We start from the raw sequence: 72,089 nt of genomic DNA, 5'->3' as shown, positions 1-72,089 counted from the left end.
ATTGCTAGGTAGGACAAATTTTATGACGTGCCTTACTACCTAACAACATGTAATATATGCAATTCGTATTCTGACTATTGAAATACAATTATTCGTAACAGGTGAATGATATCATTCGTATCGAGCCAATTAAAGTGATAGTTAGGTTTTGTCGCAGAGGGGGTACACACAATAACGTTTTTTAGTGAGATAATGGAAAACTGAGTGTCAAATTTGAAAGAAAATACAATTTAAATGACAAAATCATCTTTGTTTGATCAAAATTGGTTCAGAGACGGCTGAAATATCCATAAATATAACGATTTGCAATATTTGTGGTGCCCCATATATATTCGATAATTTGAACCAGCCGTTGAAAGAACGAGCGCCTTTTACGTTTTATTCCAGCCACTGCCGATGTTGGCTTTTTTTTGGCTTTTTGTTAGCTTTTTATATTTCATTAATTTCATTCATTTTCATATTTCTCATGTTATATATACATTTTAATATAAAGTACAATTTTTGTGTGTGTGATAAAATAACAATCAATAATACAAAGTAAATAACATAAAGATAAGTGGTCAACATAGAATACTGATTTAACTATAAATAAATAAATATGGAAATACAGTGGACGTTAACGCCGCTCTCGTCCACTCAATCTAAAAGTCCCTAATATCCGGAGTCAACTATTCCGTAATGTATGTAGTCTGTTGAGAACCAATCATATACTTTAACACAGAGTTATTAGACTCTTCCGACTCTAAACATAAACCAGAAACAACCATGGTAAGTCAATGGTCGAAGCAAGAGAATTGTCATTTATATTGGAAGAAATAAGTGGATAAATTTTTTAATATATCGTCCGGGACATATTGGACGAAATATTGCACGGAGTCCACCCTGATATTAAGTTGTTTTAATAGAAGCAGAAAATTAGAGAAACAGTTCATTGAAGGTTTGAGCAAATTCAAATAGAAAATAGGAGAGCTTTGAATCTTTGGAGTTGCGATCAATCAAACACAATTGGCAACTCTGTGACGTATTTTGCGAAGGCCCCTCCAGTTTGCTCTGTACATAAAATTTCATAAAGTTTCATTTTCTTCGTTATTGATGACGGATTACATTTTTCCGTAAATAGGTTGTATAAACACGTAATTGCAATAAATATATTTAGGATGCATGTATAATTGAAAGTTGTCTTGAGGGAAAATACAAATTTCTATAACAAAATATAGTACAAAGCAAATGGTAGGGAGACTCGCAGTATTCGTCACAGAATGCCCTTCATTGATCGCAACAATATCAATTAAATTAATTGCGAATCTAATGAAGAAAAAAAAATTAAAAATAATAAAATAATTTGATGATTACCAGGATTCGCCACGAATAGAGCACCAGTTCCTGAAATATCTAGATCTTTTACAACTTTTCTTTTGTGATCTGCAGGGTTGTTTGTTGCGCTGAGTCAAGAACATATATACCAAGTGTCTCGAAAGCCTCTGTCGTTGGCAGTACAAAGGCATTGACGAAAACATTCATGCAAGGAGATGATTCATCGATAAATTCGTGCTTCTCGTAAGCGATGCAAGCTTCAACACATCCTAAGTTAATACCAATGGAAATAAAAAGATGAAACCATTTACATGTTTAAGAAGTGAAATTGCCTCATTTTTTATCCACTGGCCTCCGGACTGATTTTCATTTGCCCGAATATAAACCATTCAGCTCCTGAATTGGTACACTCTTTTAGTAGCAAAAATTATAGGAATGACATATTCGGGCACCTCCTGCCTGATGGGCATTGGCACGTCACCTACTTTCCTTTCGTTCTCCCAGCCACGAAAAACGTATTTAGGACACGAGAGATTTATTTCTTATCACTATTATTTTAACGCACACTTTACGACCCTCTTGCAATATTTTCGAAGAAATTGTATTATATTAGATATGGAAATCTAAACAAACACCGTATTCGTGATTTAGGTTCTACTTCGTGATAAGAATATTGACAACTAAAGTGTGTTTGTCTTTTTAAGCATTCTCTTCAGAAAAATAGCCGAATCGGCTTCAAATCGTCTAAAGTCGCTTCATCATCCAAGGAAGCCTGAAATCAATAGAAAGTTTAATTTATTAATCATATGACTATTAAAATCATCGATCAATAGGATTTTAGAAGTTTGAATGTTCATACCAAATTCTATTCCAAATTCTTCATTTTGAAAAGATAATTTGATCTATCAATCAATTTTATGAAAAGATGCCGGGAAAATTTCTTCCAACTGAATGGGAAACTGTGTATTGTGACAGGCCATTTCAGGAATGTATGTGTAACGAATGACAGTAAATTAAGGCTACATACAAACGTTTCGTGTCAAAAATCATTCGAACTTCTTACAATCACATGGAATCATATGACAAGCTTACCACCAAAAGAAAACAGAGATTGTCTTTGCAGTTTGCAGGGACAAGCCCATGTCTGACAGTCGTAATGCATAACAGACTCCAGGGGCGTACGCAGGATTTTTTCAAGGGGGGGGGGGGTTTAAAATATTTTGCTCCGAAAATTTGAAAATCGCGCCATCCGAAAAGTCCTCAGTGGGGGGGGGGGGGGGGGGGGGGGGGGGGGGGGGGGTGAGCGGACACTTTTTTGTTTTTTTTGTCTCGAAATTTCAAAATTTGACATTTTTCTTCGTTGGGGGGGGGGGGGTAAGGTCACCTTTTTAGGTTAGCCGTGGGTATTTTTTTTTTATTTTTTTTTATTAGATAATTTTCACAAAAAAAAAAAAAAAAAAGGGGGGGGGGAGGGGGTTTTAGGTTTTTTTAGGGGGGTTTACACACATAAAAAAAAAAAAGTTTAAACCCCCCCCCCCCCCCCCCCCCCCCCCCCCCCCCTGCGTACGCCCCTGACAGACTCAGAGGCCCAAATTCACAAAGGAGGTTTGTCGACAAACCTAGGTTTTCGTGCGTCATATGACGCATTTCGACGCGTTTATACAAACCAGGTTTGTAAGAAACGCGTCGGGTTTGTCGAAAAAACCTCCTTTGTGAATTCGGGCCAGAGGGTCTGAGCATGGTCTGAAATAGAAGTTATATTATATAGAACCCGCAGTCAATATGCCCTGTACTCTAGCTCCTTAGCCAGAGACTGACAGAGCCAGGCTCTGCTCAGGGCTTTAGAAAAGCGTAAAGTACCAAATTCGAGTCTGTGCCTGAAGACTTGAGAGTATCAGTGGCCTACCGAGATTGATGTACGATTGGGGTGATATAAAAGTTGTTATTCCTCCTTTAAAACTTACCCACATCTCCCTCGGCTGGTCCTAGACGAAAGTAAACCCGGCCCTGTTGAGGTGTTCCTTCATTTCGTCTGTTCACAACCTGCAGAATATTAACATTGACAATGACAGAGTAAAAGTATTACAGAGAAACGCTGTGGACTAAAACTTTCATGCCACCTGTTTGTGTAGTTCCATATTTCTGTGCACAGTGCATGTGGCCTTTAGGCAATCTGGGCCAATTTTTATCATTTTAATGATTCTGAAACCTAACATTAAACACCCATGCACATCTTCTACATGGTCAACATTTTCCTGTCGCTTTCACAAAGTTTCTTTCAAAATGCAATCGCTTTTAATAGCAGACGTCATCTGTATCGTTCATAAAATAAATTCTATAGCGTTTTACCAATTAACAGTGACCGACTGATGCGCTTGTTAGGTCGATTACACTGACATTTGCATCCTATGCGGTATCAATTTTAACCAGGGTGGAGAAGAGCAGTTTTTATTAAAATAAATGGATAACCATGCAGGTGCCTAAGGCGAAAATTCAATTCTTCCGATAAAAACATGGATATACAAACTACACTATTTTGTGTGGCATAAACATCATGTGTCTTTAAAAAGAATTGTTAATAATATTTGTTGCTTTCTTTTATGATACCATCCTTTCCTCGCTATTTCCGGAAATACACCAAAAGTACTGATCAAAGAGAAAGTCGGCAGTAAGTCTGAGAAATTACACTACATCTTCATAATTATGCACAAATCTATATAGCGCTGCAGAAGACCTGGGCCCCGTTCCTAGAAACCGTCATAAGTCTAACTTCTTGACTATCCCATTGAAACGTGTGTTATAGAATTAACACGCGTTTCAATGGGATAGTCAAGCAGTTAGACTTATGACGGTTTCTAGGAACGGGCCCCAGACGCCTACCTTATTTGTGCTCCAATCTACGACCTTTCTATTACATGTCTAAGTGCAATCATAATTTCTCGGAGGGGTGGGGGGGGGGGGGGTCGGGGTAGAACTTACAAATTGAACTTGAGTGCCAAGATCGTGAAGACTCAGAAGCAATGACTCGTGGCATACGTCAGTCACATCAGCACCATTCAGTTCAATTATTACGTCATCATTCCTACATATAAAGCAATCGTTTGGTTTATAAATGATGGAAAATAGATGGAACAATCTTTTGAACTTTGTAATTTGAACTTTAAACTTTAAACTTTGAAGTTGAGAATTCTGTTGATTAAATTGACCGTAGAGCAGTGCTATATAACTTTAAAGGAACACGATCACAAATGCTTTCGAAAAATCAACAAAAGGCAATGTTAAAAGTATTGTCCCTCATCCTTTGAAATGTGCAAACATTACATTGATGCATTACGTAGTCCGAATATGATATGGGATAAGCAAAACAGGAAATTGAAATTGCTCTTGAGTTGATTTCTTGAAAGTTTTTAAGACCTTGATTAGGGTTCAGATCTTACTTCAGATGGAGTTGTTTGGCCAGTCCTTCTTTTTTGACCTCGACCAATCGATGTTCCCCCTCGGAATTGGTGCTCAGCTTCGCCCCAAAATTAGTGAGTTTATCAGCATCTGCCTCGTCGTACTGCAACATGATGCGGTTCGTTTTCTATCAAGTCAGGAGATGGATAAAGATTTGTGATAATTATTTATATGTATTTATACCTACAGATTTGTGATAATGATTTATATATATTTATTACTACATGTAACTATACATGTATTCCACGTTTTAACCGTAGAAAGCATTGACAGAACGTGAAAAACATGTCGGACCTTGGTCAGAACGTGAGATACGTGAGGGATCCCATCAACACGTAACGGGCCGAGAGGGATCGGGTCAGCAGCGGTAGCACACTCCTCTTCATCTGGCGGCGGTGAACCGGGGGGGGGGGAATCTTCAGACTGCTCTTGCCCCTCTACTGGTGGTGGTGCAGGACTGGGGAGGGGGGAGGGCTTCGTACGTCTTGGCTTCAAAACCAAGTCGTAAACCGCAACACGCCGAGACGCGGCGTGATTGAACGCGACGAAACGGCTACCATACACCCTATCTTGCCGTGAGAACCGTGAGAAAACGCGGCAGAACGTGACAAAACTAAAAAGGACCGTGAGACGCCAGGGAATTCACAGGCTTCCCGTCCCACTACGGACCGCCTCCAAGTTTTGATACGGCCTATTACGTACTGTCACGTTTTGTTGCGTTCACCTCGTTTTACGACCTACTAGATTTATCATTGCACCGGCAATTTTGTTGACAGTTTACAAATCTGGCCCAACATCCACGGCAATCAGGGAAGACAGCCAGTGAAAACGAATTTGTTTGATAAAATTACGGAATTGCAAACATACATTTGTTAGTCCTGGTTCATTTTTTCTTATTTAAGTGTCATATGAAAGGGCAGAAAATGAACTTTTTGGAAATGTGATTTTCTCTTTGAAGTTCAGATACCGTCCGCCAAATCGCTTTTGGTACCCTTTCTTCAAATTGTTTTTAATCACTAATGCATATGAGTTGAAGCAAATGAAAGAAGAGAATCTAACCTTTACAAATACGTGTCATTTATCAATTATAATCGTGATTCAGTTATGATAAAACACCGATAATTCTCGGTTTCGATTCTTCTGGGACGCACTGTATAAATCATGATTAAATAAATGAGGGGTAGGGTTAGGGTTAGTGTAAGATGACATAGTGCATAGCATCATCTACGACACATGAGATGTAGTCTGAAGCATTTATAGCTTATATCGCCGCACTATAAATTCAACTCGTTCTTGCAGATACATCGGTATCGTGCTGGACTGCAGACCAAGCGATCATAAGTTCGCATCCACTTTTTTTTTTAAGTTTCAGGAGAAAAGGAAGGAGAGGAAGAGAGAATGTAGGCTAGATCTACTGAGCTGTAATATTAGTTGGCTGTCACAACAGGAATTATTTCCCTAATCAATTTTCTGTTAAACGGACAGTTTAGTTTTGCTTTCGTTCAAGAGTTTATATTCAGGCACAGGGAACCCCTGGGCCATGACAAATATCCCTCCCCCCCCCCCATGACATTGATTGTGATGCCACCCCTCCCCCATTCTGCCTATTGAAGAGAAGACCAGCGGTCGGGGAGCACAAAATCTCCGTTTTACCTGTTCTGTATTATTGTTTTTTATATTCTGAAAGGTACTATGTCCCATTTGCAGGCCAAAAAAATGAAAAAGTTAAATTCCAACTGCATTTGAAAGATAATACTAATTTAGAACTTCCCTAAAAAAGGTGGGGCTTGAAAATGTCTTCAAGTTGGAAAATAATGACTATTAGCTGTCAAATCGATTTTAGGGCTATAGAGCCCAAAAGTAATAGTCTTGATTTACAGACAATTGTACCGAATGGTCATACGTTTTATGCTGCGCAAATATTCAATCAGTTTAATCTTGGCCATCACAAGAAGTGGGTTATTGATGTAGACAAATGCTCATGTACCCTTTACAACTCTTTTCATGTATGTTATTACCAAAGAAGAAAAAAAGCCAGTCAGTCACTCAAGTGTCTGACAGTGAAGTCTAGCAAGTAAACGGTTTTCCTTGCATAACTTGAATATGAGGACACTCATATTACTCAAATTTCACAGATAGGACATACATGACATATTCATAATTCCTGCAAAGTTCTACAGCATTTGAGGTTGGCTGCAAAAGGGACATAGTACCTTTAATTGAAAGAAATCCCCGGAAAGAATTCCTCCTCACAAAAAGATACTGTAGAAAAATAAATGTTCCATAGAAACAATAAGCTCAAATATGACAGTTTTGAAGAAAAAAAACTTTTACAAAACACGATGAAATATGCCAGCTCGATTATTGTGATGTTTTTGTGGTTTCACTTTGTAGGGATCCGGGTTTGGAAAAGAATAGGAGCATCGATTTCCGCCCTTCATTTCCATTTCTCATTAAGAGAATAATGGTTATTTTGTCCCCAAACTTTGCTATTAAAGTACACTTTGGATATAATGAAAATGAGTAATAGCAATTTCATTGTACAGACAATGACATCTGGCAGAATAACACGCTTTCAGATGAGATATTTTTAGAACGGCCTTGACGCATGAAAAGTTTTTTTCAAAAGGCCGATAACCATTAACATTCCTAATGTGAACTTATCCGACGCATGTTGTAAAATTTGTGGCCTGTTTTGAACAAATAGAGATTAAAAATTTTGCACAGTTTCTGTGATTAGTGATGTAATCAAATTCTATGTACAAATTGCATTAGTCAGAATGCTAATTGCATAAATGACATGTTTTAGGTAGGACAAGCTATAATTTTGTCCTACCTAAATGTACGATAACATAACGAATATGGTCTTTTGAAATACAATTATTCGTAACAACTGAAGGATTATTTTTGCCTATTTTACATTGAACTATTTGCATATATTTTACATGTTGCAGTTTCATTTGTAAATTCAAAATGTGTCAGCTTTTAGTTGTGAATTTAAATCTTTATCACTTAACCTTATCAAGCAATCAATCAATCAATTAAAATCAGTGACCCCCTCTCTATAAGCCACCTGTTTATAGTAGTCATGTATTTTGTCTCCCTTGAGAAAGAAATGTGTGTGTGTTGTAGAACCTGCTTATTGAGGTCATCTGTCTACATTGTTACTGTTTTCCTTGTGTGGTCTTTATAGACAGGTTTGACAGTGATGTGGTGGGTGCACATGGTAAAAATGTGTGTGCGTGCTTGGAGAGGGGGGCGGATTGTAAATGATACAGAAGGTGAAGACTAGTCTTTCGGGAGAACAGAAAGAATCCCAAAAAGTTCAACATCCAGCAACTTTTTACGAATTTCATATTTAAATGTTCTTATCACAGTGTAAATCCAAATTACGTATACAGCTAGCCTAATGCTGAATCAAGATTAGTGGTAATAGTGGTAATAACAAACGAGATAGATTTTTCATTCAATTAACCTTTTCATTAAACCTTTAAGATAATTATTTAAAAAATAATAAAAATTGAAAACTACCCGACGTATTTAATGTTATTTTCTTTGTTGGCACCGTTGGGTGGTAGAGGCCATATTTTTACAAATTCCCCCCCCCCCCCCCCCCAACACAAAAGTAATCTTATCATAGTCCTCAGCTCTCATACAAATGTTCGTCACAGGTTATTACGGAGTCATGCTATAGTAAACTGAAAGTCAACGAGACCGAACTGTTCACAAAAGGTTTCCTACGTCAACAGCACACGAAACAGACAGCCCACTTGACCGGCGGCCTACGATCCCGGGTCGGGAGGGGGGGGGGGGGGGGTACTCACTGTAACTCACATATTAAGACATACGGGGTGTGACGCTCTAATGGGTCACTTTATCACACACAAAATGTTTGCCATAAATTGCGAAAATGTGATTTACTTCGAGAAACATGACCCCAAATGACCCTTAAGATGGGTAAAGGTTTCGAGGCTTCAGTGGCACACCCCCCGTTCAAACGAAATCTGAGTACCCCCCCCCCCCCCCCCAAGCGCGTAGCCAGGATTTCATTTTAGGGGGGGCAGTAGTGAGCACGCGAAGCGTGCGAATCACTTAAAGAGCGCGCGAAGCGCGCTTCCTAGGGGGGTGGGTGCAGGGAGGGGGGAGTTTCCCCCCCTCCCGCGCGAAGCGCGAAAGCTTTGAAAGAAGACGATTCGTTGTACCTTTCTCGACTCATAATCCTTGTCTGAATTCAGTCCCTCCCCTCTCTCGCGCGAAGCTTTGACGTTTCATTAAATTATTAGAGAAAGAAGACGATTCGTTGTACCTCTCTCGACTCTTAATCCTTATCTGTATTCAGTCCCTCCCCTATCTCACGCGAAGCTTTGACGTTTCATTAAATTATTAGAGAAAGAAGACGATTCGTTGTACCTTTCTCGACTCATAATCCTTGTCTGAATTCAGTCCCTCCCCTCTCTCGCGCGAAGCTTTGACGTTTCATTAAATTATTAGAGAAAGAAGACGATTCGTTGTACCTCTCTCGACTCTTAATCCTTATCTGTATTCAGTCCCTCCCCTATCTCACGCGAAGCTTTGACGTTTCATTAAATTATTAGAGAAAGAAGACGATTCGTTGTACCTTTCTCGACTCATAATCCTTGTCTGAATTCAGTCCCTCCCCTCTCTCGCGCGAAGCTTTGACGTTTCATTAAATTATTAGAGAAAGAAGACGATTCGTTGTACCTCTCTCGACTCTTAATCCTTATCTGTATTCAGTCCCTCCCCTATCTCACGCGAAGCTTTGACGTTTCATTAAATTATTAGAGAAAGAAGACGATTCGTTGTACCTTTCTCGACTCTTAATCCTTGTCTGAATTCTGTTCCCCCCCCCCCCCCTCTCGCACGAAGCTTTGACGTTTCATTAAATTATTAGAGAAAGAAGACGATTCGTTGTACCTTTCCCGACTCATATTTCTTAATTTGAACTCAGTTTCCCCCTTCCCGCGCGAAGCGCGGAAGCTTTGACGATTCATTGTACCGTTCTCGACTCCTTTTCCATTTTTCTTCCTACGTCCTCTTTCTTTTTTTTCTTCTCTTTCTCTCTCTTTTTTTTTTTTGGCCGGCGTTTTTTTTTTTTTTTTTTTTTTTGGGGGGGGGGGGGCGACCGCCCCACCGCCCCCCTGGCTACGCGCCTGCCCCCCCCCGGGCCTACGATACTGAAATTTACATGTAGTGAACCAGACTGACAGCTTACAAGGCCGATAGGCCGACGGCAAACTACAGACCCCATATCTGCATAAGGAAATATTTTGTGTAAAGTCAAACTCGTGAGCTGAGCTGTAAGTCTCGAAGGCTATAGCCGGTTTTTACACCTTCATTATTACAGGAATACTCCATGCAATCCCAATATTTCTGAATTATTTAATAAGTGTAGTTTTGTATGCATGTACGTGTACAGTATTTGAAATAGTGAATCTACAACATCAAAACACGACTGACCTCAGGTACCTGTTCCACTTCTTCAACTGGCTCCGCTCCTTTACAGCAGCATATGTTCCCACCCATATTCACTGAATTATATTAATTCACAAACAGGTGGTTAAGCGACTCTTATGTTTTTTTCAAAAACACTTGCGATGCGACGAACATTCAATTTCGAACTGTGCGGAACGCGGACCGAAGTGGAATGAACGTTTGGAGCTGGCACGCCTCGAATATATCCTTGGTAAGCTTTGATGCATTTCGAGCAATTATGGTGAATAAAAGTTTGGAAGGGGGCGCTACTCTAATTATGCTCCAATGGGATGTGCCACTTATCTGTAGGGGTTATTTTCCATGTGCCCCACTTTGAATTCCCTCAAATCACGTACCGGTACAGCCACAGGGTAACCTATAAAGTCTTTGATACAGCTAGCTAGGTACGAACCATCGCTATAGAAAACGGCGTTCTAGATTGAGGTGACTTTCAAAACCGACTCGATTCTAGTAGTGCATATGGTAGAAAACATGGCGCACGCTCAGATTTTCAAAAATGATATCATCAAGTCGCAGTTTACTGCGTCGACATGGCAATCGAAAAGCCCAATATTGACTTGACAAGTCGAAGAACATACACAAAATTCTAAACCGTAAAAACGTCACTCTGAGTTAACTGTCGTGCGGGCGTTTCATCAGGGCCCCGTTGCATAAAACTTACCATTGATGGTAACTACCATGATAAAAGGGCTCAACAGCCAATCGAAATAAAGGTTTCCATGGTAGTTACCACTGATGGCAAATAGTAAGTTTTGTGCAACTGGGCCCTGAAGTAGTTTTAGATGACGATTATTATTTTATCGGGGAAAGGGGTTTGTGAATGGCTCTGGGGGCATCAGGGGGGGGGGGGTTCGGATTCTTGTATTCATGTCTTTTTTGTATAGCTTGAGCTTGAGCTCCACTCACCCTCCCCCCCCCCCCACCTTGGTGTGACATTGACCACTTGCCATTTGCGTTAATGTGATGTTTTGTTGGGTCTGTATAGTCATCCTGGTGTCGGTTTGGTGTTTGCGTGACCGAGGTATTAATAATAATCTGTTGATACCGCACAACTTTATAACACCTTCTTTTTTAAACTACCCTAGTCAAACTTCGAAACTATTCCAACCCGACCGAATATTTCAGAATATCTTGGACGTTTTGGACTATTATGTAGTATGATTTTTTCATTCTATTTCCAGACCGCTGTCTGCCTCATCCTTAATGAATAGAGTGGAAGAGAAGCTGTACAACTATGTTACCATGCCAACAAGTTCCATCCATAAACGTCGCATAGCAATGACTTTGTATGATTGCCATATGAACTTAATGTGAAAAAATAAGACGGGTTGCATTGTCTTCAAATCAGGGACAGTGTTTGTTGTCGGACATCAGTAGTCAATTGCGAAGTTTGACATTAAAGACGTGCTCATTGTTTTCTGCGTGAAATTGTTCTTGAAAGAAGTAGGGCGCCATTTTGTGTAAGAAGCGGGCTTCTTGGAACCAAGTGTTTAAGCGTGTTATCGAGGCTGTTCTGCGGTTAGAAGACATATTTATTTTGTTCATTTACAGTAATTTCATCCGGTGGAACAGCGAGTATAGGATTATTCGATACATTTTCTGGAGTTTATTTAACATCACTAGAAGAGCATCAGCAGAGTTCACTGACGTAAGTATGACCAACAACAAAATTTATCTTGTTCTCACAATTGATTTCATCCATCTGCTTGAATTAAGAGTTTCACATATCAACAAAATATAATTTCATAATTCAATAATCTTTTGGAAAATGCCAATCGTTTTTGTTTTCTTGTATATGTTTCGTCTTTGTCAGGATTTTACCCTCATACATTGAGGAATGTACTATACAGTGCGTATCGAAAAATGTATACCCAGACTTGGTAGCTTATGATTAAAAGTCATAAGTGATGTGACCTTGAAATATATTTCGTGGTAAAGAGCAGCTTGTTTTCTGTCTAATGATACCTAATTTATAATTTGAATGCCATGTACAATGACTGAGTACCGGAGCTTTTAAATAGTGCCATCAAATTCTCCTTGTACCAAGTTTGGCCTGATGCACCGGACTTTAGGTTAGGCCATTATGCATATGTTACTTTGGTCTTAAATTTGTTTAAGAGTTTGTTGTGCTTCATTATGCAGTGAATCATTGTTTTAATTGATCCAATGTATCTATGCTTTGACGGGACCTTTTTTTCAACCCACAAGATAACCGAAAGGTATTTTAAACAACCTACTAAAAACTCTTCTTTCATGATATCTTCGGTCTCTCATTTTCCATGCATAAAGTTCGCAAGGTGCATGCTGTATTTGTCTCAAAAAGCACATGAAAACTCAAATATTTACTAAGCTCGAAGGCTTAATGAAAAAAAAAATTACACGTTGATATGTGAATATCAAAAATCAAATGATATAAAATGATATGTGAACATTAAATCAAATATGAATTATTAATGATAGCAAGGATTCATTCAATAGCTATTCATTTGTACACAATAGTTTTGATTTTATTCTTTAAACTCGAAATCACTTTTTATGTTGAACAATTTCACTTTGTAGAGGTAGATAAATGTAATTAATCCAGATAATGTAATTAGGTCTACTTCCTTAAAACTCTCATTTGTCAAGCTTCACTGGTTCACCTCATATTTTGTTCATCTGTAATATCCCCTATGCCTTGTATCTTATATCCACCTACTCTCCAATCACTTTTACCATTTCATTATTATTACCCCTTGACTCTTAGATTAATTGCATTTTATCATTAATGGCTGTTTTTCTTTGCCAATCAAATATCTAACTTGCCAATTAAGTGCAATGCACCTTTTAACTTTCAATTTAGCTTTTCTATTTTTATTTTTATTTCGATCTATACATCAAAAATATCACTATATGATTACGATATTTTGAGAATTTACTTGAGTACCTAGTGTCGAGCAGTTTACTGATATTCATGTCATTAAAATGCATCCATAAATACATTTGGGGAAACCAGTGAAATACTTAAAATCCCCACGATATGAAATGTCTTTTTTTTTTTGATTTCCTTTAAACAAACATGTATTCTTTACTATCTCCACTATATAGACAATAATACATGTAGATGAACGATTGAATGAACACATAAAAGAACAAATACATAAGTTTAAAATAACTACATTTACAAACTAATGAATAAATGAATACATAGATAAATAATAAATAAAATAACTATAGGTAGTAGAGATTTATGAATTACGATAATTATTTATGCATACGAAACGTTTCAATGCAAGGTGGTCAATAATGTTAAAGATTTAAAATTGGAGTCTGAATGAAATAACTAGATGTTGTAAATAATTAATCAGGATCTATGTCTCTTGTCATTGCTTTAAGAGTCGACTTTAAAGGGATAGTTGAGTTCTTTTTTTAGACCACAAATGCCCTCAAAGTGCTTGGTTATTGCTATTATTCTTTTCTATGACATTTCTAGTGCCCTTTTAGGACATACAATTACTATGAAGGTAATTTTAGACCCCAAAATGTGTGAAATTTAGCCAAAACGATCATACCAAATCAGCTCATCTTTCAAAAAATACGGTGACCGTTAATCAATTGATTAATTAATAATAACAATACATGGGCCGGCTGGTTGTTCGTAATATACCCAACACGGAAAAGCCAACAAAAGAGCCAGCATCGGCATTGGCTGAAATACAATGTAATAGGCGCTATTTCGTTTTTTCAACGGCTGGTTCAAATTATCGAACATTATTTTGTGGTGGTACACAAATATTAGAATGATGTTTGTGGATATTTCAGCCGTCTCTGAACTGATTTTGATCAAACAAAGATGATTTTGTCATTTGAATTGTATGTTCTTTCAAATGTGACGCTCATTTTTTCATTATCTCACCAACAAAAATTGTTTGTGTAGCGCCCTCTGCAACAGAAGTCAACTATCCCTTTAATGAAGATTGATATCGGTACTGATTCTGTCGTACATTATTGAAGTTAAGAATGTAGATGGAATGTAATATATGTCCTTGGATTATGCCTCAGTCACACCGCAAACCATATTCTTTTAACTTGAATTGTGATGTGCATAATTTTAATATTAGAAATGCTCTAAATTACCACCTCCCCAAGATTAGAACGACTTGTATGAAAAATTGACTATTTTTTAAAGGACCATTAATATGGAAAAGTATACCTCAGGAAATTAAAAAATGTAAAACTCTCAATCTTTTAAAAATTAAATATAAACAATTTCTATTAAACAAGTATAATAATCTGTATCAATAGTATGGGCACATTTTTGACATTTTTTGTAATACTCTGATCGTGCATGATAGGAAGTTTTAATATGTTCTTTGTTTTTTGTTCTCTTTTTTGTTCTCTTTTTCCTGTATGTGTGTTTTTAGGGGTAGGCTTTTATATAAGGAACTTCCCCCCCCCCTTTCTGCCTATCCCAAATATTCTTATAAATTGCCATTGTATTTTGTTATCACTTTCTTGTGTTTTTTAAATATTTGTATAACTCCATTCTGTATTTGTATGTTTTAAATGTTTTTATGAAGAGTGTTGAATAAACTTTGAATTGAATTGAAACCCGACACTACACCGATTCTGGCGGTTAATGTGGTAACATTTTCGGTCTGGTGTGGGTATTGTTAGACTGACCAAGGTATTAATAAGAATCTGTTGACACCGCCAAGCTTTGTAACATCTTCCTTTTTTTAGATTAATGAAACCGTTCCAAACCGATCGAATATTCTAGAAATTCTTGGCCGTTTTGGACTACTGAATTTGTTGTCTTCATTCTACTAACGGACCCCTGTCTGCCTTATCCGTGTTGAAATGAGTGGAAGAGAAGCTGTACAACTTCGTTAACATGGCAACAAATTCATCCATAAACGTCGCATCAATGACTTTGTATGATTGCCATATACATTTTATGTAAACAAAACTGAGACGGGTTTCATTGTCTTAAAAGCAGGGACAGTGTTTTTGTCGGACATCATTAGTCAATTGCGACGAGGGACATTAAAGTGGTGCGTATTGGTTTCTGTGTAAAAATGCTCTTGAAAGACGTCGGGCGCCATTTTGTGTAAAAGGTGGGCTCCTTTGAACAAAGTAATTTAGCGTGTTATCGAGGCTGTTGTGAGGTAAGAAGACATATATTTTGTTAATTTACAGTTGGCCTTTTATCAGGTTGTACAGCGAGGAGAATATTTCGATATATTTTCTGGAGTTTATTCTAAATCACTAGAAGAGCATCAGTGAGAGTACACTGACGTAAGTATACACACAAATAAACTACAATTCGAATTGATCTTGTCCCCATAAATGATCTCATGCATCTGCTTGAGTTGAGAGATTCGTAAATTTAAAAAAAATAGTTTCCCAGTCTTGGAAAATGGCAACCGTCTTTTTCATTTTTGTTCTGCTTTCTCATACCTTTACCCTTATACTTTGAGGAATGTACTACAGTACACAGTATGTATCAAAAACAGTATACCCAACCTTGGTAGCTTATGATTAAAAGGTCATGATTGATTTGACCTTGGAACCTATCCCATGATAAAGAGTAACTTGTTATTTGTCTAATGATACCCAATTCATTATTTTAAGACTCGAAGACATATTGATATCGATAGTACACACCCTTAAAAGCATCGTTTAACAATTTTAAATCTGAGATGCACGACTCTACGTGTTATCAGTGTCTGTAATATGGTATAATATTGAAGCCCTAAAAAAAAAGCGCTTCAAAATGATCAAGAAGTGCCTCAAAATAGTAAAAATCTTGAGTGACCGGTTTTACCATACTCGTTTTCCCCCATAGACTGTGGTGTTATGAAAACCGTTTGGCAAACGCAAAATTTGGTTTCGATTTCCAATCATAAATATCTTGATAATCAGACCGGCGATCGGCTTGTAAAATTCATGGGGTTCCTGACTGACCTAAAGGTTTATAATTAACATTGCAGCATGAGCTAAATCCAGGATTTTGTTTCAGAATCTGAGACAAAGTTACCTGATCCCTTTAAGATAAAGGTAGAATCCCAAATAAACTTTGTCCACTTTGAATGACTCGATGATAAGGGTTACGCGAGAAGCCAAGACTATGTCATCATGAAAGAAATAATATCATACATGTTGCTTTTTAATAAGCCTCTACTTGAGTCTGAGCTGTAATGGTCACCGTTTCTATTCAAATGCACTAAATCAACGCGAATTAGTCAGCAGTTGTTTTTGTACAGAAAAACAATGCGTAAGGGCTTTAGACCCACATTCATTCTTTCAGGTCATTACTGAAAGAATGAGTGTAGATGTGCTGAAATATGATATTTAATCCTGCCTATTTATGTTCAATATTCCTCACGAAAATGTACAAGAGATATATATAAACGAAGATATTCTTGGCACAGCCATTATCTTGATAATGTGACGTACCAGGCGAATTTGAAGATGTATAATGCACAAAGCTCTAGTTTGAAAGACTTTTTATTTTCACTGAAAAAACTTTTACTTTTCGATCAAGGAAAATCACAGCTGAGAAGGCAAAATTTATATTGGATGGAAAATATATAAACAGGTGAACAATTATTGTAAGTCATTTTATTAAAAATATTAAAATATAGCAGTTCACAAATCTATTTCATTAATATGCGAGACATTCATCCCAAAAGAGAAACAACTCATTTATGCAATTTGTGTTCTGACAATTATTGTACAAAAATAAAAGCAGGTGAATGAAATACTTCATCACCACACACGTGCGAAAAGAGAATCCATAAATTTGAATACATTACGTTTTCAAGAAAATGGCAATGTCAATGTCGTGCTGCAAACTGTAATTAATACTAAGAAAACCTTGCTTTATACCTTTCTCGTACACTTAAGTGCGACATCTTGTAGATTAATTGGCAAAAATTAAGTAAACCTCACGCAATAACTGTTAATTCTTGGGGTGCGGTTTCTTTCAAGTTCTCATTCATCTTCAATGCCTGTCCGAGGACCAATATCAGCACAGAGTATAGATCGTGGACCGCTCGTCGCACATACCAATGCCGTTCCCATCAGTCGTGATGACGACTTCATCGCCGCAGGTGGGCGCTATACACTTGCCGGGCGTCGCTTCTCCTTCGGCTCTCTTTCGCAGGTTTCCGACACCATTCGGGATTTGCTACTGCATCCGAACGAGATCGCGAAGTGTCGAGAGAACCCTCTGACGCGCCAGGGGAAGCGTATCCAGCTGGCGAAGATGTTGATATTGATATCGATACCGGTCTTTTCGCTCGCGATCCTGGCCGTCATGGATCTTCATGACATAGCACGTGACAACATCGTGAATGTGGAAGTTCGAAACGTCATCAGATTCAGGTAAGTAATGCAGGGCCTAATCGACTTATACTTAAAAGGTCCTTTAAAGTAAAATACCAATTATTGATGATCTCTCTTATGTCTTAGGTATTTGAAACTCTGAAAGTCATGAACTAGACGACTCGGATTTCGCTCTTTTTATTTCCAGTTCAATCAATGGCACTTTTTTTCATTTGATAAATAAAGAAACTAGAAATAGATTGAAATTAAGATCATGTTAGAATTACGTAATACGTCAATATAATATCTAAATGTGATGGATTCTGCTACTGAAGTTGTTTTTTGAAATTCAATGCGATCGTATTAAATTAATTGTTGATGTTTTCAATAAGTTTTAAACAAACTTCAAACACGTATGAATACTACCATTACATTTTAGCAAACATTTTTAACAAGCATTCTATGAAACAAACAACTAAATATTTACATATTAATTAAAGTAGCAAATATCCTACATGAGACAAACTTATTATTTATAATCTTGTTTTCTTCTCTCTTCTCTCTCCTCTCTCTCTCTCTCTCTCTCTTTCCTTCACTCTCTTATCACCAGCCGAGACATCGGATTGCTGCTCAGCTGTCTACAGAGAGAGCGTGACATGAGCGCCCTCTACGTCAGCCAGATTGGTCCAGAGAACAAGGCTTTTCTTTCTGAACCGTACGAAGCAACAGACAGCGCACTGCATGAACTTCAGGACTGGCCAGCAGAGAACTCCATCATCAATGAATTGCCCTTTTTTAGGCAGAAAAGTGACTTTCAGGTATTGACATCATGGAATAACTTACAATTGTAGATCTTCGATTCACAGTGAGTCGCCAGGCACAACTATTGTTTATCACAAAACACCGCCTGAAGTACCCTCCTTGTTCATGTTGAGAAAACGTTCTAATATTTCAATAGCCACTACATTTGGTGATTTCGACATAATGAAGTTCCATCTACGATTCCTTTTTTGTTTTAATGAAGAGCGTTTTTTTCCGTAAGTGCAACAACCACAGTATCAAAACAAAAAAACAATACTATGTTCGTTATGATAGTGATTTCATGTACCCAAACCAATCGAAAACATGAATTTCATTTAGTAATTCTGTAAAGAGATATTGCAAGTTTTAATACAAATCCACAAAAGACGACTTGCGAGGGAAAGAGGGTGCTTCAGACCTTCAGTTATCGGTCAGAGCTTGACAAAAGGCACTTCACCGACTTTAAACATCCCCTCAGACTCATCAGCGTTGTCACGATCGTTAATATCGTCATCGTCATTTTCCCTTTTCTTAGGCCCATTTAGCCAACCATCGTCGTGGTCTTCACCGATCGAACACGACCGCCTACCTTGAGATTCACTTCTACACCGATCCTCTCCGAATCATCATCGACTGGCTCTACGATAGCGTGGGCAACTCCAAGGGGCATGGACTCTGGCGAACGTTGGTGGCGTATCAACTGCTCATCGTAAGCAACGTGGATACCGGAATTGAACGCACGCTGGGTAAGCTTAGGAGAACCCCTTTAAAGGTACTATGTCCCTTTTGCAGCCAACCTCAAATTCTGTAGAACTTTGCAGGAATTATGAATATGTCGTGTATGTCCTATCTGTGAAATTTAAACGTTAGCAGTGTCCTCATATTCAAATTATGCAAGGAAACCCGTTTACTTGCTAGACTTCACTGTCAGACACTATTGAGTGACTGACTGGCCTTTTTTCTTATTTGGTAATAACATACATGAAAAGAGTTGTAAAGGGTACATGAGCATTTGTCTACATCAATAACCCACTTCTTGTGATGGCCAAGATTAAACTGATGGAATCTTTGCGCAGCATAAAACGTATGACCATTCGGTACAATCGTCTGTAAATCAAGACTATTACTTTTGGGCTCTATAGCCCTAAAGTCGATTTGACAACTAATAGTCGTTATTTTCCCACTTGAAGACATTTTCAAGCCCCACCTTTTTTAGGGAAGTTCTAAATTAGTATTATCTTTCAAATGCAGTTGGAATTTAACTTTTTCATTTTTTTGGCCTGCAAATGGGACATAGTACCTTTAAGTTGGGTTTGAAGCAATCGACTTAAAATGCTATGATGCATTTTTGGGACTATGACGTGTATCGAGCTAGGTTCCTGAGAAAAGCAAACGTTCAATTCAAAAAACATTATCTAAAAAAAGTAGGAAACGTAGATTATTTCATGTCGTCTCGCACTTTCCAAGCAAACGTAGAGTGGTAAAAATGTGGCAAAATTCTTGTCTAAGACATACAATTATTATTTCCCTTGGGTTTTTTGTTGTTGCTGTTTACGCTTCAGTCACGTTCAGAAGTAGTTATTCAACGGCTTTTTGCAATTTCCCCTGGAAAATTAGAAAACTATCCTTATACTTATAATGCCATGCCCCTTTTCTAGGGATAATAGTGTGATGCTCGGTTCTGTAGGTATATGCTAGCCATGCAAGAATAGTCCCTAATAGAACGGCGCTAGACTTTTTTTAAATGTAAAATTAACGTTACCATTTATTATTTTAACCTATTTATGGGGCCAGAGGAGGGGGCCCGGGCCCCTGGGCTCCTCCCCGCCCCCCCCCCCCTTGGATCTGCCGCTGGCTACCTAACTGCCACTTAACAAACGCTATTTTCTTGTTTGTTTCAGGTTCATTATTCTTTTCGCAAGGTGGTTACTACCGGCACGAGGATTACGTCTGGTATCTCGAGAAGTACACGGTTGGTACGTGGAATTTCGAGGCAGCCAAGCGTTACTCAACTCTCATTACAAGCCTTTACCATGAACTCATTGGAAACCAGATCAACTTAACCTATGTCGTCGAGGTATGCTAACTTAATCATGATAATAATATTCTGCTTTTATATAGCGCTTTAATAATAAAACGTCTCTAAGCGCTTTACATATATACTGTTACCCCGGTCACTGGATTCAGTGCTTACCCGCACACACTGTGTGCACATTCTCCACTCCCTGGGGAGCATTCCAGCCAGGCGTTACCTGACGCTCAAAAACTTACCTACTACTACTCCTAACGCTACAGCTCCTCTTCCTTCTCCTCCTCTTCTTCCTTCCCCTCTTCCTCCTCCTCCTCCTCCTCCTCCCCATCCTCATCTTCTTCCTCCTTCTCCTCCTAACGTTCCTTATCTTCCTCCTCTTCCTCTTCCTCCTTCTCCCCCTCCTCCTCCTCATCTTCCTCCTCCTCCACCTCATCATCTTCCTCCTCCTCCTTATCTTCCTCCTCCTCCTCTTCCCCTTCCTCCTGCACCTCCTTCTCCTACAACTACTTCTACTGCTACTACTAATATTACTACTACTACTACTACTACTACTACTACTAATACTGATAATAATGGTAGCCAGTGCCATCTATATACAGAGTTTGGCCAACTTGGTTTCACTGGGTCGCAACATGGCGTATATTCTGTTGTTTTGTGCTTGTCCGACAAAGCAGTAGTCGCCATATTGTGTCCAACTCGAACCAGGTTGGCCAAACTCTGTGTAAAGATGGCTCTGATGATAGCAACGTTGGAGCGCCAGGAGCGTCGCCGTGTGACATACATTTGCACTTTACAAGACTGAAGAGGGCTTGACGACTTTTGGTAATACCGTTACTATCATTATAAACTTTTACTTTTACTATCAATAATGATATTACTATTACTTTCAATATTGATATAACTATTTTTGTCATTATTATTATTATCGGTAGTAGTATTGTTGTTGTTATTATTATCATCCTTACTTTTTTTTATCATTTATTCATTCATGAATTCAATCATTCATTCATTCATTCATGCATTCATTCTTTTAAGAATTCATTCATGCATTCATTCTTTTAAGAATTCAATCATTTATGAATTCACCCATTATTTACTCATGTTTTATAAATTTATTCATTTATTTACTCATTTATATTGTTTAGATTATGCGGCAGGAAATACTAGACGGTGAGAGCACGAGTCGAGAACCCAACTTCGAGGACGCTACGCTGTGGTTTGAGAAGATGACTGTCTACATCGATATCCTGGAGAACTTACAGAAGAACATGGCGGATAAGATCCTAGAACGTCTGGGTGCCGACATGGAGAATGATACCAAGGCTATAGCTATCAGTATCTTCCTCGTCATCCTGGTTGTCATCATGTGTCCTCTCATCCTTCGAGCTTTCTGGACACTGACCACTTCGATTCAGGTGAGATATTCTGTCCTTAAAGGGATCCGGTAACTTTGTCTCAGATTCTGGAACAAAACCCTGGATTTAGCTCATGCTACAATGATAATTATAAACCTTTAGGTCAGTCAGGAATCCCATGACTTTTACAAGCCGATCGCCTGTCTGATTATCAAGATATTTCGATTGGAATTCGAAATTTCTTGTAACACTACAGTTTATTGGGTAAAATAAGTATGGTAAAACCGGTCACACATTTTTAAAAACTTTTTTGAGGCACTTTATGATAATTTTGTAGCGCATTTAGGGCTTCAATATTACACCATATCACATACACTGATAATACGTAGGGCCATGCATCTCAACTGGAAACATCGTTAAACAATGCGTTTTTGTCCTCATTCTATTTATCGGCAACGCACTAATCTACATTTGCCACTCTCCCACCACCCAGATGTAGGAAATAGGTAGGCCTACCTGGTAGGAAGTTACCCCTTGGATTCTGTTAGCGTCTTTAGGGAAGCTGGGCTAAAGCCAGGGTATATTACTTTGTAGGTGCCATGAGCATTCTGGGATGAATACATGCTCAAAATATTAATGTAGCCATGATTTTTATTATTATTATTATTACAATTTTCAACAGGATCGCAAAGAGTTGTTGAGAAATCAACTTAAAGAGAAAGTTGAGTTCTGGGAAGAGGTGGAAAATAATTTTTTAGTTTGGAAGAACATCAGATAAAAAATGTTCCCTAAAAAAAGCATGGCTCTTCAAATGCCTTAATATTCTAAATATGGCATGCCACATGTTCATGTAGTCCCATATACATCTTTCTGGGTACAATGCTTTACCTTTACCAAGACTGGGCCAAATTTGTTATTTCGATGATTCCAGGACCTTGCAGTACACACCAATACTTAATTGCTAGATGATCAAACTTTTCTAATCGATTCCACAACGTTTCGTTCACAATGCAATCGCATGACCAGAACTCAACTCAACAAGGGTACTTTCAATATATCATTGTATTGCCATCAGTAATATAATATAAAGTTCACAATTTCAATAGGTGATTGGCATGATGTATACAGCTATTTAATTTCCTCAGGTTGATTTTTAAAATGTTCTAATGGCAATCTTTCTGATCACTATTGTAAACAGAACTGTGCATTGTCCTTGGCAACGCAGACGAAAGCTTTGAACACGGAAAAGAAGAGAGCCAATTGGTTGCTATGTTCTATGTTGCCCGAGACAGTAGCCAATCAGCTGATGCATGGATACAACGTCCAGGCTGAGTGGTACGACAGCGCCACTGTCTTTTTCGCCGACATCTTCGGCTTCAGTCGACTCTGTGCCGAGAGCAGCCCGATGCAGGTATGTATGGGCCTTCTGATGAGGTTTAGATAATAATTATATGGACCGATGCTTTGTGATGCGAAAGATTTTTGGGCGAAATTCATTGGAATCCACTATGTCTTCAAAATCGATTAATCAGTAACAAATTGCCTACATTTATTTTGAAAAATTTGAAAAACAAAATTCGGAAAAGCCTTTGCAGACATTCACATTTCTAGAAGCAAAGAAAGGACTGCATTCGCTATTTACATATAGTTGGATATTGAGTAAAATGTGTCATAGCAGCTTAAAACGAGGGACAGGGTGAGAGAGGGAGAGAGAGAGAGAAAAAAAAACACGGTTCTTAATAAGATTATTTAAACTGTTCAAAGTTACATTAAATGTATTGGTAGCAATTTCCATATTTTTAATGTACATTGAAGATCATAGAAAGTAAAGAATACAAAATTATGACCAGTCCTTACGTTTTTATGTTTTTTGTCAATTCTTCAAATGTAGGAAGGGGAATAAGAATACACAACACCCTAGTTATATTCAAAGTAGGGGAAGTGTTTTAATGTTACAATATTGGTTCATTCACCTCACTCTCAATCCAAGGAATGAGGATTCGAATCTCAACCCGGCACTAAGGTCTATTCGCAAGACATTAATCCTAATTTTGCCACTCTCTACCCAGGTGTAAATGGGTACCTGGTAATTGCTGGGGTAATGATAATTGCAGGGCCCTCACTTAGGAAGTACAGGTAATGCTGCTGGAGCTTCCCTGGGTCAACACAGTTATTATTATTATTTTAAGGAAATCAAAATAACGATTCTGGTAAGATGAAAGTAATGAGGAAACGCGGTTTGTTATTTTCTCTGATCCCTTAGGTGGTTGAAATGCTGAATGGATTGTACTTGGTCTTTGATTCACGGATTGAGCACTACGATGTATATAAGGTCGAGACGATCAACGAGACCTACATGTTAGCTTCCGGTAAGAAAACTAAAGTTCCGAAGCACTAACGTCATATTCGCTCGTCGTCAAGGTTAAAGATAAACTTCAGTAGGCAGTAGATCTACTGGTAAAAAAAAAATTAATTCTCACAGAATCAAACGAAACTTACACTGAATGTTCAAGATTACAAATAAATGACATGTGTCAAACAATTTTGGAAGAAAATGTATACTGGCTGAGTAATGAGCATAGAAAGACAAGGAAATCAAGGTAGTACTAGCCCCGACACCATGTGTGTTGTACCATATATAGCTTTCTATGTGAGTGCTTGTTACTTTACCAAGACTCGGTCAATTTTTTTATGATTTTGATGACTCCAGAACCTTGCAGTGTACACCAATACTTACATGCTACATGATCAACTGTTTCTGATCCTTTCCACACCTTATCTTAAACAATGCAATCGCATTACCAGTACTAAAGTTTATCTTTAATGGTTATAAACAACAGAACCTGCGCATGAGGTTCACCGCGAAATCATTCAAGCAACGTTCTGGAGCAGGGCAAATTCAGTGTTTTTGGAATAATGTGTTCATCACATCATTGTTTACTTTGGCGCAAAATTGTTTGGAACCAGCAACATTGACTTTTTGGCCTGTATGACGTCACACTTCGGTATTCTATAAGATATCCGCGCAAAAAAGAACAACTCTTCGTAAATTTTTTAAATGCTCTTCATCCTTTTGATTAATTGAAAAATTCTATATGTTCAAGTTGAATATACTTTTGATTTCATGTACAAGTGTATAGAATTTTGTTTATTGGTTGTTTTTTTTGCGTGTTTGTTGTTGTTGTTGTGGTTGTTATATTTTTGTACAGTCAAACCTGTCTATAGCGACCACCCAAGGGAAACACAAAAAGTGGCCTTTGTAGACAGGTGGTCATAATTATACAGGTTCCTTTAGTAAATGATTCAATGAGAAAACATTTTCAAGGGAAACAACAAATGTGGCATTTGTAGACAGGTGGCCTTTGTAGACAGGTGGTCACTAAAGCAGGTTTGACTGTATTTGTATTTTTTGTATTTCTTCAGACAATCAGGAAAAACAAGAGTGTCTCCAGATGGAGCTGCATTTCCAAAAAGATTATTTATTAACGTATACAAATTTAATAAAATTTATGACCATTATGAAATAAAGTTTGGAAACAACGAAATACATTGATAAAATAGTTAAGAAGGTATAATATAAAATATGAATTTAAAATTCAAATTTATTTTTTATATCAGATTAATATATCAAAAATATAAATAAAATTGAATAAACATAAAAATGGTGACAACACAATTATCAAAAATGAATTACTAAAGTCTGTGGTAATACATTGCACGAAGATGTTGCTGTTGTTGTTAAAGTTGTTGTTATTGTTCTATTGCAACTTCAAAAATGTCCACTCTCCAAAATTGTATAAAGTCAATCAGCGCCATGACTTCTTTTCCAGTGTGATATGGGACATCCTCGTGTTATGCATGCAAATATTTGTGTCCTTCTCTCTATAAACCCTTCTCATGCTGAAGAGATATTGTAGAGGTGTTGTGGTCGAGTGGATACGTCGCCGGACTGTCAATCACAAGGTCCGCGGTTCGAGTCCCGCTGCGGCACGTTTGGCAAGACATTGATCGACATTTGCCACACTCCACCCCCAGGTGAAGTAAATGGGTACCTGGTAGGAATTTATTCCTTGAAACGCAGCGCGCGTAACAGCTGCACTGCTAAAGCCAGGGTAATTATGCTGCATTATTGTAGAGCGCTTAGAGACTTCTGATAAAGTAAGTGTTAGGCGCTACACACTAAGAAAAAATGGTGCAACTGTGCACCTTTAGGGGTTCAAACCGATGCAACAATAGCAGCACCTTTAGGGGTTAAATCCTGCACCCTTCAAAAGGGTGCCAGATTGAACCTTTTTGGGGAAATGTTAGTACCCTTTATGGTTCAATCCTGCACCTTTAGGGGTGCAAACCGATGCAACAATAGCAGCACCTTTAGAGGTTAAATCCTGCACCCTTTAGGAGGGTGCCAGAATGCACCTTTTAGGAGACTTGTTAGTTCCCTTAATGGTTCAATCCTGCTCCTTTAGGGGTGCAAACCGATGCAATAGCAGCACATTAAGGGGTTCAATCATGCACCCTTTAAAAGGTGCAATCCTGCACCCATCATCGAGGAATACTCGTGACATTTGCTCGTACACAAATACATATTAAACATGCATGATGTTTCTTGGTTACTGTAATCATATAATCAATATATATATTGCTAAAACGTGAATGTAATTGTAACATGATCAGACAAATTAATCTATTGGTTAATGATTGCCGAAGGAAAATACAAATCACAAATTTGATGTGCATTGTCATAATTTGCTTAACAAATCATATGATAAATGTATTTTTATGTGAACACGTGGAAAGTAATCATGAATATGCATGCAATATGCAAACTTTTATTTTGCACCTTTTTGGGTCGTTAGGGTTCATTTTTGTGGGAAGGGTGCAAAATCTTATATTGCACCCTTTTTTGAACCCCTTTTCCTTCAATAGGGTTTATTTTTATGTAAAGGGTGCAAACTCTTATTTTGCACCCTTTTTTGCACCCTTTTTTCTTAGAGTGTATATAAGCAAATATAATTATTATCATGCTTCTGACCCATTCCCTTCTCTCCTGTACTCCTTCCCCTATCACCCTATGTCTGTTGGTGCTCTCTAATTCAGTGCATCCCTTTAATCTCATTTAGTTAGTAATCATGCTTTGTGTAGTGTTGCTCCACCTTCGTCTGCACGTCTATGGACACTTATCATTTATTTATTTCGATTGTTACTGATCTTGTGGATTATATCATGTATGTGTCTTATTGCTTGTAAAACATTTCATGTATACATTTTTATTAATTTCAATTTGGACGAAGGTCTACCGGTAAGGAAAGGGGACCAGCACGCCGGAGAAGTAGCAACTATCGCCTTGGACCTTCAGTATCATGTTAGTTTTCTGGAGGTTCCCCACAAGAGAAACGAGAAGCTGACTATCCGAGTTGGTATCCACTCAGGTGAGTTAAAATCGTAAAATAATGCTACTGTTGTTATCACTGGCGTATTCAAAGCCATTGTATTAAATGACATAACTACCACTGCTTTAATGTTTTTTCAATTGCGCCATTTTTCGTTGAAGGCGTACATAGAGCGATTGGTCTACTTAACGGTAGGTCTAATAAACGGTCCCTTAAAATGACCGATTGCAGTGCCTTCATTTGTTTGCCTCTACAATTATTCCTTACCAAAATATTGTGAAATTTACATCGGTAGTTAAAGGCTAGGAGATAGTTGTTCGGATAGCATCCTTGCTGACATTTTTATTATACAAACACATAAATCACGTGTAAGCATTATCTTTGTCAATTATGTTCCCTTTTAGGCCCAGTAGTAGCAGCAGTCGTTGGATTGAAGATGCCACGCTACTGTCTCTTTGGGGATACAGTTAATATTGCCTCTAGGATGCAGACCACTGGTGTCCGTGAGTAGTATTCTTTCTTTCTTCTGTTTTGTTTCATAATTTCTTCTTCATCTTCATCTGCCTCATTCGTAGTTTTTTGCATCTTCTCATTCATCAACTGCTTTTTTTAATTTTCTATTCCTGTTTATCTTCTTCCTCTTCTTCTTCTTTTCCTCCTCCTTCTTTTTCTTCTTCTTTTTCGCCTCCTTCTTCTTCTTTTTCTTCTTTTTGTCGGCTTCCTTTACTCTCAAGTATTTTTTTATTCTACGGTGGTACTAGATGGGAAAATAACCAAAACAAAACCCGACAAGAATGCCGCAATTATGAATTTCCTTCGCCAACCTATTTCTCTCTGTTTAATTTCCCTTTTCTTTCTACCCGTTGTATTTCCCCTGTCTTGTTATCTGTTTATGTTTAACTCTTGATTTCCTCACAGCTGGGCGTGTACAGATCAGCTATGAGACATTTGCCGCCCTCAACGATCTGGGAGGGTACAAGGTTGTCAAGCGTGGAGAAATTGAGATCAAGGTAATTAAAAAATTAAAAAATGCAAACCCAAAATTCAGTTGAAGGGTGAGTTTGAAAAGTGTTGCGGTTCGAGTCTCAGACCGAGAATCAACTTACAGGAAGAGGAATTCAAAAGACAATTCTCCTATCTAATCGGCCAACTGAATGAAAAACAATAATTCGTCACCCACAATTAATACAGCTCTAAACAGCATATATTTTCAAAATGAACATAATTTTGTTCATTATTTGGTTTAAAAAAATGTGATGTAATATTTACAATCAGCGAAGAAGAGTTGGAAGCTTTTTCTTCTCCAGCCTGAGAATTAAATTTGATCGAAAGGCCTCTGCAGTCCCAAATAATGTGTTTTATATGACTCCGCAACAGACAAGCCCTAAAGCTACGGTCACAAATCAGAGCAGCGACCGACCGATCAGAAGCCTGCTCGGTCGCTGCTGGAATTTAGGCATCGCCCAGCGATTAGGTCGGTGCCCGGGCGGCGACCGCCCAGGCACCGAGCGTATTTTGGGCGGCGAGTGAAAAGTGAGCAGGCGCCGCCCAAATTTTAACTCCGCGCTAAAACTTCAGCGGCGACCGAGCGATGCCCTAAAAACGAGCAATGCCTGGGCGGCCGCCGGGCAGAATTGGTTAAAAACTCGCCACCCGGCCGCCGAGCAGGCTACTTTTAGGTAATGTGACCATTGCATTAGGTTAAATTATGTATCCACAATTAGCAGTGATTATTGACGAATTTGGTTTATCAATTTTGCTTTCGCCAACGCCCGAATTAGCCTATATAATTTTCGGAAACTGATATATTGAGACCTATGGTTCATGTAAAAGTATTAATTTACAAAACGTATGCATTCAGTTTATAAGAAGATAATATTTGTCTCATACTTATTGATTTTTCCACGTTTTACAGGGTAAAGGACTGTTGACAACTTACTGGTTGAACGGCAAGGATAACTTCGAACATTCTATGGTGTCACTTATCGAGCCCTCGAGCCAGCTTGGGGACATGTCTCTTCATGAGCACAAATACGAGCACATGTACCAGCAGAAATATACCGGTCGAATCCAGATCAGACGGGCTGATCAGTCCGAAAACCTGAACGCTGGCTCGGTCTAAATGGCCAAATCCGGTTTGGTCCGCTTTTGTTGTGAAACATTCAGTGCATAAGGTCACCAGCGGATTTTTCTGTATGGAAAGTCCAATGTCTTATCGATATCACATGTCATAGTGCGCATGACAAGTTCTTTCACTTACGCCATTACATTCAGGTATATTCGTAAAGGCATAATCTCTAGCCACATATGCGATCCTTTAAAGCAGCTAGGTTGCGACCGGCGGTTGCGACGACCCAGCGCACGGTTTTTCCGAAAATCGACCGTCGACAGAAACCTGTCGCCACCTTATATTTTTTTTAAACAACTGAATAAAAGTCCAAACAGAACATTTTAAGCGATGACTGCGGGCGCAGCGGTCATCGGTCAGGGCCTATTCTTCACTGCTTACTGAGGCATGAATTATATGAATTTAACAATAAATTGGCGTCATTTGCGCCTCGTGTGCATCAGGCTATGGATAAACTGGCAGCTTGACATCATTGTGGTAATATGCGAATGGTAAGAATGCGAATGTTATGAATTGAATATGAATACACACTTGTAATTCACAGTCATGAAGTTTGGATGCATTTTGTTCTTGTTTTGTTTGCGTACATATAATATCAACCAAGTAAGTCAAGAGGGCTGTGTAAAACTTTGTTACGAACTCTATTTATAAATGTAACTTTGATAATAGGGACTTTTAGATTTACACGACGACAACGTGGACTGCTACGTGTGCCGTCATTTAACTCATAGCCTACCATGAGGGTGCATGCACACTATCTTTATAGTGCTTTGTACATGCGAGCAAGCTATTGTTACGCTGCCATGTGCGTGCTTGCACACTTTCGTAGTAGCAGTTATTGTTCATGCTCAATGGACTGTGCTTTGTGTTTTGCACTCGCTATTCATAGAACCCTCGCGTTAATCAGATTATCTCAATATAAACTTGGCACTCCGTGATTTGGGGCTTGGCACAATGGGGATTAGCATTGTGGAATGTTAAGAGTTAAAGGCTCGTCACACGTAGCAGTCCACGCAAATCTAAAAGTCCCTAATAGCACTTCTCCTGTCACAAGCTCTCGTTCAATTGTCACGAATATTTAATATGTAATATTTGATAGGCCTATATCTGTATCAGGACAAGGCTTATCTTACATGTTAATCGCTGTGACACTGTTGTGGAAATTCTATTCTTGAAATTATTTTCTTTAATAAGTAATATTGTAAACTTAGGTATTATTTTTGTACAATATATATCGTCTTCTGTATAAACAGGGCCTCATCTTATAAAGAGTTACGCGATTGATCCCAATCAATCGTAAGTCCTCCACTTAATCGCAAGTTTGCAGTCTCCTATCTCTCATGTACATAATTGCGATTGATATCTATCGCAAAAAGGTTCAATTGATATCAACTCTTTATAAGACGGGGCCCAGGGACGCATGTATTGCAAACAAACCTAATTACACTTTTTTATGCTTAAATATGACTTTGTTGCACGATGCTGTTAGAAAGTGACAAATGTCAAATGTTGATATCGTATGTATTTCTTTGTTGGCACAGTGCAATCGTGAACCCATTGGACTAGAATGCCTAGAATAGAACCAAATGTATATTTTGGGAAGTATTTCGTCCGGTATTTGTTTTTATCATTCACCTCTAATTACCTTGATTTTCACAATTTTTTTGTGGTAAATGTGTACAGCATCGGTTTATTGTTATTCTGGTTAATAAGACAAAATATTCCTTCCCGATATTGTAATTTCAAGTAGGTGTTATGTTATGACTTATCACAACTCTTTTCATTCATTTCAAACATAAAGTAAAAGCTTGTGTTGATGATAACCAATTGATGGTTCATTTTACTTGACTACTAAGAAAACACGTGTATGCGTGTAAGTAAGCAAAAGTGGGACCCGCGGCGGCTGTAAGTCCACTCCGAGGAACTTGGTAATGATTAATGCCTTACCAAAGGGCACTAGTAAGTCCACTTGGTTTTGAACCCGGGTCCTCCCAGTTACGAGACCACTGCTCTATCACTGAGCCATCTCTTGCCATTACATTTTATGATGAAAGGCATTGTCGATGAGATATCCATAATTGTTCGTTACAAAGGAGTATGATTTATTGTGCATTAATGTTTTTGGAATATTTAAATAAGTTTTGCTGAAAGCCACAAAAGCTGGAAAATATCGAAACCAGATACGAGTATATATTTTGTTACCACTGTTGAAACAGGCTTCTTCTGGCATTTACCGGTTGAGCACAATTAGCCTAGTAGGTACATCGGTGATAAATTTGATTTGCATTGTGTCTCGGATACCCTTTACATTTTATAGTATTAAATTGTGCATCAGTATGGACATTAACGTACATTTTGAATATAAACAAAAACGTATCTTTATTATGTTTTTCTTTATTCACCTTAACAGTCGGATGAAACTTCATTAACCGAAAACATTTAAATACGCCGAAAACTGCGTAAAACGCACGATGAATATAGAACCCTCATCGTTCAACGCGAGGCAGTGTTTAAACAATTCAAGGGGAAATCTTGCAAAGTCAACCGGTCCTTGATATATTTTTGATGGCACAAACAATGCCAACGGTCATCTATGTTCAAAGCTCTTAAAGAGTCGTCATATAATATAACTTGCAAATGACACAAAATTGAAAAAAACATATCCATAGTATTATTTCAAATGAATATACATCAATAACAGGTTGAAAATGCGAGATTATCCACCATGTCTGTTGTGCACACTGCCTTGCATTGAACGATGAGGGCTCCATATTCAATCGTGCGTTATTCGCCGTTCTCCGTGTATTTACCTGTGCTCGGTTTTCCGAAGTTTAGTCAGACTGGTTGATATGAACTTGCATATGTGTTGTTGCGACTATATTTGATTACATAATAGGATCGATACTTTCTGAATCGGTGGTAAGGTATTGAATTACGAAAGTAAAATCCCAAAGGTAATTTCATCTTGAAAAGAGTTCTCAAAATAAAGTTGAGTTCTGGTCATGCGATTGTATTGTGAAAGAAACGGTGTGGAATCGATAAGAAAAAATAAATCATTTAGCAATTAAGTATTACTGTGTGCTGCAAGGTTCTGGAATCATCCAAAATAATGATAAGAAATTTGGCCTAGTCGTGGTAAAGTAATAACCACTGTACACAGAAAGATGTATATGGGACTACACAAACATGTGGCATACAAACGTGGGCCTCATTTTTAAGCTGTTACCTGTCATATTTAGAATATGAAGGCATTTGAAGAGCCATGCTTTTCAGGGAACATTTTTTAACTGGTGTTCTTCCACACATGCATAATAACAATGATATTGCTGACACATCATTTTTCACATCTCCCAAGCGGAACTCAACCTTCTCTTTAACTCCGATGATATTTGTTCAAATCACAGTATATAATGAAATCAACTGTACACAAAGTTCCAACTCATATCATTCCATCACTCCATTCAATGACACAAAATTAGTTCTTCTGCTTGAAGAACAAAATTATCGACAAGACTGTGAAAGACAAAGTTCATGATCATTAATGCTATCTTTATTTTGGTAATAAAAAGAACAAGACAATTTGACAAAGACAATGAGTGATGAAATATTTTATGGGATAAAACTATCTGGTTTAAAAAGGTCAAGTAAAACCATCTATTATATGTATATAAATGGGAAGGCTGAATAAATGATGTCCATTGATAAACAGAACGAGTTACTTTAAATGAGATGTTTTTGTTAATGAATGGATAAGTTACGATTACGAAAATATTTTGTATCAAAAATAGAAATAAAAGGTGACGAATATCATCAAATGCATTTCTTAAAAAGAAACACACGTTTCGATCTCAATTAAAAGAATTGATCTATAAATATTTTATTTCCATACTTCCTGTGCATGTAGTCATTGAGAAATTAATGTGTTTATGTAATAACGTTAAAATATTCTTTAAATATCCATTTACCCTGTTTAATGTAGACGATTCAAAACATTAAATTATTTCTTAGCCTCGACTGCTTATATTCATAAAAATGCCCCAAAATCTAACAATAAAAAAAACAACAAAATATTCCCCAAGCATGAAACAATAATTTTCGATATCATGAGACTTGGTAGGAAATATTTTGGAGAATTGGGGTAAGGTTTAGATTGGGGTTGAAGTGTTACAAAAACATGTTTTCTTATCCCTGTTAAGCCCTGTCACATTTGTACCATAAACATATTTTAAAGACATTTTTAAAAAACTTCATAAATACACTCATTGTGCGCATTAAAAATAAAATATTGCTGTAGTGTAGACAATGCTATGAGAACATATAAACCTTTGGCGTTTTGATGATAACATTTTTAAAACATCAGGTAGACCAGCTACATAAAATATAAAAACAGTTTCCAATTACATCATAATGCTTAGCATCCGTGCTATCATGACCAAAAATACTATGTAGAATAAAATGTAAAAAAGTTAAATACAACCATAAATTCACATCGTTATATGCGTATATATCTTACATGTATCTTGTGTTCAGTGAAAGCAAATAGTTTTTTGTGCAAAGCAACTACATTGTACATGTATTTCGAGAATTCAAATTAAACTTAGATTATGAGCAGGTGTCAGCTCATAATGATTTCGTCGATCAAATTAATTTTTTTATTTCTAAATCGAAAACTGTTTCAATTTGTTCCGAGGCAACTCTGAACACGAAACTGCATCGCAACTTTTGAAGAGTTCTGAAGTTTACAAACAGGTTCAATGCAGGTATTACGTTTATAACAAGGCAAGGAAGTTTGCCCCATACTACATCAAAGATTTGTGTAAACCTAATGAACTGTGAGGCCTTGGCAACCCAAATATAGACGACATCACACAAAATATGAAGAAATGCATACACAATGTTAATTGATTTCTAACGTACGGAACACAACAGATTAAATACCCTGGACCTACCACACAGAAATGATGTCATTATTGTCTCAAAAAACGGTTGCAAACATCAAACTATCTATGGCAATGTTGTATCGGTACAATTGGTATAGAAACTACACTTGCACGCGTGTATACGTAACAAGTTTCAGTATTAGGCCTATACAAAAAATATATGTTGTATACTTGTATTGCCCTTTGCGACCGACCCAAATATCTTGAAATCTACGGTCGGTTAAAAAAAAATGTATTGAAGCATTTAAAACTGAAAAATATCAGCCCAAAGAGGGAGTAAAAAAAAAATATTTAAACAAAAATTTAAAACAAAAATTCCGACCGACTGACCCATGTTTTGGAACCTGAAGGGCAATACAACATCTTTTTTTAAAGGCCTTATGGCGCTTTGGTACTCTGGATGAACAGCCGTCGTCTATACCAGGCGTGATTTTAATTGCGTTATTACCAACGCCAATCACCAATCGAGGCTATGACAGAAATCAGGCATTACGCCAGGAATTCAACAAAACGTGTAATCTGTTCTGTTTGCAATCATTCTCGGTCCGATATCATTCTCGGCTGGTGCGTCAAAGACGACTAGCGTGAATTGCTGACCGAGTCCTAAGTCATGCAAATGACGCCACGTGTGAAGCGTACTTTAGATGTACTGCGTAATAGCTCTCTCATATCGTAGAGGGCCTGCTCTTCATAAATGTAAATAATCACGTGCGTAAAATAATAGAAGAAGCATACCTTTAGTAGACCCAATTCCTCCGGGAACGGTCGATAAACGTTCAACTTTCATTCAGGAACAAGTTTGAATTGAAAAATCAATGTTCTCTCCGTTCTGGTTCTGTTTTAGGTTTAAAACCCGGGTCACACCAACGGACCGAAACCAGACCGAGCGAATTTAGATTATCAAGTCTGTCAGGAGTCAGTTTGGCCGTGCACATGGGCTGGTGTACTATATGATAGTATAGGCATTATGACTCTAGTTTAAGCATAACTTTTCGTTAGTAAACCACACTAATCACAACCTGGAGAGACTGATCATACCTACGCTCGGCTGGAATCATGTGGCCGTATTGTTCTACAAGATCTCCATAATTTTGTCCATATCTTGAACAACTGGTCGGTGTTTGGTAGCTCACAGCGGGCTATGTTCGTCGGGGACACCAAAACACCAGGACCACACCTAGGAGCAACCCTACCAAGCTTAATACCCGTAGCACCGTGATAGAAGACTGCTTCTGTCGGAAATGTACCACCAGCCCAATCTATAATAAGAGAATTAACACAACAAAAATGAAAAGTGTAGTTTACAAGAGAGTATCTATACAAAATATTAAAAAAGTCGTTTAACTTACAAAAATAACTCAATTCTGAGGTATTCTTATTACGCTTTGCAACGAAGTGCATTGAAGTATTTTTGATCTAAATTTTTGTTTAACATCCTGAAGTTTTACATTCATTGATCTGTGTAAGAAGTTGATGATAAATTAGATGACATCGTTTCCTCTTGGGCTGTTGGCAAACGGCTGGGTTTTTAAAAGTTTCTCCAGAAGCTATCAATTCACGGTAAAATATATCGCATTATATTCTTACTCGACTTACTATGAAGATGACTCTTTTTAATGTTAAAGGGAAATCCAACCCTTGTAACAAGTTCATTAGTAGGAAAGCAGATTAATAACAGAAATAGAGTGGCGAAGTTTGAAATAAATCGGACCAATAATAAGAAAGTTGTGAATGTTTGAAATATGAGATCGCTAAGTCTATGCTAATCTCAAGTTTGGTCAGTGAGTCGTGATGTAGACGCGGATAGCTCTCCCGTTTGTCGTGTACAAAATTATCACTAATTTATTTTTTTCCACTAAAAAGCCTTCTCCGTCGGGGCGCTACTTAAAATATATTATATCATTATTGGTCCTCTATAGAGAATGTACCCTCCAGAGCCACATATCTTTAAAATTGTGTGTATAGGAACAAATGGGAAACAGAGACATTACCGATTCAGCCAATTTGAAGTCCCCATACCTGTAGGGATTAAAACTTCACAACTTCCTCGTTTTGTGTCCGATTTCATTCAAACTCTCACAAGTCTACTTCTCTGATTGCCATGCTGTCCTCTAAGTAGTTTGCTATCAATGTTGGATTTCCCTTTAAGTATGCAATTTGTCAAATACGATATTTTTTTCATGTGAAGACCGGAAAGTAAGGAAAACCTCTGAGGCATTCTTCAGACTGGTGTCAAGCACGTCATTTCCATCAATCAGTTGCACTATCAATGGAATTATTTCATATTACTCTTCAAGACAACAACAGCCAAACTGTTGCAAACCAGACAGTCCTTTTCAGGACTACTCACATGGTGAAACAGCAATTAATATTTAATTTCATTTATTTTCATATTTCTCATGTTACATATACATTTCAAATAAAGAGCAAGTTGTTTTTCAATGATACATAATACATAACATAAAAATAAGTGGTCAATATAGAGTACTGATTTAACTGGGAGAAATATGATGGGACCTACATGAAAGCAAACTTGGAAAGCTGTAGGCCCCGGTGAAATAGTTTGTGGTAATGAATGGAGGACGGCTATAAATAGTGACCAGTCTAAATGAATCAAAAGATAAAAAGAGAAACAAAAAAGAAACATGCGGTGGTGCTGTTTATAGTGCCCCTTCCTTTCTTACAGTGCAGATACAAGTACACATACTTAAATTCTTCCTGTTTTCACGAAGTGACGGTAGTGAGGAAATTCCGCACTCAAATTGTATGGGATTACCATTCACTACCGTCACTTCGTGAAAATAGGGACGAATTATTGTACAATAGGTGCTCAGCTGGTAAACAAACATTACATATATGAATGAAAGAAGAATAGTATTGTCACCATTCACGGTAAAATTTCTTACCCATCCTCCTTGGTCGATGATCCATCTGGCAAGCCTCTTCCGAACCAACTTCTGCAATGCGTCTACCAGTGCGTTAGCCTGGCTGTGCTGACCCTGCTTCACGCACTCAACGATGAGGGCGCCTGTCAGGGTGTACAAGGCTACGATTCTTGCCCACGTGATACCTATATACGAATAAATAAAAAGCGAGATTATCATAACATTAGCAGCTTACGAATAACAGTTATGCTTTAAAGGGGGTATCTCACTGAGCGGCGAAATTCAATGCTTTTGAAAAGGTTTCGAATTTTGGATTCGCCAACTTTTCTGAGGAATGTTGGCGAAACTCAGGGTTCGCCTCTGTGACGTTTAGCGATGTTTAGCGACAATAAGCAATATTTGAACGAATGTTTGCGAGAAGATAAGCAACTATTTGCCAATCCTTTGCCACGACTTATGAATGTTTGGGACCTTTTGCTAACGCCTGGTACTCAATGGGTCAATTTCATATAGGAACAATAATTATGGTCACGTGTATACCGTATTACAACCGTTTGCAAAGGCTTACGACTGTTTTCCAAACGCTTGCAACTGTTTGCGGAAAGATAAATTCTTTGCGACAAGAAAAACTGTTTGCGACAATGAAAACTGTTTGCGAACTTTCTTGCAACCATATTTTATAGTATTAACCAATACCGACTGACGTTTAAAGTAACAGCTAGAACCATGTGATGCATCGCAGGTTTTTTGTAAGCCGAATTCCAATTCGTTACAACTTGTCCTCCCTCCTGATGCAGCCCGATAAAGAATTGTTTTGTCAAATTAATCTACTTTTCTAAACGAGCCAGTTTTTTAACTGTTCAGGTTAAGCTTTCGCCACAACTGGCAGTGCATCTCTTCTGCGAATCGCAGTGGTCGGCCTACAATCCGCATCTGCTTAAGACACACGGTGAGTTATAACCATAATAGCATTAAACATTTTGTATTTTACTTGACTATTCTTACGGCATTAAAACAAAATTATGTTCAAACTATCATGATCACTAAGTGGACGACATTCAATGATCATTGCGATACTATAATGTTACAAGTTTGTAACCAAGATGAATGCTGGCATACAACAAGCCATACTTTGTTATTTCTACATCATTATTCTTGTATTCACGAAACCATAACATAAAAATGAAGGCCTTCTTGTTAGGCTTTATCTGACATGACCATGAATTACCTTTCCTGAATATATCTGCTCCAACTGTATTGTAGACACTAAGGATATTGGCTGGCGACTGGAAGTTGAGTTGTAATTGTTCAGTAATGTCCTCATACAAATACGGGAAGCACTTTTCAAATTCTGTGGCCACCTTGATGAGTTCCTTAGACACATCAGATGGTCCGATCCCAGGATCACCGAACCTGGTCTTCACTTGACCCGACTGGGCATCTCTCTCCGCCTTCTGCCTCAAGAACTGTATCTGATGGGGACCTCGCTTTCCTGCTTTCCCGTAGATGTCTCTGGACAGGAGTTTGTGCTTTCTGAGTTTCACGTAGGCATAGTCTCGGCACAGGACTTTCGCTTGGTTGACAACGTCATCTTCTGTCGGAGGGCTGTGGAGGAGTCTACGGCTGCGGATACTGACTTTCTCGTTGAGCCGTTGACCCAGCTGGTAGAGACCATTGGAAGAGTGTTTGAGATGGCAGGAGAGGAAATGGATGTGGTGCCGGCAGGTGTCCAGGAGACCCTCGCGCAAGTGAGTCAGGATGTCTGTCTTGAGGTAGTCCATCGCTGCACCATCCACCAACCTGTTCCAAAGATCATCAAATCAATAAGAGGGTCACGGTCATGAATGACATGAAATCCTTTTCAACATGTTCTGATATTCCGCTTTAAAAAATGATAAAAATCATGAGGAAGCGAATATGAATGTTATAATTGGTTTATCATCGTTATAGACATCTAGGAAAATAAATAAACTAGAACATCACGACATACCAGAGCCCCGTTGCATACAACTTACCACCCATGGCAAATTTTCCATCACTATCAAATACCGTGGCAACACCACTCAACAGCTAATCAAATCAAGGTCTCCGTGGAGGTTGGCATGGAAAAGTTACCATCAATGCTAAGTTTTAAGCAACGGGGCACTGAAAGGGAATGATTTAGATATATTCCATAATAGTCGGTTGTTCTTACCTATGAACTATATTACTGATTCTGGACAGGCGTTCAGGTATGATCAATGGCTTTGCAAAGATCAGATAGGTAATCTAAAACAAATAAGATCTTCAGAGAACAGCGACTGAACAAATAGTTCTACCGCGAATATCAACAAAGACTGTCACTAATACCACGGGTAGCAAACAGTTCCAAGGGATCAGGACACGAATCCCAACAACTCATGTGTGTTTGAGAGGCAGTGTACACCCTGTTCAAGAGTGAATATTCCTTCGTCTCCTGGAATGATTGTTAGATATATATATATATATATATATATATATATGTATATATGTATATGAAAGGAAATGGTTCTTCGTTAAACTTAACGTAGTTATCATGTAAGTATGATGATAGATGATAGAAATAAGAAGTGTAGATTACCTATGTGTGGGTGAAACGAAGGGGCGATAAAACATCTCTTTGATTTATCTACGGTCTACAAACACGGAAATATGCGAGAGAGAAAAGAAAAAAGAGGGAGAGAGAGTGAAAGAAAGAGAAAGAAGGAAAAAACAGGCCGCCATTGATTTAAACAGGAAGCATGCCTGCGTAGGAAATTTTCTTTGAGAGATGAAGTGAAAAGCAAGGGTCATTGTATTTTCTGAACGAAATTTGAAATGAATTTTGCCCGTATTTAATAACATAAATTATATTCAAGACACACGGATTACTTGTACTGTAAACGACTTATAACTGAGCGGACACTGGCCCAACACAAAGGCAGGGGCAAACACAAGATTGTCAGAAAGGGGGAGGGACATTACTTTTTTCCCCGATCGTGATTATATTCCGCAGATCATTTTTTTCCCCCGGAAATCCCGCAACCATCTCCAGTCGCAAACAAGTTAGAAAAAACACCTCTGAAAAGGAAGAAAAAAAAAAGAGGTTGAACATTCTTTTTTTTTCCTCTTCATTTTCGGGGGTGCTGTTTCTTACTCATTGTCACGACAGAAAATATTCCACGGTCCGAAAGAGGGCTACCGGTCTCTTTTAAGAGTCCTACGTACTGTTGAAGAATGCCAGTTTACATGTTTCTTCTCCTCGATAAAGGAACCCCAAACTCCTAAAGGGCAAGTCCACTCCAAAAATAACTTACTTTTAATAAAAGCAGAAAAATCAGACAAACCAATCAAAAAAAGTTTGAGCAAAATTGGATTACTAAAAAAAAAGTTATGAATTTTTAATGACTATGAAAATCACAAGAGAAATTGGCAACTCACTCATGAGTCTATGACGTCATTGCCTCACTATCCACCAATAATTGTTTTCTTTATATTGATAATATAAATTTCTTATTTTCCCCCTAAAAATCTTACTTCCTTACACCAGAATCCAAGTTATATTGAGAGTAATATGTTTTTGTGTGGATGCACTAATATTATTTTATTTCTTCACATAAATCATGAACAATTTGAATTTGTATAATTTTTGGTGAGGACGTTTAGGGAACTTCCTTCTCTTGTGGGCTTATTAGTGTCTAACTTTATTCATATTAACCATTTTTTTTCATATTACAACCCTCATACCAATCGATGTTGTCAAATTACAAGATAACATTTCATAACAAGGGTTGTTGTGGTAAAATCTGTTGCCTTCACGCTGAGATATGAAAGCTATTCACTACCAGTAATTTTGTCCCGCTGTCATATCTATTGCATTTTATGGAAATCAGAATGGTAGGTAGTGGTGGGAGAGAGAGAGAGAGAGAGAGGGAAAGTCAACAACACCCATGCGGAAATATGTGTACAAGCCAACTACCGTCATATATTCTATAATTCATGCATACATGGATTTGTTTTCTTCTCCAGGCAAACAATCAAGGTTAAGTGATATATTTGTTTCCCTAACCACGTTAAATGAATACACAATCTGCTTGTAAGAAGTTTCAAAGGAATCTGGAATAAACTATCACTGCCTCTTTCTTCCGAAAGAATGTCTTCTCCTTTCTCTGATCATAAAACAAAAAGAAAGTCATTTAATTTGTGTTATAAAAATATGCCCCTAGAACTTAGAGCGTTATTTGCTTTAATCAATCACCCCTTCTCTTGTATAGGTGTAGACCATTTACAAATCCAGATGATATGTGAGTGAATCTCATAGCTTCTAATCAAAATTTTAGAGAGGATATTTAAGCAAGCGATGGGGCGAGGTAAACAGCAAAAACAGACACTTGCCACCCCTCCCCCCCCCCAAAAAAAAAAAAAACACACACACACACACCAGTATATAAAAGATATGTAATCATTTTGCTTCTCGGATAATTCGACAACATAATTCTACCTCGGAGAAACAATGCCATGACCTTTGCCCTTCATTTCCTCAGCGAATTTCATAGGTCTATGATATTTGTTCGTATATTTTAAAAGCCACTATGGTCTCGTACGTTGTTGTATTGGTATTATGATCTACCACTTGTGACATCGCTAATAATATCGCAATGGTGGCCGGTGTTTGTGTATATTTAAAGCAGATAATAATAATAATAATAATAATAATAATACATATGATTTATAAGGCACCAAATCCACTTGACAGTCAAATGCTCAAGGCGCAGCTTGTGCAAAAGATGAAATACATACATGATGCATTTATACAAAGTGCGATAAGAAAGGTACAGACATGAAAGGTAATGGTAATCAATTATAAGCTAAATTAAACAGATATTTCTTAAGATTGTTTTTTAACACCTCAGCAGAACTGCTATTCTTAACCCATTGAGGGAGAGTATTCCATAACGAAGGCCCAGCATGAGCGAAGGTTCGTTCCCCCCACTTTGTTTTAACCCTAGGAGTAACAAGTAAGCCAGAATTTTGAGAACGTAGCTGTCTAGAAGGAAAGTAATGTAAAGATAAGTGTCTTAATGGAGACAGTTATTCACTTGAAGGCGGAACAACATAGATGTAATTGTGCCTGCCAAACTCATCACGGAAATACGTTATCACAACAGTTCCTTGAGACTGATCCTTCGAGTTCGACTAATATCCATGTATAGTTCACGTGGTACAGGCTATAGGACTGCACGAATGGTATTATACCATGAGCACATAATATCACGAGGGTGTAAATAAACCGTTCAAATACACAAATATATATATACACTGGAATTCGATCACACAATCTGTGTGGCAAAATATGGGAAGTGTTCTGGTAAAATAAGTGGTAAAATTTAGAGCCCATAATTTTATAGCCGTGATAACAGTACACCGGTCTACATGAAGGTCTACAAAAAAGACCATGCAATTGAACAGGTTGACAGTTTTCAGTGCTTGCATTGCTAGCGTAACTTTTTTTTTGTTGGTGGGGGGGGGAGGGTAGGGAGGGGGGTTAAGTTTGAAATATACGTACATGTCCGTCCAATATCTTTGCACAAGGAAATTACTTTCAGCACATGCAGCCTAGATGTTGGCATCGACCATGGAACCATGCATACACGTAGCCTATTCTGAGTAGCAGTAGGCCTACCAGTACAAATTATACCAGAACTATAGGTTATACTAGGACATCAAAATAATTGTTTTGATTTATCGAGTACATGCACGAATGGGCTTACCTCCAAATGTTGTCCCGTGAATTTTGAACGAAGTTATTCACCACTACATGCGACGTTATGTGCGATGTCACTGGCAGGAAAACGCTGGTATATAATGGAGTGTGTACCGTCAAGTTAGCACAGGTGGTTGTTTTCGACGTCTGTCGTCTGCAAAGCGAAGATATAAGTGGTATTATAACCCGTTTAGAAAACACACACGGAAGACCAATCCGCATTCCGAGGTCACTTGAAAACAAACACCGTTTGACAAAAGAACCGCGGGAAAAGACCCGGCCGAGTGTGGTGCCACAAAGGACGCAGGTGAGTCTATGCACATAGAACGTATTGTGTGCTCGTATGGGAGACTGATTTCGCGAGAGGAGCAGCTGTGTTATGACGTCAAAAACAGCCTGCATAGTAGAAGATGTTATGAATTATTGAACTGAGCATTGACAAGATTATCGATTTTGGTCAGCTTCCAGCACTTTTCTAACCCTCAAGTTTGCGTGGAACATATTATCTGGTAACTTATGTCTCACCTCTCTGATCATATCGAATATCATTTTCCAAATTTTTACTTGAGGCTATGTTATAATTTATTTGTTTGTTTTGTTTTGTTTTTGTGGGGAGGGGATCGAAGGCAGTATTTTGAAGAGAATATTTCCGAAGCATGTAAGATCTGTAAATTAGACTAAGTTCTTATGGCAGCTGGAAATATACCAAGAAAATCCATTGAAATAAAGATCAATATAGATACGAAACCCTTTCATCCGATTGCTGTGACGTAATTAAAGTTGCGTTTAGTCAAGGGCACTGGCTATTGACAAATTTAAATGCAAGTGAGCGAAGGGGTCGAGCGGGAGGATTTCGGGATGTTTCTTCGTCTAGCTAGCGCCCCCCCCCCTCCCACTCAGTGTTATTTAGGGTACGCATATGCCTGTTCCCGGCACCCTTCCCCCTTTTCAGCATAAATCCGGTGTGTAAAGTTAATACGGGTAGACCTTTTTCTTTTGTTATACGAGCCTTTTCAGCACACCCCCCCCCCCCTCCCTTTCAGCATAAGTCTGGTGTGTAAAGTCAATACCGGCCGGAGATTTTGGGAACACGCATGCGGTCCCTCCGTTCCCGGAGTGAAGGGGCCGGGCTAACGGCCCCCTCTCCCTGTTTCTCCTCCCCTTTCTCAATCCCCCTTCCATCACTCCCTTTTCATCTCTCCCTCCCTCTCATCCCTCCCCCTCCTCCCCTCCTTCCCCCTGTCTCCCTGTGGACCTTTAGTTAAATTTCGATACGAAGACACGTCCCTCCCCATGCCCCAGTAGAGTTATACCACTGTCCTATTGAAAGCGGTTATGTATAGGGGGAATCAAAATATAGATTTTCTTTATTCTGTTTCTAATCAGGCTTACAAAATCGTTCAAATCGCTTTTAAAACGTGCAAGGACATAGTAATTATCTTCTTCTTTTTGTTTAATATAGGTCGTCAGATTTTGGGGATATCTTTGTATATGCTACCCAAAAAAATCTCGGACAAGCCATCCTCCCCCCCCCCCAAAAAAAAATGTATATATAACCCCCCTCTTTCTCTAATTCTTGTTCTGTCTCATTCTCTTTCTTTCACACACACCGACACACAGGCACTCTCTCCCCTCCCCCTCCCCCCTCACCCTCCCCTTTCTCTCTCTCTCTCTCTCTCTCTCTCTCTTTCTATCTTTCTCTCTCTTGTTTTTTTTTGTTAATGCATTCTCTCCACCTTCTATCTCTCTATTTCTTTCTTTGTCTTCGTTATTTTGTTGGATGCATTCACGAATAAAAAGGGGGAAATGATAGGCAAAGAAGGAGTATACAGTTCGGACGTTTATTAACACCGTAATTCTATACCACTCCGTGTCTACGACAAACTGTAATACATTGATGTAAGTATGATTTGTCAAGTTCCACTAAACACCACAATCTAACTACTTAAGTTATAGTTATATATATATATATCTATATAGAGTCATTATAAACACACGTAAATTTTCGTATAAAATCACACTTTTCATTCGTAGCAAATTGTTAACGTTTATCACAATCCAGTAAAACAAGTCACGTGGTTTCCACTATAAAATTGACATGATAATAAGACGTGAATACACAACTTTCCAGACGTTAAAATATAATCAACTTTTGAGGTACTCTACACGTTATGTATGTATATCCAAAGTTACATGGAAAATATGGTAATGACGTTCATAAATATTCATATATTCAAGCATTATAAGTATAAATATTCAAATCTGAATGAAAAATAGTATATAGAAATATGATGACACCACTCTCGTTTCGTAAATACATCCATCCCGTATTGGTACAAGCTGCATATCATGCAGTACTGCCAAACATTGGCAATACCGTTACCATGGTTTATACAGATAGATTCTCTGAGACTCCCCTCATAAACTTTTCTGCTAGTAGCCTATACTTATTTTCCAACCAATATGATTTCTCTAAAATAAAGCAGCTGTGATAAACGTGCCATAACAGGCACACAATCTTACTTCAAATCAGACTTGCATATATATATATATATATTTAGGCCTTTTACGGATTAAAAATTGAAACTGAATTTTTAAAAGCCTGTACGATTCGAAAGATGTTAGATTTTCTCTCCTGGCCCAAACTATATACAAATTATTTGGTATTCAAATAGAAAGGAATCAGATGCTTTGTTTTGATTTGTTTCGTTTCTAGACCAACAAATAGTATTTTCATCAAAGCATGATGAAGCTGGTTTAAGCGAAAAAAGTTTCACGATTTAAACAAAGAATTTTTTTTTTAATTCTAAAATTCCTTCAAAAATTATTTGAATGCACTTAAGCTTTCCTCCTTTGCATTATTCAATTGTCAATACAATATACATGACTAGTACATCAAAGATTTATCATCGAAGATATATGATAATTTAAAGATAAGAAAATAAAGTTGATTTTTATCATTTTTGTTTAAATTTCCTTTTCCTCTCCTCTCCTCCAAACCACTACGATCATCTTCTTAATATCCCTTTTTTCTAAGTCTTGTTTAAAATTTTGTTCCTCCTTTCGTTTGGAAGGGAACAAATGATGTTATTCATCAAAAATGTAATCAATCGGTTCATATAGTCTGTCATATACCTATTTGATGTGTTTTAAACAATTAACAAGAAACATGATAACCACATGTCTTAAGTAACATTCTGTACTCTGATTTGCAATAGCTCTCTAAAAATGGATAACAAAACTTTTGTTTATTGAGAAAAAAATAGGAGTAATGCTTTGAAACACATCCTGAGCAATCTGAACCAACTGCGTGCTAAACGAAGGTCCACTCTCCTAGTGTATACACATATAAATGTTTCTTTATCTAAAAAATTTCCTACGAATGAGAGTAAACAGAGCATGGTTATAATATAACACCAGGGGAGTGTTTCACAAAGACTAAGATCGACTTTCAGTTTGACTTAAATATGGCAGGCCGTTCATACCTCTGTTTGCTCTCACCATTATGATCTTTAGATAATATTTGTTGCCATATATAAGTCCAACTTTAAGTCGACCTTAGTCTTTGTAGATCTTGCGTTAACATATTTTTTTCTATTTTTATAAGTTGATGGATAAACAGCATTTTCTGTCGTTAATTTCGGACATATTTCGCTTTGGATGCTGGAGTAAAATGAAAGACCAAATAGTGCTCCAAGTAGAAGAATAAAGAATTGTCGATGGGCATTAATTCTTTGCTTTCCAATCTATTTACCTAGGCACCGACCCCCCCCCCCCCCCCCCCCCCCTTATGGCGCTATATAATTTGCCAATGCTATTCTTAGACTCCTAACCAGCGTTCCGTTTGTTCTAAAATGCATTCCTAAAGAAGAGATCTCTATACCGTTCGTTGTATCAAAGAAATAACCTTCTTATGATTAAGTAAACAACAATAATAATAAACATCATCAGATCAGACACAACACCAAAATATTCATAACTTTGTAAACTGTTCTTTATATATAATCATGATATAAAACGACAGCAATAATGAGAACATCTGCACTGTTAAACTGTTCGAAGTATATGGTTACACTCAAGTAAAAAAAAAAAAATACGATATCAAGAAATGATTTATATAAACAAAGCAATTAATTTATTTTCCCATACAAACCGTACCCAAACACCTTTCGTTTTGCACGCTATATACTCGTCTTCAAGACAGATTCAATTGCAAAATTTAGCAATTCGATAATAAGAATAATAGTAAAAGGTATCAAAGAATTATTGCTGTAACGTATACATCACAAGTAAAACTATCAACATGTGATAACTTTTATGAAAAGTATTGATATATCAACTTAGAGGTCAAAAGGAAGCAAAAGACCCATTATTCCACTTTCATTCAGACACTTAACAACAAAAAGGGTATAAATTTAATCCCGTTCCCATGTTTGTACCTTTATTCAAAAGCACACGAAGCGTCATTTCGAGGCTGCGTCCATACCTGCGCTATTCAAGCCTGTGGAGACAATTAGTGCATAAACTACTCATTTAAAGCGATGCTTTCTCTGTTTATTTCTCACTCACTTTCTGTATGGCATCTCTCTGACATGGTGCGTCAAAGGGCGCGTCAAAGGGCGCGTCAAAGGCCGCGCCAGTCGCTGACGCAGTCATACGTCACGCTTCGTGCGCTACGTTCTCTATCGACCCAAAATGAGCAATGCTTGACATAGCAATCTAATTTATTGTCCATGTATAAACGTTTTCATCACCCGATTCTTATTACAATAATGTTTATTTGTTCCATATTCATACATTATATGCGATGATCATCATATTTTCCCTTCATGTTAATATCCAATAAAAGTAATGAGTAACTGAAAATGAACAGTCACCCTAAAACACCCTGGTTAAAAATCCATGTCTACTTGCATGCCCAGCGAAGCAGCAGGTTGGGGGCTAAATTGAGGGAACAGGAGTACCTCCTACCCCCCCCCCCCCCCGTCATTGTTTGACTGTCCTGAATAACACTCCTGCATAAACAGACTATGGCATGGAATTTAATATTCGACATAATGATGACCCATTTCTTCCTTTCCCACTCCACGAAAACCCCAACAAAATTTGGGATTAATCAAATGTTTCTATCATACTTTTTTGTCAGAATAGATAGTAGGCCTAACTCATGTTTCACAATAATTTTTTGTCAATATTATGAAAGAGGAAAAAAACCTTGATCATTATTTTGGTTACGTGAACATATATCATACCTAAGAGCCGAGTGTAAAACTTCCTTATTGCTAACAACTTGGCATGGTGAGGCAGGACCCTCTAATGCAGCTCAAAATATCACATCCATTTGTACAAAGAAATCATAAGAGTATGAATATCGAATACATTTTGCTCCTCCATCCTTCGATCTCGTTGAAACACAGTTTTCATCGTTTTTCTTCTCGCACATGCTCAGGAGAATGACATTGGTTGGTTGACATGAAAATCTGAAAGTCGAAGACGTAAGTGGAGAGGGCGCTCGGCTGAAATCCAAAAAATACTAACGAGAAATCGTCAAAGTCTCGTTGAAACCAGCTAACACTAAATTCGGTAGCGTATAAATGGGTGGATAAGAACGAGGCCCACCCAGACTCTCTCCATTGGTCTACCTATAGCTTTTTGCCCCTATTCGTGAAATATTCTAATTGGCATGACTGGAAATTAGTGTTTTTTATCCCCAGCATTTATGATGAACCGTTCGTGAATTAATGATACGTAAATAAGTTTGAAGAAATTGAGGGATTCATTACTTAACGGCCAATACCATTTCTGAAACGAAAATGTCTGTAATTGTTGTCAACCCATAACCATTGGATTAAATGAAAGGGAAGAAAGAAGAATGTCAAAGTTCGAAACTTGGGAATCAACAAATGGATCCACCTGCACTCACAGTCACAGAAATCTTTACCAGCCAAGATCTTAGCGCTAAAACGGAGAATGCTCACAAACCCACATATCTCCGTCATTGCGAGAAGCGGTGTATCGTTCAGAAATATCGTGATCGATAGTGAGCATTGTAGGCGTCCAATGGTCTCTTGTCGTCTTGGTCATGTGCTTGACATGGAGATTGGACAGCAAGACGATGCCTTGCCACGTGCAATCCGGGTAAGTTCGTTTCTTTTTTTCATGATCAACGCTTGGATTCACCGCGATCTTACCTCGATTTGATATCACACTGGACGAATTTCTGTTTGGCATATATAGGAAAGAGATAACATTGATAGAGTTCAGGTGATTGACAATGTCCGAAAGGGGGGACTTCATTCACCGCCCATCACATTGTGCATCCTTGTTATTGATGTAGTGTGCAAACTCTGCCTTCCAATTCACCATGTGTTTTGTGTACCATTTACTGAACTCTTCTTTCCACTTTATTTCCGTCTCTTTGATATCTCCTGTAGAACGTGAAGAGAAAAGATAAAGAAAGATGGTGGATAAATAAAGGGGAAATATAAAGAGGTCCTGACTTCACGAAGGTGGTTCAACCTAAACCGATTTACTTTAGTCAGCACAATTAATAAATAGTACGAATAATATTAACATCCAAAATATAGACCAAAAGGAAACTCAGTAAACCTTTTCAAAATGGACAAAGCTTTGTTCCTTCTTTTTTTTTGGTGTGAAATCGAATTTCACGTCCGTCCATGTATCGCTTTACAAGTAATCAAATTTATTTAATGTCAGCTACATAATGGTTTGTTTGTAAACTATTGCTCGGGCATATAAATAACGAACAAAGTTTTGCTCATTTTGAAAGGATGTTCTGTTAAAAACACAAAATTATTATTTCCTTCTTTAAGGGTTTCTTAGATGCTTCAGATGTTTAAACAAAAATATTTTTAAAAATCCGAGGACCCTGAAGAGGACAATTTTAATTACTTTCAGCTGTCAATATTTATGCTAACAAAATTATGAGTAGAATCAAAGGCATGTCTAAATTATGAAGATTTGAGGCCTGAAAAAGTGGAAAGAATATATTCATGTCATGAAACATTGATTTAGTTTTCTGTTAATGTGCATAATTTTTTTTTTGGTAGTTCATTCTGGTTCTTTCTCTTTCTATTATACTGCCCTCTGTAGGTCGAAATTGAACATACCAATCGGATAGCTATGTGGCAGCAACCAACACACATTCTAAATTGGTGAAATAAAACAGCGAGACAATCTGGCCTAGGTGCAGGGGCGGTTTCTGGGTTTTCTGGAATTTGGAGAGGGAGAATTTTTTCCCGACAGCACTTTCACAAGAACAAGATACCTCTCTGGGATAGCCTCTATAGAAGTTGCAACTATGATGATCATTTCACTTTGAAATGAAAAAATATATTCACCTGTTTGTGTTTGTAACGTTGGTAAATAGTCTCTCCAGAATGCGCATTTGTCAGCCTTGGGTCCTCTGCCCACCGAAGGATTGTTGTTCGCCAGGTCTTCAGTCAGTTCCAGATACTTTTGCTTATTAGTCGTGTACTCGGGCCATTCACCGGAATCCGGATCGCTATCCGTCATCTTGTTTGGGTTTCTAAAAGAGGACAACGAACGGAGAGGAAATAGAAAGGAAAGGGATGGAATAAAGTTCTGGTATTGATTTTTACGAAAAAATGAATGCGCAGAATGGAAAGGAATGGAATGGAATGGAAAAACAACAAAAACAGATATGAGAATGGGAAACTATGTGATTGTTGTGTGTGGGAAAGTCAAAGGTATCTTGTTCTATATACGTTACCGACTACATCAAAGGTTTCTAGAATACCTGACGATTGTAAGTAGTTAATAACCATGTAAACCCCATTATAACTTTTCTTTGAATAGCAGTATTATTAATTTCAGCATCAATTGCAAGACTTGGGATGTGTTTACTGCACATATCCATTTGTTCAAAATAATTGTTAACACGTTTTGGTCATCTTGTTTCCCATGATGATATAGACTAATGTTTGTATTTGGGCTCTCTGTGCATTTTTCAAATGGATGGAATAAAAATGTTGGGGCTTTTAAAATATTTATAAGGATTCCGCTAACAACTTTTCAGTCCTCAAGGGTTGTATTCCCTAGGTTACAGCGGATGATCGTATACCTCTTCTTTTCGACCACAAAGTCTATATCTTAAAGCTGTTATTGTTTGAGTGTTGAAGCCCTCGCTGGCCCAATAATGGAAGGTAATTCTCGTATTCAATCCAGAATACAAGGTACGTGAACACGCATAGGACTTCCCCAATTACGAAGGGAATAGAGTGAATTTCTTGCCTCCGTTCTTGTATAATCACTGAGTCAATGGAAAGGTTATATCCTTGGGGATGAGTGGCGGATCCAGACTTGGTGTGGACATGGGCAAAAACTCATTTATTTCTCGTGATAACTTGCCTAGCCGGAGTGCAGTAGATGTATATAGTGAAACCCAGGCGCGTACGCAGGGGGGTGGTTTTGGGGTTAACCCCCCCCCCCCACTCGAGTTTTTTTTATGTTTATGTTTTATGTATGTTTTTTTGGAAACCCCCCCCCCCCCTTTGATTTTAAAACCCCCCCTTGAAAAAAATCCTGCGTACGCCACTGGTGAAACCTGTTTATAAAGTCCACCCAAAGGAAACCAGAAAACTGCTTCATATTAGAAGGAGACATTATAGGTGACCGCTATATAAAGGTGCCCACTAAGGCACGTTCGACTATATAAAGTGTGTGTGGGTTTTGTGTGTGAATTTGTGCGTGTGTGTGTATTCTCTCCTATCATTGTACTTATCTCCACCAGAGTTGCCAAAACTGTGGCATGGATTATGTCCTTGCATTTTATATTAATGATCATCACATATGTCCTCCAAATTTCATGACAAGTAAATTAATCATGAACATAATACATGTAACAATAATAATAGTAATGATAATGGTAATAAAAAGAGCGAAAGTAGTAGTATTGGTATTAGGGGCACAAAAAGAAGAAGATGAAGAAGGGGAAAAGAAGAAGAAGAAGAAGAAGAAGAAGTAGAAGAAGAAAAGAAGAAGAAATGTGAGAAGCAAAAATAATATATATATATCAATTTAAAAAAAAAAATATATATATATATATTATTAAAGTACTTGGAGAATTGCTAATTATTTCAAAATTTAATGGATCTCTATAAAACTACAAGGGAACATCTAATTACCCCCATACCGAAGCACATAGAGGCAAGACTTACCCAGTTTTGGCAAAATTGGCCCAGTAGGTCATCATTTTTCGACTAAGCGCCACTTCGATATCGGTGTAATTCCGCTCTGCGATCAGAGGCATTCCAAAGATATAAAGAATCTCATCACCGTGAAGAACCCCCATCCAATCTGGCCAGGGGCTTGTGGAGTCCCTCTCGAGGAATCTGTAGTAATAAACCTTGTTGTTAGCGGAGGCATAGGAGTAGGCGAAGTCGTAGGTGGAGCACGCGAAGAGGTAATCACCGGCAGCGAAGTCCACACCGTCTCGCAGTTTAACGGGATCGTGAGGAGCCAGCCACTCGGTATATTGGAAAGCGATGGCATCTTGACCAAAGCTGTTGACCCTCGGAAAGGAGTACTGCAGAGCGTCGTAAAACTGATCTCTGTTGAGCAAGCTCTCGCTGTCCTTGTCGAAGCCTGGTACTTCATATATGATGAAGAAGTATGCCTCGTTTAAATTGCTACCCAACATGATTTCTCCGTCCTTAAAGGATCGCCTTTCTAGCGATGTCCGTGGGGTTTCTGTTATAAATGTGCCATCTACGACCGGTGGGAAAGGGAACTCGCAGAAGCCATCTGTGATTTCAAACTGCTTCAAGAGGATTTGGGTGACCTCCCTTGTTCTAATACAGTCTACCATCTGCGGAATGGTTAGCTCAACGCCATTATTACCTTCACTGCATTGTAATTTCTCCGCTAAGAGCTTGCCTCTCCTCAACCCCTCATCGTGGTCGACGGTGGCCCAAGGCGCCGTGGCAGCAGAACTCTGCATGATAGCTCGTTGAAAAAGATTGCGACTGATTGGGGACAGCAAGTGTAGAGATACACTGGCGGCACCGGCGCTCTCTCCGAAGATGGTCACTTGGTTAGGGTCGCCTCCAAACTCGTGGATGTTATCCTGCACCCACCGCATGGCCAGAGTTTGGTCCATTAGACCTTGGTTCCCAGGTGAACTGTCTTGTCCCATCGCTAAGAATCCCAAAGCTCCCAAGCGGTAGTTCATGGACACCACCACCACATTCTGTTCAGCAGCTAGGTATTGACCATCGTACACGTCTAATGACGAAACACCGGACAGAAAGCTACCACCATAAATCCAGATCATGACAGTGGCTGCCTGCGGCCTTGGGTAAGGCGTCCACACATTCAAATTTAAACAGTCCTCACTTAATCTAACTGGTGAGTTCCACATCTCCGATCCCCTGAAACCGGGGAAAGTCTCATCGGGGAAATGAAAGCACCCGTAGCCATAGTATGTGGCGTTTAATGTGTGATCAAACGGTCGCTTGGCTACGGGAGCTTTGAATCGGAGATCATCCACAGGTGGTTCGGCGTAAGGAATCCCCAGGAAAGCGTCCACCTGTCTGTTCGGAGCACCGACAGCAACGGTCGTGAGTCTCTTCCCTAAGACCTCGCCAACATTGGTGTTGACCTTGAGGTCACGTGGGATGTCCGTAGCGGACGCAAGCCCGATCACGAGCAATAGAATAATGAGAAATACGTCAGGAATCATGGCGATGGGATGGAATTATGGGATGCATACACCTGCAAAAAGAGAAATACAAAAGAGAGAAGAAAAAAACGCAATAATTTCTCTGCCGTATTAACTCTTTCAGACGAAAAAAAAACTAAAGATAAAAAAAAATAGTAGTTCGGTGGATCTTCCCTGCGCTCTCAGTCTCTGAAAACATACCACCATCAAATGTATGCAGTTTTTAATGTATTTTTCGAGGAAAGGATAAGAACGTCAATAATGATGGTTAGGAATTACAAACACTACTTACTATCAATAAAGTACATGTACTACCATCAAATATACTCAGTTTTTATTGTATTTTTCTAGGAGAGGATAAGAAAGACACTTAAATGCGAGGTTAAGGTACTACAAATAGTACTGTCTGCCTTTAACTGATCTCAATCTGACTGTTTTTTTTTTTTTCTTTTAAAACAATTAATCATATACGCCATCTGTTCTTTGATTTTCAACACAAGGTCCATGTACACTAAGGTCCAGATATCGAGAAGGGACGGTGTTAGCTGCATGCTTAGCAAATATTTAGTAATCAACATGCAATGTTGATTACTAAATATAGCATCATTAACATCGTGATCTTAATCATGTCAGAAAAATCGTAATGTTTAGACATGTAGTTGGTAGATACTGTTTTCGCTGGGGCTGCTGGTGGGTGTCCTTTCACTCCAAAAGAAAAAAAGACTTGACAGTTCCCTAGAATCCAGTATCCACTGCATCAACCCCAGGAAGGGGACTCTTTCATGGGGTACTTCCGCAATCACAAGTACCTTGGGCTTCAAGATCCATTCTGTTTGGACCGAAGTGCTAGTGACCAGGGCCCTGTTTCATAAAACTTGGTATCAAAGTCAAGTTACAATAACTGTTATAAGCTACTGAAATCATGGCATTTGATTGGCTGGGAGCAAATTTGTCATAGAAATTTAGCATTTGTTATTGATAATAAGTTTTATGAAACAGGGCCCATATCGTTCATATGAAATGATGATAAGTATCAGCTGTAGGTCCCTGATCGAATATGTAAGAGCATACGTATGTTGTATTGGCAGTGAGGTTAAACAAATATTTACAAAATTTAAATTAAAAGAAATCGTACATTCCCATCGTTTCAGGTACTGCTACGGGTACTTCAAGAGATTTTGCTCGGACCGAAGTGCTAACGATCAGATTTTGTACTGTATTATACACATTTTTTTTTAAATCATAAGAAATTAAAACGATCAGCTGTAGGTTCCTGATTGCTTACGTAAAAGCAAACTATGTTTATGTTGTCTTCGCAGCCAGGTTATAACAAGCGACACACCAAATCATACGTTCCCATCCTTTCAAGGCCTGTTACGGGTATATCCTATACGAGATGCTGAGCTGAAAAACCGAAGTGATCAGAAGCCCAACTGTGAATAGGCAATGCCCACTCGATATGATTAGAACATTATTCTTAAAGGAAAGAAACGTTAGCGTTTTCTAGTATTGTCTAATTTCCTTTAATCTCCTTAAATCCTGACACCACAGATCTTCTTAAGAGCTAACTACCCACTTAGGATGGACACTTTAACCTATCTTTCAATCGAATACTACCGTGTACTATTGACTGGCTTCATTCACGCTTCCCATAAACCATCTCAGTACCGTAGGTCCCGATACGTTGCATGACGTTAACGGCACCTGTGGCTTTCGGCAGGGAGAGGGTTTACGTCGTCGGCGACGCTTAGAAGGGGTGGACTAAGGGACCGAAAGGGGTGCATTGTGAACGGTAAATTGTACCTCTCGGGTTTGATAATAGACTAGAGGCGTGGATTAGATTAGGACACAATTGCAGTAATTACTAGTGGTCCAACTGTCCAACTATTCATGAAGTGTATAGAGGGAAAATGGCGCGCTTTTCGGTCGCCTCGAACTTTGAGAAGCTTCGTTTGGCATTGGGAAACTTGGCGATAGTGGAGGCTTAGTTATAGTTGTTAAATAGTCGTTTTGTTTCGTGAGAAGAAAGATGACATTGGTTTACTTCTGTGAGATATCAGTAGTCTGCATATGAAACCATATGCATATGAAGAGAAATATCATGCACAACATACTGAGCTTCAATCACAACTCATATGCATGTACACTCTATGTTCAATACAAAACAATTGTAAAATTGTAATGCTACATTGAGCATTCATTCAAAAACACAACAATTGGTAGCCATAGAAAGCAATTCTTCTCTTTATATTTTATACATATTCTCCATATTCCTAGAATAACAAGGTGAATTCATTTTGCCGACTGGTTATTACGATAAAAGGATGAGATCAACAAAAATAAGGCTTCTTGATCCCAGGAAACATGGATAATTGTTTGTTTGGTTAGTTGTTTGTATGTTTAGTTTTATGTGTTTGTTTGCCTTTTTGTTTCATTATGTTTTCAGGATGGATGAAACTAAGATACACCCCCACTTTAGTGTATGTTTCCTCAAATAAACAATGTAGGATTGGGTACCTTTGTCCCATTCTTCTAGTGTCCTCGAGCAGTTCAGAGAAGACATTTCGTGGATGAACATGTAAGGTTTCAATAACTCCCTTCAAAATCCAGCAGTATAGTGTGCGTCAATACCAGCTTTTCACATTCTAACATCACATAAATACATCTTAGCTCTTCGCTACAGCAAAGCGAGACACTAAAAAATATATATTTAATGCATGAATCTTTGATAAGTGCCATATTACAAATTATTTCATTATTCAAACATTATCTCATGTCCAACCTAACAACACGTAAGGTACATGTATGCAAGTGGTATTCTTACTATTGAAATATAATTATTCACAATTATGTGAATGAAATAATGTGTTACATGGCACTTATCAAACATTTATGCATTAACTTTTATTACATGACCTATTAAATAGTCCCCGAATAGAATTAAATGTGCAGACATTGCTGCGAACTTGTAGTAAGTATGGCGTTCGACATTATTTTGCAAATAACATGAAAGGAGAATGATAACGAATTTGCAGGATGTAGAGGAAAGACCCCCTAAGTCTCTTGAAGTCATTTCAGGGGCTTCATCCTCGTTCCAGCAAGCATTATAAGATTGGCGGGTTTCAATGCATTTCAGAACAGACCAAGGGGGTGTTTCACAAAGATCCTAAGTTGAACTTATCTCTCAGTTGGACTTAACATTTATGGAAAGCCGTTAGCATCTATGAAATTGTTTGTAAAAGTTATTTTGAAAGGCATAAAATGTTGATTCAAATCATTCATATTTTCTATCATCAACGAAATTTCATGTGCTTAATGTGGAAATTATGTAAAGTCTAAAATACTTGAATATTTGCTTTTGAATATATTTTATTTTAAGGCTACAAATGGCGCTCCATAATGTTTTAATCCAACGTAACGTTAAGTTTGACTTAGGATCTTTGAGAAACCCCCCCCCCCCCCAGATGTAATAATAGGGGTGCTCAGAACTGCTCATCTGTTGGAAAACAAATAAGACTTTTACGAGTGCGTCTCTTAACCGGTTGACTACTGACATTTCGAATTTCCGTAGGCTTAAAACAGGGACCACCAGGATTCAGTAGACAGTGGGTTTAGATGAGGGAGGGAGCATGGCACCCATACCATTATGATAAGAAATATGATTTTCTTATGAATCCAACCTACACTATAGTGTACAGAAAACAATTCATCAACACATCTTAATATTGACACTGGATTCGTCTATATTGACATGATAGCCTGTTCGATTTATCTGTTAGCAAATAGGACAACAGTAAAGAGTTTAATTGCAAAATGCAATACTTCGAAGAAAAAAAATTGCCCTTAGTGTATAACATGGCTGCAAAAAGTGAAAGCTATATTTCCTTGAACTTACATTGTACTAACTGTAAGTTTCAAATGCTTTTTGTTTATTTTACTTTTTTTAATGTATGTTATAGCTGAAGCCTAACGTTTAGAATACACATCTTATTTACTGTTCAGTCGGTTCCATTATGTAGGTGAGAGAATATTAATGAGATAACCTTTTGAATACAGTCACCAAAAAAGGAGGTTACGGCTCTCACTCGGCTACAATACTTAAGATCGATTTCTCAGCGGATAGAGAAAGGGCCAGAGAAGACGGTTGCTGAATGAAGTCCATCTCTTCGCGTTTTCATTAAGAGGCTCTCATTGATTGGCTTCCTAAGACCGAGGTATTGTACCACGGTGTCCCTATTGTTCACAGCGTAAATACGGAAGCCCGACTGTGGGAAAATATGTTTACAGGGATTCACACGTAAGAAGGGAACCCATAAAGGGTGGTTGTAGGGGCGGTGCCTGGAGGTTCATCCACTAGAACGGTAGAGGCTGGGACTGGTCAACACCTCGTCTAAGCACCAAACAAAAATCGAACCTGGGACCTCTTGTACGAGAGCCACTACCATGTTTACCAATACACCCTATTACTCCCACGCAATGAGAACCATGCTGTCTACACAATCGTGACAATGTCCAGTAACTAAAAAGGAGAGCAGTAACAATGGTCTTAATCATTTCGGAACTGACCAATTCGCAGCTAATTAATAGGGCCTCTCAAACAGGCGCAAAAATGCCAGGTGGATAACGATTGTTCGTTATGATATAACTATATACACAGAGCCGGAAATAATACATTTTCTAACCAGTTTAAAATGCTTCAAATGTCAGTGTCATCGTTAGATAAACAATCGAGTTACAAATAAACATGTCAGACTCCTCTGAACATGTAAACAATTTTTAATTTTAAGAGGATGAAGACAAATTGAGTACTGGTGACGCTGGTTATGCCATTACATTGTAAAATATATTGTCTTGGTACAACTGCATGATGAAGTTTGGTTATACAACATGAAAGTTATTGTAAGCAATGAGGTTTTGGAGTACACAAAATGAGAAGAAATTGACTTGTTATTTATGTTAATCACGACTGCTCATGTAAACGGGTAAATGGGACTACATGCACAGGTGTGTCATGAACGTTTGGTCCAAAAATCTTCAGCTATTTCTAAATATTTTTTTAACATGATCGCATTTGAGGGTAAAGGCTTCTTAGGGGAATTTCTACTATTATATGTTTCCAAACTGACATACACAATTTGAAAGCTCACGAATCGTTTTTTTCTTTGACAGAGGTAACAGAACTCAACAACCTTCCTGTTAGTCCTTGTCAAGACATATTTATCAGTTTGCTTTCACTAGATTGCCGACAAAGACAGATCACAAAGACTTTCAAAATTCAACATAACTTCGATAGCCTTGCATGTATGTCACCTTTTGAGATGTATGGACGTTAGAATAATGTATTACATAATCCAAAGATAGTCTATACAGACAATACAATGAGGTACTGAAATTACCCTTCCCCCTCTCTCTCTCTCTCTCTCTCTATCACTCTTTCTCCTTATTATCGTACTCCAGGATAATTTCTGGTGACCATACGTCCATAATATATGTGAATGCAAGCATTCAATGAAAACTAAAATGCACGGTAGGCCACTTTACAATATGAACATGCGGTGAAAGCTGTTTAGCAAATGTGCTACTTCTTTTGTCTGCTTCGACAACGATTGATCCGAATCAATCGCAAGTCTATCAATCAATCGCAAGTTTACAGTGAGTCTCCTATCCCATTTGTACATAGCGACGATTGACATCAATCGCAAATAAGTTGCGACCAATCGCAACTGTCTATAAGACAGGGTCCTATGGTGTCGGTCTCGGCCGTTGGTGTGATTGGGGTATTACCATAGGGACATTTAGATTTGCACGTCGACATAGTGGATTGCTACGTGTGACGTCCTTTTAAGGCACTGGCAACGCCTTAAAAGGAGGTCACAGTGCCTTAAAAGGACGTCACACGTAGCAGTCCACTATGTCGACGTGCAAATCTAAAAGTCCCTATTGTTGCCTAGTGTGGACGGGCCCCATGAAAGGTTACAATTCGAGTCACCTATGCAAGTGGTCCTCAGTCGAGACACTCTGTAAGCCTCAATGAATTATGTATACCTGGTAATTGTCTTACCTGAATACATAAATGTACACCTCCATAATGCATCATTCGGTGTAATGCGTTGTATAAACATATCAGACAGCACCCGCCGATTCAGCGTTACAAATGCAACGACAGAAAGGAGTGGGTCTAAACGTAACGTGTAATTACTTAATTTATATATTTATATGTTTCTCTCGTTCTTTCATTATCCCGTCGTATCACTTCCAGCATTTTCCTGTTTATTTTCATTTTTCGTATATTTAGGTGTTACACTGTACCTGCCTCATGCGTAAGCCGATTCGGATGTCCATTAGGGCCCCCACCCCCTTCCCCATCTCTAATTACGGGTTTTGTCCCTCCCTCCATGTCCCCCTCTTCTTACAAAAAAATATTTGTCTACCCTTTATTTCTACCGTCTCCGTCTCTCTCTCGATCAGGCGTACATCAAAGTAGCACTTTAAAGCTTTGCGATTCTAAACGACATTGAAAACAATTTAAGCCCTGTGGATGTGGAATGTGGGGGTGTTATTGATCGAAGGCCTTATAACCAGGCATGAAAAGCTAAATTGTTCTCTACCTTTATACCTAAACATTAATCAAAATATCTACAATTCATTCATTCATTCACTGAGGTATTCCATTTAGTTGACACGACCTACGTTTACAAAGGTTTTACAATTGTAACTGTTTATTTTGTGTCCCATCCTTGGTCACTTCAGATTATAATCACAGCCAATGAAATTAAACGTGAGAGGCCACGAAAACTTGAACAGGATACTTTCTGCTAAAAATTGATAAGTGAGAAAATTAAAATAGGCTTCAAGCCTGGGGAAATCGTCGAAGCATACGCCGTGTATGTGCGTTGATTATTGTAATCGTGCAACTATAGTTAATTCCATTTGCTGATGAAGTTTGATCAGTTGTATTCATAATTATGATCTATAATAAAGTCTATAGTCAATAAGATTTGAAGGGGATACACGAAGTTACAGATGTTTATTTGTTTCAATGCATTTTCGAACCCCTATTAGCATCCAAAGTCCTTGAATCAATTTCGTCAAGAAAATGGCACTAAAAACTTGAAGTAAACAACGGTCGGTAACAAACAAAAAATTCATAGAGCAAACTCACCTAAAATATCAAGTATTAAGCAACACTTTCATCATTTCTCCAACTTGTTTTACTCTCGTTGTCAAATTGATCAAAAATACTTCGTGTATCCAATGAAACACATTAATTCACAAACATGTTTCCCACCGATTGTCGTAAAAGCGTAAAATCTCCAGCAGGCAGCTAACAGTGAACGCATACACACGATAATAAACAATGACAGCGTATTAATGTTCGTGCAAGTATGGGGATTTAAAAAAACAGAACAGCAATGTGCTGATGGAGCTGAGTTAACACATTGATGGCTGTACACGCGCGGCATGTTAAGAGGCAAAAAGTCGCTCTGTTTTTTATCATAAGGCACAGCATGATATGTTACCTCACTGCAACCTCTTACCTCGATCCACCAGCACTCCAGCGATTGACTCACCCGAAACGACGGGGTTACAACAACTCCAAGAGCCACCCAAAGTTCAAAACGAGCAAGGGCGGTGTTCCAACTTTCACTTGAACTCTCTCTCTCTCTCTCTCTCTCTCTCTCTAAAAAGTGTCGCCGACGAATAGTTAATGAAGACTAATGAAGCTCATAAACACCTACTCCTTGTCCAATCAGAGAAATAAAGGCAAGATGGAGTCGTCGGGAGGACTTAGACGCTGACGAACTCTTTGGGACGACAGTGTTCTGAGAGAGTACATAACGGTACGAAACGGTCTACGTAACTGCACAAAAGACGGATTGGTTCTTGAAACGCTCGATCGCATCGTTTGAGGTTTTAACGTCGCTTTGTTGAACGAAGGAACCGCTTCAAGGGCTTTTGAAGCAGAAGAGAAGGAGGAACAGTTGGATAGGAACAATCCATAAAGTGACACATTTAGCCCGCGGTTTATCGGTGAAGGGCTTAGTGCTGGCCTTTCGGTTCTTTTGGTCAAAGGGGAAAGGGAAAGAGGATTAGATTACAGAAACAGGAAGAGTACCATTGGTCAATTTGAGCAATATTAAAGTGTTTATCTTGGTTCCTATATTTCCAAAGTTAAGATACATGTACCATGGTTTAATGATAGCTAGCACCATGATAGTTAGAAGCTAAATAGTTAAATTGAGTATTGCTCTGCATTCCCGAATCCTGTTTCAACCGTATACACCCCTATTTCACTCTTGTATGTGGTTTATAAAGAGGCAAAATCAGTAGTATGTTTTCTTCCACCGATACTAGATGTTGTAATGTAATGAAATAGATCAACCAAACATGCAACGCATAATCGGATATGCCTCCAGCACTGAAACGTTGTAGTTTGGCATACTTTTAGAATTTCAAAGATTATATTATTTTCAAATTAATCACACTTATACTATGTACTAACTTATCCAAGCTTAAGTTCTGTACGCTCCCAAAGAATCAGTCTTCGATCGAAAAGTAGTTTTGTATATTTTACCGTAGAGGGCCATATAATACACAGTTTGCCGAAGTTTTACACCCCGACGATCACAACCAATCGCCCTACATGCCCTACATTCCACAGGTTTACTATCGGTATGCACTCTTTACCTAAGGCAGTGGTGTAGCAAAGGAGTAGGCACGAGGGTACGCACCCCTCCCCCATATTCACATCCATCCCCCACTACCCCCACATTTTATTGTCCAGGTAAAAAAGACGCCCCCCCCCCCCCTCCCAGGCCAATAGCCCCTTACTGGATGTACTCACGCCACGCCTCTGACCGAAGGGTATGGGGACGGGTCACTTGAGGTGCAGAATCATGCTAAATATCGATCCAAGATATTAGTAGGAGAAATACCCGACACGCAACCCGACATGTCAGTATGTGAGATCACACTTCAGTTTTAATCTACATCGGGATCCCCAGAACCATGTGAACTATACTTCTACAAAACTATCTATATCTATATTTATAGTTTAATTTCTATCTTCTCCTGTTTTTTTCTCTACCTTATTCTTTCTCTCTTTCCCTCACTATCTCATGCCACTCGTCATTTCTCTCGCCCTCTCACCTTTTCTTTGTATCCCCTCCTGTCTAGTAATCAGTTTTATCATTCTCTTCCTTTATTTATAATTCCTATCCCTTTTTACCTTATGTTCCTTCTTTCCTTTTCTCTCCGACTAAAATTCGCTTTCTCTCTCTCTCTCTCTCTCTCTCCATCTCTCTCTCCCTCTCTCTCTCTCTATTTTTATTTCCATATCTCTCTCCCCTCCCTTACTTTTTTGTGCATTTCTATGTTTATATTTGCTACAAATCGGGTATGATCCGTTTGTAAATTATAAGTGTATAATATCTAAATTCATTGGTTTTTGTTTTACCTTGCATCGCTTTGCATGATGTATGTAGAAACCACTTAAGTTAGCTGTCTAGCTAAAAAACATTTTTAATAACAAGTACCATTTCAATCAATCAATCAAATGCCATATTGACATCATTATATTGACAGAGAAATGTCACAAAGTTCAAGCTGATTTTTAATGATTAAACATATATAAACGTCAGAACACAGATTAAGTATAAACATATAGGTCGGGACAATTCAGAATATCATGGAAACGGACCTAAGTCGTATAATGAAATCAGAAAGTGAAAACAAATGTTTATTTATCACTCATATTTAAAAAGGGTGGCACCGTCAGATGATTTGGTTTTCGATGGTGCCCTCTACATGAACACATAACAATTACAAATGAATACAATCCAACATAAATATGCTCATTTTAAAGTTGAAACAGTTCTGGTATATTGAAGAAGACAAAAATTAATCACACAGTTTCATACTTACTTTCGAGTCAAATAAAACCTCATTTACCTTATGGTTTAGAAATGTCGAGGTATTACGACTTGTGCACTGCAATGCTTTCATCTCAACGCAATATTGATGTATATCAATAAACTCTTATAAATCTAACAATACAGATAAAAGCTACTGATTGGATTAATAGAAATCTCTTCCCTGCGGATATTAAGCATTAAAATATTGAAATTGTTATAACAACACAATTTATAATATGATTGTGTTGTTATAACAATTGTAATCATGTTATTATAATTTGTTTAATGATGACTGGCGGTGCCATGACTCACGTTCAACATATTCAATATATTCTTGTCTTTCACAGATGGCTTTGATATGGTTGACAATAGGAGGGAGAGAAAATAGACCTGGGGCTGTTACACAAAGACTAAGATCGACTTTAAGTTGGACTTAACTATGGCAGGCCATTCATGCCACTGGTTGCTCTCACTATTAGTCTCTCAATTATGATCTTTAGATAATATGTTTCCCTTCAATAATGAACTATCAAAAAGAGGTATATTCTGTAGATTTGCGACCACAAATTGTACGTCCCTTGAGAAACGAATGCCAGGAATGGTTAGAGGAGCTAGTGGCATGAATGGCCTGCCATAGTTAAGTCCAACTTGAAGTCGATCTCAGTCTTTGTGAAACAACCCCCAGGTACCATAAATGCCCTGCGGCCATTTAGTTGTACAGTTCCAATATATGCATGTACCTGAACAAATATGATTTGAAAAACATAATTTGTCAACCACCGTATTGGCGGGGAGCTGAAAGAGTAACCGAAGAAACACTTCAAAATCGTTTGTATTCTCTACATGTCCTTCATCGCCAACTTTAAAAAGAAAAGAGTTCTGGTAATATGTGAGCTTTCGTATTCTTTGAATATCAGTTCCGAAGAATATATGATAGAATAAATATGTTCACATATTGGTGTACGAATTGAACAATGCATACAACCCATACAAGTCATGTAGTAATTATTTCAGATAGTCATTGTGAAAAGGGGTGTGTTGGTAGTTTATATACTAAAATTAATTTTGCCATAGATACTGTTACAGATGAGTAACGTTCATTGATTTTGATATGTAAAAGAGGAGCCTTACTGCAAACGTAGCAGTTACGTGGTGTATCCGAGGGGTTAGAGGGGGACGCTCCCCCTCCCCCTTCCAACTTCTAAAGCCCACACGGATAAAGTTGGGCGTTACCCTCTATTTCAAAATCCTACATTCGCCACGATATGGTAGGTTTTAGTACAAAGTTCAACTCAGTATGGGAAACACATTTACTCAAACTCTTTAGAATCTCTCTCGATTTAAAGGGACTTCAGGGGCTTAAGGCGAAATCGAGAGTCGGCATAGATGTATTCAAACCATTTGCATGAATGCTGAAATGACTGTACATTCTTTTTTTTGTCACGATTTCAAATCGTCCTTGAAAAGTCTCAAAATGCCGATTTCAAGGGATGATTTTGTGGATTATTTGTGAGCATACAATCCCTGTCTAGAATGGGGGGTTACCTGTACTTTATGCAACTCAAATTCTTCTATAGGTCCTTGAATTTAACGTACAATCGGTTACCGTTCGTCCGGGATCTTACCGGAAAAAAAAACGACAGCACACGAGACCGGTATTGACAAAGGGTTCCCTAAACCGAAAGCCGACGAGACCGTCAACAAAATGAAATATATAAGAAAAACATAAGAAAGTATAGAAAAAACAAAGTTCCAAAAAGACCCCAAGACTGACGGCCAACGAGACGAACAAAACAAATAAATACCCGAGGAAAGATAGAATTGTCGGTATATCGTGTCAGCTTTTGGTCTCGATTACCGTCGCTAAAGTGAGTCGTGCTGTTCGTGCAAAAAGTTGTCACAGGGTCAATTAGACCGACAATGATGGGGTCGTATTCGAAGGCTGTCGTTCCGGCAGGCTGTTGGGCGCGTGAACACTCAGGGTCCAAGAGAGCGACGTTGACAGTCTCCCGGGCTTTCGGTCTAGAGCAAACCTCAAATAAGTTGTCAGAATTAGGGGGTCTAGAGGTATTCCAAGGATACGATGAGCTGATTAAACTTACACCGGCTATATCCAAACATTATGGGGCATTAATGGGCATTTACATTATATTAACGTCATACACGATTCAGTTAATATTTCTAGTTGGTTTGACTCCGGTACACACTGATACAGCTTAAACGAATTTAAGCAATCCTCCATATACCTTTGTATCGTAAACAGTTTAATACCTAAATGATCTTTAGAGGGATATTACTTAAATTGTTGACATGCCACGTCACGGTTTGTTGTTAAATCACGGATGATCCTAAACTTTGAGTAGTTACGTTTTTGGGCGGATTAAAACGTCACGGTCTGGTAAAAGATAGTAAATACGCGATGACAGCCTGATGGACAAAACGAAGAAAACGGGATAAGTAATAGTTTTAGACCGGAAGGATTGATTCTGAGATGGCTTATACCGTGTGAGTAAAACAAAAGTTTACACCTAGAAAATTGCTAATTATTTTAAAAATCATCTATGAACAGTAAATTATTATACATCTAATGAAAGAGTGTGTTATCCCAATTTTAACCGTCATTTGGTGTCATTTTTGTGTGGTATGTGTTCACGCTTGGATGAACAGGAGGCATTGTTTGCGAGAGTGCAAAAATCGACTTGCGCCAAAGTGATGCTTACAGCATGTATTATGTTGGGATTAGCGAAGTGAGAGAAATAAGAAAAGTAAATAAATGTTGAACAAAAAGAACAAATTAACGAAACTATGCACGGAGTAAGCCCCCCCCCCCCCCCCCTCCCCCCTCTCTCTTTCTCTCTCTCTCTCTCTCTCTCTTTCTCTCTCTGTCTCTCTGTCTGTCTCTCTCTTTCTCTCTCTCTGTCTTTTACAGTTTCGGACTCAGAACACACGTACATACACGAAATACTATTATGTAGCATTTTTTCCCCAAAACTTTGGAGGAATCGCTGAATACACTTCGGATCTTTTGGGGGCACTATGAACCAGAGCTTTTAGCTCTTTTCCAGTTTATCAACTGCCCATGAAAAGACTGATATGGGGGCGGGGGTGAATGAAAATAACATTTGCACTCTTAACCACCCTTGAAGGACTCATTCATTTTTCAATATATTATATTTTATATATGTACAAACAATTGCGAAACACTAGAATGTGGACCGTCACGCCTCCACGGTTGCCGATAAAAGAAAAAAAACAGATAAAAAACAAATTTAGCCTGAGCAATTAAACAAACAGCTTCTGTCTCGACGGTGATTCTCAGGGATTCGGTTGATTGAAAATAATGTGTACTCATCTATTTGAACAAGGACCTTTGATATGAATAACATACGGAATTATCAAGGGCTTTTGAATAAACACATCAATCAGGTACTTGGACAAGTTGAGAAGTTGCAATGAGCCATGACATGCTGAGAGGCAAAGCGGGCCAACCCACAAAAATCCCAATTTCGGGAAAAGGAGGAAAACTTGTATTGAAGTTTGAACATTATCTACATGTATCAATCTGTAAATATATCAATGTGAGTTTAAACTGTAGCAAAAGCTGCATAGAGCCCCAAAATTGTCGTGAAGTTTATCATGATATATGCATCTCGTTTTGGACAAACGCTGTAGTTTGGAAGATACACGCCCACATCAGGTCAACCACACTGTTGTGTTCGCGACAAGGTACCACTGTGGGGTGCCTTGGCGTGGCACTCTTTGCCCCCTCAACGGCTCATATTATATTCACATCAGCCAGTCCAAATTCAAGACGACCAAGATTTGTTTTACTATTGTCATATGTATATTTTCCTTTGTTATGAATATGTTTCTAATGCTGTATTGACCAAATAAAGAATTTATTGCAAAAAAACAAAAATATGAAAACAGTCAACGGTGAACTGTATCTCAAAAATGTGTATACAAAAATGATAAACATCTATAGATCCAGTGATGAAAATAGAAATTGAAAGTTTCAATTGAACTGAAAGAACCAATGTTTTTGCATTAAGAATATTTGTTGACAATGGTGTAGCGAAAGATACGAATACCCGAACAGAAGTCCCTAATCATACAAACAATTAATCAATTGACAAGGAATCTAGGAGCAACGTTTACACTAGGAGTGGTGAGGAGTACACTAAAATTCTTTAAAGAGAAGGTTCAGTTCTGGGAAGAGGTGAAAATTAATTTGTGAACTTTATCATTCTTATTATGCAAGTGTGGAAGAACATCAGATAAGACATGTTCCCTGAAAAGCATGGCTCTTCAAATGCCTTCATTTTCTGAATATGTCATGTAACATCGTAAAACTCGGGGGGGGGGAGGTTTTTTACGCCACGTGTTCGTGTAGTCCCATATACATCTTTCTGTGTACATTGTTTGTAACTTTACCAAGACTTGGCCCAATTTTGTATCATTTTGATGATTCCAGAACCTTGTAACACACACAAATTCTTATATGCTAGATGATCAACCTTTTCTGGTCGATTCCACACCGTTTCTTTCACAATGCAAGCACATGACCAGAGCTCAACTTCATCTTTAACAAGCAAAAGAAAGAAAAAAGAGAGAGAAATAAGAGGGTGAAAAAAAGAGGATCTGAAAGACTTTCTAAGAAACAACTTAATGCAATTTCAATAACCTTGAACGACACTTACTGAAATGTGCAAAAATAACTATGACGATTAAATATTAAATAAAAAATGTCTTCAATGAGTTCTACAATAAGGTAGTGACAGTTCCCTTGAGCTAATTTTTCGAAAGTCTTTGCGATCGTATTAGAAATTTGTATCATATAAACGCCCTTTTTGGGGCTACCTTGCCTCTCCGAAATTCGCTGGCAGCACCTCAACACCCCTTCCGACCCCCCCCCCCTCCCCAACATCATCGAACTTATTGGGTAATGCGCTCTACCCCCTAAAAACTGTGGCATTCCCAGCAGCCCGCCCCCGCCCCCAACACACACACCCTCCGGTTTCTATCCTGCCTATAGGTCCGTAATATCGGCTTAACCTTGAGGTTGTTCATGGTTAATGGTGGGCGGTCAAACGGGAAATGTAAATAAAACTAGAGTTTAACTGTTCCAACAGTTATACTACCTACCCTTAGACAACTTTTGCACAAAAGTGCATATCAGCAGCTCAAAAACAATCCCACTCTAACTTATATTGAATTGAATTGAGATAGCAATCAGTCATAGAACAGAAACTCCTTTTCACGTTTGTTAACAATAACAAGTTCATGAGACAGCAGAATTTTACTTAACAAAGAAGTGTGCAATCAGCCAATGACAGCATGATAATCAAAAATTATTTCTTCCATATTTGCACTTATCTCAGGTCAATGGTTCCTTATCTTTAAAGACATACGTATCCACTACACCTTTTTGGTATTGAGTACCGTGACCCCTGAAACAAAGATTGAATAAATATTAAAAAAACAGCAGTCAAAAAAAAAAAAACCTGTCTATCGTCAGTAAATGAAACGTTTTGTTATGTTGAATAAAGACATAACTTTTAAAAGAGTTTTTCTTTAGTATTGACCCCCATTTACAATGTACGTGGCCGTAGCATATACATTAAACGCCATTCATACGCAGACCGTGTATTTAAAAAAAATTAAAAGAACCGGGCCAGCCCCCTTTTTAAACTTCACTACAATGGTTATTCTTAAAATCACCTCAGATAGTTAAAACCTATAGAATAGGTATTAACAACAATATAATAAACTTTAGTCAAGATTTTAAGTGGGTCAATTGATATATTTAGTGTCAAATGACAACCTCCTGATTCCATAAAACTACCCTAATTCTGTCCAAATCATCTCAACATATTAATGGATTCTTCAATTCCTGTTCTATTTTTGTCGTTTTTTCATTCTGTGACACAATTTCATTATTTGTGTAGAATAGAGAGATATGAAACCTGAGCCCCAAAGAACGATGGACGAATTGGTAAGACCAGCGGGGTTTCACAAAGACGAAGATTGACTCAAGTTGGGCTTGACCTATGGCAGAGTGTTCATGCCACTAGTTGCTTTCACCATTCCTGGCATTGGCTATTCAAAGGATGTGCAATTCGGGGTCACAGTTCTACAAAATTTTCATTTTTGTATAGTTCATTATTGAAGAAGAAAACATTATCTAAATATCACAATTTTGGGGGTATTTTTCCTCTAATTTTACATCTGTTTCGAGACATTTCAGGGGCATGATTTGCTTACCATAGTCTTAAAGGGATCGTTTAACAATGTTAAATCTGAGGTACACGGTCCCACATGTTACCAGTGTCTGTGATATGGTGTAATATTGAAGCCCTAAAAATATCGCGCTTCAAAATGATCAAGAAGTTCCTCAAAAAAGTAAAAATCTTTGAGTGACCGGTTTTACCATACTCGTTTTCCCCAATAGACTGTAGTGTTATAAAAACCGTTCGGCGAACGGTTTTCAAAATTTGTAATTCCAATCATTAATATCTTGATAATCAGACAGGTAATCGGCTTGTAAAAGTCATGGGGTTCCTGACTGACCTAAAGGTTCATAATTATCATTGCAGCATCATGAGCTAAATCAAGGATTTTTTTTAAAGGATCTAAGACAAAGTTACCGGATCCCTTTAAAGGTACATCACGATTTCGATGGGACTTGGATGTTTCATTCTGTTTAGATATGCAACATTTGATGAGGAGGCCTCAACGGTCGGTCAGGTAGCAGGGGTGGACTGGCCACGGGGAGTGTTCCCCCCACTTGCCGCTCAATAATTTTGCTTCAGGGCCGGTCGATTTGTCGTCTGCGAGCAATACTTATCCGACTCAACTTGGAAAATTACATGTCTTGCTCTCGAGCATTGTTTAATCGCTTATCTATTTTGAAGTTGACAGAGGGAACAGAAACTAAAACTCAAAATTATATGCCATTAAACGGATTCTGCAAGGTTTAAACGGTTTTTATTTGTGAGTACACAGAAAATAAAAAGAAATACTGTTTGGCATAACCCCATTCTATCGTTCTCTCCCCCCCCCCCCCCCCCCCCCCTAACTCACTGCCGTCCTTTCTCGTTCTTCTTTTCTCTATTTCTCATCTCTCCTAGCTTCTCTCTCGACCTCCCTCCCCTCTTTCGCACCTTGCACTAAAGCTTGTAACTATACAGTCAACCTTCAAATCATTCGACGAACAGGACAAAGCTTGATAATAACCAAGCTTTCTACAACACATACATGTACGTGTAACCGGGTTTAGGCGCCACGCCATATAGGGGCCACATCCCCTAATCGCGTAACGATGCTGCAACACTATGTATGCGATGCTCAATGCCAGCGTTGTACTTTTCAATCATATTTACAACGTTACAGATCAGTATAATTACATTTTACGTAATTTTAAAGTGAGTATTAGGCAAGGTCTAATGAGGGGAGAAAAAACATCTGAATGATTTATTTAACATCAACAACACAGGTTTCTACTTCGAAAGACCCCTGACACACTTTTGAAACAAAATAAGCAAGTATCAAAATATCTTCCAAAATCAACGCAGATCAGCTCAAATACATCAGTATCGTAAATGCATCACAACTGACAACAGTTTGATTAAGTTCTTCTAAAAGGCTTACCTCTTTTACAATGATGAACATGCTACGAAAACCATGCAGACAGGGAAAACAGAATGTTCACGGAAGCTCTGGAACTTTTCACAACAGTCTCTTCTTCTGATCACAGTATTAGACAGAGTCACGTATCGCATCCGATACAAAGTGATCTAGAAATAACTAAAGTTTAATAGTGCGGACTACACGCAATACCTTTTGCGCGGGTATCTAGTTGTCAGCTTTTAGCATGAACCGACATACGCGGGGGGAGTGGGGTTAACCCCCCCCCCCCCCCTCAATGTTTTTGTCAGTGGAGGATCCAGGGCCTCTTGCTCAAGGGGTGGGTGTTGAGTACAAAGAAAAAGTACACACTATTCCCATCCCCCTCCCCCGTTAAGCACCCCCCCCCCCCCAAAAAAAAAAAAAAAAAAAAAAAAAAAACCTCCCTCCCTCTTATTCGCTGGCTGGCATACGCCACTGGAACCGATTCTACTGATTTTGGTCTATTGTGCAATCATGCAGGTGCGAAATGCAGCACAAAGCCTCTATAATATCAGGGTCTCCAATTTTCACTTTCCACATGACCGGTTTTTCTCACATTATCTCCGCAGAAGTGCGACTAAAGTGCGTTTTTCAGAGCAAACATTTTAATGTCATTACAGAACCAGCATTTCTCCTCACGCTACTTTCATGAATTGAGGTGAGAGAACCTAAAGCCAACAATAGTTTTGGAAAACCTGCACATGATTTCGTCAGATTTCTTAGAGTTCGTTGATAAAGATTAAAATACAATCATATCTAATAAGGGGCGGTGATTGATTTTTTTTTTTTTTTTTAAATCTGTGAGTGGAATTATGGAAAAATGAGAAGTGAAGAAAGGATTTAAATCCTGGCTAGAGATATAAATTTACGCGTGCCAACAGTGTGTGCAAACGGCGAATAGCTGTGTGCGTATGAGTGATG

General features: G+C 38.3%; 4 protein-coding genes across 8 annotated transcripts in view; 1 reads left to right on the top strand and 3 right to left on the bottom strand.

Moving 5' to 3' along the window:
• Positions 1–10,478, bottom strand: part of LOC105439374 — an 11,663-nt gene extending 1,185 nt beyond the window's left edge. Inside the window, exons 1-5 of the mRNA XM_030982613.1 lie at positions 10,249–10,478; positions 4,752–4,897; positions 4,294–4,396; positions 3,279–3,357; positions 1,354–1,583 (exon numbers count right to left, since the gene is read on the bottom strand). Coding sequence (XP_030838473.1) covers positions 1,402–1,583; positions 3,279–3,357; positions 4,294–4,396; positions 4,752–4,897; positions 10,249–10,314 — 576 coding nt within the window. The 5' untranslated portion in view covers positions 10,315–10,478 and the 3' untranslated portion in view covers positions 1,354–1,401. The remainder of the gene's footprint in view (positions 1–1,353; positions 1,584–3,278; positions 3,358–4,293; positions 4,397–4,751; positions 4,898–10,248) is intronic.
• Positions 10,479–11,718: 1,240 nt separating this feature from the next.
• Positions 11,719–30,596, top strand: LOC576613. 2 transcript variants are annotated; one of them, XM_030981888.1, is made up of 12 exons: positions 11,719–11,932; positions 17,257–17,652; positions 18,203–18,410; positions 18,929–19,139; positions 20,295–20,470; positions 21,571–21,840; positions 22,979–23,191; positions 24,044–24,149; positions 27,072–27,209; positions 27,575–27,673; positions 28,089–28,180; positions 29,086–30,596. In XM_030981888.1, the coding sequence occupies exons 2-12, from the start codon at positions 17,273–17,275 to the stop codon at positions 29,290–29,292; spliced, it is 2,100 nt and encodes a 699-aa protein (XP_030837748.1). In that variant the 5' UTR covers positions 11,719–11,932; positions 17,257–17,272; the 3' UTR covers positions 29,293–30,596. The 2 variants fall into 2 exon arrangements, with proteins under 2 accessions (XP_030837748.1, XP_011666596.2); XM_011668294.2 differs by lacking the exon at positions 11,719–11,932 and adding an exon at positions 15,020–15,431.
• A 3,933-nt stretch (positions 30,597–34,529) lies between these two features.
• On the bottom strand, positions 34,530–43,200 carry LOC576679. The gene is made up of 4 exons (XM_776960.5): positions 42,892–43,200; positions 38,352–38,923; positions 37,145–37,308; positions 34,530–35,497 (listed from the first exon to the last, which is right to left on the bottom strand). The coding sequence occupies exons 1-4, from the start codon at positions 43,104–43,106 to the stop codon at positions 35,378–35,380; spliced, it is 1,071 nt and encodes a 356-aa protein (XP_782053.2). The 5' UTR covers positions 43,107–43,200; the 3' UTR covers positions 34,530–35,377.
• Positions 43,201–44,709: 1,509 nt separating this feature from the next.
• LOC762935 (cholinesterase 2) lies at positions 44,710–71,279 on the bottom strand. 4 transcript variants are annotated; one of them, XM_030981887.1, is made up of 4 exons: positions 71,151–71,279; positions 52,085–53,639; positions 50,246–50,433; positions 44,710–49,312 (listed from the first exon to the last, which is right to left on the bottom strand). In XM_030981887.1, exons 2-4 carry the CDS (start codon positions 53,605–53,607, stop codon positions 49,182–49,184), a joined length of 1,842 nt encoding a protein of 613 aa, XP_030837747.1. In that variant the 5' UTR covers positions 53,608–53,639; positions 71,151–71,279; the 3' UTR covers positions 44,710–49,181. The 4 variants fall into 4 exon arrangements, with proteins under 4 accessions (XP_030837747.1, XP_003724697.1, XP_011666591.1 ...); XM_003724649.3 differs by lacking the exon at positions 71,151–71,279 and adding an exon at positions 61,125–61,482; XM_011668289.2 differs by lacking the exon at positions 71,151–71,279 and adding an exon at positions 61,158–61,482.
• Positions 71,280–72,089: the final 810 nt, after the last annotated feature.

The sequence above is a fragment of the Strongylocentrotus purpuratus genome, unplaced genomic scaffold (assembly GCF_000002235.5).
Source record: "Strongylocentrotus purpuratus isolate Spur 01 unplaced genomic scaffold, Spur_5.0 spur5_scaffold_12, whole genome shotgun sequence".
Classification (NCBI taxonomy): Eukaryota; Metazoa; Echinodermata; class Echinoidea; order Camarodonta; family Strongylocentrotidae; genus Strongylocentrotus; species Strongylocentrotus purpuratus.
Note: the sequence above shows the minus strand (reverse complement) of the source record. Positions and strands in the feature narration are given on the sequence as shown.

Excerpts from the sequence above, each read along its gene's own strand:
- LOC576613 (XM_030981888.1), top strand. The coding sequence starts at position 17,273 with ATGCCTGTCCGAGGACCAATATCAGCACAGAGTATAGATCGTGGACCG. Across the intron at positions 24,150-27,071 it reads GACCTACATGTTAGCTTCCG|GTCTACCGGTAAGGAAAGGG; the intron begins GTAAGAAAACTA and ends ATTTGGACGAAG. Across the intron at positions 27,210-27,574 it reads CCGAGTTGGTATCCACTCAG|GCCCAGTAGTAGCAGCAGTC; the intron begins GTGAGTTAAAAT and ends GTTCCCTTTTAG.
- LOC576679 (XM_776960.5), bottom strand. The coding sequence starts at position 43,106 with ATGCGGATTGGTCTTCCGTGTGTGTTTTCTAAACGGGTTATAATACCA. Across the intron at positions 37,309-38,351 it reads AGCAGATATATTCAGGAAAG|GTATCACGTGGGCAAGAATC; the intron begins GTAATTCATGGT and ends ATTCGTATATAG. Across the intron at positions 35,498-37,144 it reads TCATCGACCAAGGAGGATGG|ATTGGGCTGGTGGTACATTT; the intron begins GTAAGAAATTTT and ends CTCTTATTATAG.
- LOC762935 (XM_030981887.1), bottom strand. The coding sequence starts at position 53,607 with ATGATTCCTGACGTATTTCTCATTATTCTATTGCTCGTGATCGGGCTT. Across the intron at positions 50,434-52,084 it reads GCCAATTTTGCCAAAACTGG|AAACCCAAACAAGATGACGG; the intron begins GTAAGTCTTGCC and ends GTCCTCTTTTAG. Across the intron at positions 49,313-50,245 it reads AACGTTACAAACACAAACAG|GAGATATCAAAGAGACGGAA; the intron begins GTGAATATATTT and ends CACGTTCTACAG.